This window comes from Phytophthora infestans, genomic scaffold (assembly GCF_000142945.1).
Source record: "Phytophthora infestans T30-4 supercont1.5 genomic scaffold, whole genome shotgun sequence".
NCBI lineage: Eukaryota > Oomycota > Peronosporomycetes > Peronosporales > Peronosporaceae > Phytophthora > Phytophthora infestans.
In genome coordinates this window covers 2,488,900-2,560,591 of record NW_003303754.1, presented here as the reverse complement: position 1 = coordinate 2,560,591, position 71,692 = coordinate 2,488,900, and the positions used below count along the sequence as shown (strand labels likewise).

Sequence of the window (71,692 nt, the reverse complement as noted above, 5' to 3'; positions counted from 1 at the left end):
CCAGAAATTGCGTGTCCCGTGCTATCGGTATCTTCGAACAAGCAGTCTATTTAAATTTGAGCAAGTTCACGAAAAAGATCATCAAAGGGATCGACGCCATGAATAAATGAGGATACGGCGGCAATTAAATTTGCTAGCTGGTAAATCAGGGTAGAACGTGTGAATTGCGGACGCAATACTACCGTTCTTGTCTAGATACTCTATACCCTCAGCTTGTGAGAAGCAGTGTACGCCGTAATGGTGTTCGTTGGTACTTGGCAGCCCTTGCCACCAGGTAGGCGAGGCCTCCCCTTTGGGCGTTTTCGTTGCGCTGGACTCATCTGCGGCTTTGAGAAGTGAGACCAGTACTAGATAATGTACGCAAATTACTGGTTGTCAAGCCGTGTAATTGATAACTAAGGATGCACGGGCGTTTGGCGGCTTCTGATTGGCCACATTGAAGTGTAATTGATAGCAAAGAGTAATTCATAACTAAGGTTACTCGGTATTGTGGATTTCATGTTTTTTGCTGCCCCTGTTAGCTACTTATTTGAAATAAGTTATTTCGGACGAGCCCATATGACTAATTTTGGATCTCATCTCAGGATAGGCTTCCTCATTTTGGACCTTACACCCCGTTTTAGTCTCACCATTAACTATAACACCGCAAAACTGGAGCCAGTGAGAGAACCCCAGAGAGGCGAGGGGGCTAAGTGGCGTTGCCGGCAGCGTGAGGCGAACCCAGTATCGGTACGAAAGTGGACATATCTTGCTGCATGCAGATAGGTGCAATGCCATAGTAGTGACTGACCACGCTGTGATGTGCATTCCTGCAGCAAGGTGCTCGTAGCAAACAAGAATGGAGGAAGAAACTGCTTATAAGAAGACCACTCATGCCGATAGAGTGATGAAGAGGGTGCAGATGAAAGAACGTCACGTGTAGCGCGGGCAAATAGACGTGCGAGCTCTCATAAAATTGGTGATCGAGAACATCAGGTGGGTAACCGGCTGATAGAGTACTATACTTATGGCGTGCATGTATACGGTCGTGTATGCAGGCGGAAACTTAGCTAGATTTTGCAGCTGAGGTGTACACAGTTGCTGGGAGAGTCCACACAAACACATGCGAATGGTACGGAAGAGATGCGTGTGATAATGATAATTTGGCAGTTGTATAGTCTCTCCCGTTTACATTTGTGTATAGGTCCCATTATCTGATCTGCGTCGGCGAGCACCAACTATCATCACTCGAATTTCATTGTTGTTTGGTGATGCAAACTGAACCGTCAAGTCAAGTCGCGTCAGATCTGTCGGTCCAAGGCGGCTCAGGGGCGAGCACGATACAGCCTTGGCCTGTGGAGGCTATACGTTTAGCGGTAGATGGTTCACGTCTACTACCACATCGTGCGGAGGCAGTGCTTGTAGTTCGTGTCGGTGAACCTCACGGGCGAGCTCGAGGCGGATGGCGCAAGGACATTCATTTCGACATTCAGGAGGGTTATGCAGTCTTTAAGGAGAAATGTTTATCGAAGTTCAACGAGGTTTTAAGTACCCCAGAAGCTGTTAAGCGGCCGATTCAGCTTCCAGAAAACGTGGGGATTTATTTGAAACGAGCTCGCAATGACTCACAAGAAAAATATGTCTTGCTCACCCCTGATAATTTTACGGCAACATTACACCATCGATGGAAACTGCTGACACCTGGGGACTTGGCACGCATTGGTGACTTTCGGTTTGAGGCATTTCTATACGTGCACCACCCGAGCAGTTCCACCGCGCAACTGCACAGAGAATACAAAATGCAAGGGTCCAAAGAATGGCATACGAAGCTACCAACTCTATTGCGTTTGATGCAATCCCAGCTCATCATCTTGACGTTATACATGCTCGCCGGCCTGATGGCACAGCATTTGAAGTTCCTTCGGATAATACGACATCTCAAGCCATTGCATTAGACCAGACGCGTGAAGCAATGCGCCGTGAAGACGATGCCGCTGAATCCACAAGGCAAACTGGTGTCGTGACACTGAAATTCAATGGACTGTGGATGCCTGTGGAGGTGGAAGTCATTTCATTAAGACGTGCAATTGGGCTACCAGATCATGACATATTCACACAGGGTATATTTCACCAGTTTAACCCAACACCTGCAACCAACCCAACCATGGAAGATGTCGACCATTTAGAAGATGAAGAAATGCAAGAGACATAGGCGCAATTTGGTTAAAAGACATTAAATCCCAGAATAATTTCGTACTCAACACACTTCGGCATTCTCACTTGTCTGCATCAGATCATGAAATACTTGTTCCCTGAGCCCATTGCAAAGATATCCACAGTGCTGAAAGGCTCCAAAGCAGCCACTCTCACTACGTCGAGTACATGCACGCATAGCTACATCTAAAACCTGCTCTGGATACAGTGGAAACACCAAATTGGCGTACTTTTGTAGCCAACGCTTTAGCTGGCCAAAGCATTGCTCAATGGGGTTCAATTGTGGACAATACGGAGGTAAGAATAATAATCGTGCTCCACATTGATGATTCGCCGCTTGTAACTCCGGGTAGCAATGAATTTTTGCGTTATCCATTATTACGATAGAACGAGGAAGTGGCCATGGGTTAAGCTTCGGTACCACTCGACGGAGAAAAGCTTCGTGAAACTTTTCGCGGGTGAATGTGCCTTCGGTCCATTCCCACCCAAAAAACCCGTGAACATCGAGAGCGGCTAGCACGGATGAACGCTTGCCACGTCGAAACGGCAGTTTGACTACGGCCTTCGTATTTCGTTTTGACCATCCATATCGACGATAAGCATGACGGCCGTCTTTCGCCGTTTCATCGAGAAAAACCAACTGCTCAGCGAAAGAGTAAAGTGACAGCAATTTATGACGGTATACACTGATTTCAGCAGGAACAGCTTCGCGTGCCGCCTTTTCTAGCACTTTACGACTCAAATTCAGATCGAAATTTAGTGCACGACACAACGTTGACGGCGATACGTTGGTAAGTGTAGGAAAATGCTTGATAATATTTTCGCGCAGCTCCTCGATGTAGAACGTTGGGTGAATTCGAACATATTTTTCCACTGCCTGTAGAACTTCTGATGGCCAGCGCGTATGTTGTTGCCGTTCACAGTGCTCGTTGACAGCTCTACCTTTTAAAAACAGCGCATACCATCGGCGGATCGTTCTCTCCTTTGGTCTCAGAAGCTCAGCAACGTGTTCAATTGGAACACCGTAGACGTGAATCAGCACCACACTTCTCCAACGAAAGTCATCGGAGTAGGCCATGGCCGTTTAGGCTGTATTTGACAAGTAATGCTGTCAGTCCGTTGATTTTGGCTACTGAACGACGTCCATGGAAAGCCCGCTCACCACTCATATAAGCCGCTGAATGTCGGCATAACGGATTGAGCTCTCCTAAACAGCACCAGTTTACATTAACCCTAACTGCATTTCAGGTCAGATATCTACCAATTTCTGACCCCGTGCTGAAATCGGACCCTCGATTTACTACCTCTGAGAGTCTGTTTTGCCAAAAATCATGAAAGGCACAATAATAAAGCCTCTACAGTAAACGATTCATGTACCGTATTCCTTATGTGATTGGCGACGCTCGGTCATTAGCGACAAATCCAGCAGCCAATCAAATTGATTTAAATTTCGTGTCGTCGCGCTTTATGTGCTTGGCGACCAATATAATTTTAGCATGTTATATAGTTTTTTTATGCAGGTATCTTTTATGCTGGCAGAAAGGCTGGACCACCTCAAGAATTTGACTGTCGCCATCCCATAAGGAATACGGTAATTTTGAACAAGTTCCCAGCACTACTGTTACAGTGTCTCGGTTCTTATAGTCGAATCGGTTGTCGAGAAACACCACGCATCTGAAAAATGCTCTGAAAGTTCTGCGGTGCAGTACGGTAACGAGTAAGAATAATGCTCCGTATTGGAGCCCCTGGCAATATCGAAAATATCGCGGTTCCAATCATAAAACTGCCATTGGCGTTTTCCCTCTACAATGGCATTTTGAAAGATTGTACTCCAACAAGTATTACAAGATTGCAATAAGCCGCGCGCGGGCTTCGTCGGCGGCAGGATCGTACCAATATCACGTCCTTCACCCTCCTGAGTGTCTATAATCCTTCTTAATAATGAGCACATGCAACAATTTATCTGCTGGAAGCCATGTCGCAAGCGGCGTGTGCTAGACTGTAACGGGGTACGTAGCCCTAAGTGTACCCTGGTTACATGAAGTGTACTTCAGGTGTATGACACGTCATACTCCGGGATATTTGGTACAAGGTACCAAGGTCGTTCACAGCCAACCATTGGTCAAACGACATTGCATTTCTAAAGGTAACTTATAGTTTGTATTAAACCCAAACTTTATCTACCTATAAATATACTCAGTTTAAAATCTACCTTATTTAGGTCACTTCGCTCTCTTTTAGATAAAGAGGGGGCCTGTGAACTGCCGTTCACTGAGAGTTTGTATAATCTCGGAAGATAACTTCCTCTAGCACAAGGTGCTGTGTGATCCCGTCACACTTGGTAGCACTAGTAGTCAATCCACGCCACCGCGGGTAGACTACCTGAACCTCTCCGAAGTTCGTTGCCATGGACAGGAGCGACTTCTCCCATATGAACGACTCTCAGTTCGAGTCGGTTCGGAAGATGGCAGGCATCTTCGGGATAGAGGCCCTGCAGAGCCTGGTGGTGTCAACACCGGCTGAGCAGCTCGAGCGCGTCAATACGCTCGACTCGTACGAGCAGGGCCTCATCGCGCATGTGCGGGAGAACCTGCAGGCTCCGGTGGCGGAAGCAAATCCGCCTCACCCGAAGCCAATACGGCTGAAGGCTTAGCCGTATGAAGGGAAGGAAGGCGAGAACCTTCACTTCTGGGTCCGAGAAGTAGGGCTCGCGATGGACGCGGCTCTGATCTCGACCGAGCAACTTCGTGTTCCTTTGCACTCTCCAACCTTAGCGGCCGTGCTAAGAGTTGGGTGTACCACGGGAAGCAACGTCCCCTGGATGTTTCACAGCCTGGGCTCAGCTGTGTGAGCAGCTCCGAGCCGCGTTCCTCCCGGCGAGCTACGAGTACCGCCAGCGTTCGCGCTTCCTCTCGTGTAAACAAGGGAGGCGCGAACTGCACGAGTATGTGCAAGAGATACGGGAGCTCACGGTGTCCCTAGTGAGAAACCCACTCAACGAACACATCAAGATGACTGTGTTCATGGACGGGCCCCGCACGCACTCAGCTGTTCCGGGTGCAGTCAAGCACCCTTGAAGAGGCGATTCAAGTGGCTCTTCAAGAAGAGTACAGCCATCGCCAGGCGCGTACGCCGGCCTCAGCATGGCCTGGGAGTTCCTTGTCGGCTCCCGGTCGAACAAGCCCCAACGGACCACTTCCAATGGAGCTCGGGTCCAAATGATATGATCCTGGGCATGCCCTGGCTTGAGAAGCACGTGTCCTGAATCGACTGGCCAGGCAAGGCAATCGGTGCCAGCCGCCCTGCACAGTCCGACAGAGCACTGGTGAGTCATGTTCCCACCTCTGTCAGGACCCGGGGCGCCCGCAAGGGCTGCCAGGGTACCAAAGCATCCGGCAGTGCTTGAAAGTCGTCGACATATATGACGACTCCGAGGATGCTTTGATGGTGGCAGCGCCCAGAAGAGACGCTGGCCAAGTGGGTAACTTAGGTCCACAGGCGGGTAACTTAGTTCCGCAGACAGCTGCAGCTGTCACGAACACTGAGAACAGCGTGTTCAGCGTGGGTAACAGAGTTCCACTCACGGTCGCCCAGACCTTAACTGAAGAGGAAGGCGTCGAACACGCTTCCTGTGTGAGTACCACGGTGCCACACGAGGCCACGAGTGCCTCGGATGTCGTAGCGCCGGCATCCCTAGACATGGGCAGCAAAGCTCGACGTCACGGTCGCCGTCGTCAACGACGCCGCCGCCGCCTCAAGTCGGATCCGAACTTCGTTCCGATCGACGTCGCTTCAAGCGACTTGGAGTCCAGGGCCCGGGCTCCTCCGACAAGGCCGGTGGAAGAGTATTATCACATCTTCGATGGCGAGACCGGTTTACCCGTCAAGGCATCTGGTGTCCACTTGGAACCGTTGCCCGAGGTTGCAGAGATACTGAACCTCGAGGAAATGACGGCTGAGTCTTTCCTGACCAATATCAAGGCTGGAGAGATTGCTGAGATGGTACTCATGAGACCTGAGACCACTCGGGAGGAGCTGAGCACCTCCTCTGTCTTGGACGAGAACGTCCTGGAAGACCTAAACAGGCAGCGTCAGACGCGCTTGGGTTCTGAGATCCTTAAGAACCCACGGATCCGGTGTATCCTTTGGTGACGGATTATGCGGACGTGGTGAGCAAACACCCACCGACCCAACTCCCACCAGATCGAGGTGTACGGCATGAGATTGATCTCGTTCCTGGCACAAAGTTCTGTGTCACGAGGCAATGGCCTCTCCCGCGCGAACAGTGCGAGGTCATTGATGCCTTCTTCGCCGCGAAAGCGAAGGCAGGCATGGTGCGGGAGTCGAAATCCCCGCACTCGACGTCAACTTTCTGCGTTCGAAAGCCGAACGGAAAGTGGCATCTGGTTCACGCTTATAACAAGCTGAACAACGCAACGGTGCCGGCCTAAACACCAATCCCACGAAAGGATGTGTTGTTAAACTGTAGTGGACCACGCCATTACATAAGTAGGTGGATTTATATTACAAAAGTAGGTGCAGCAGCACACGGCTGGCGTGTGCTGAACTGCCGTCATCCTATTGGTTGATATATGGGGAGCCAGACCCATTATCAGCCAATAAGGGTTTGACGCGTATTTGAGTGGTCAGGGCAAGCTGCCCTGGACCTAAATAAAAACAGAGTTGATTTTCCTTCAGACTAAGCACTTGGTTTCACTATCGCGGAACTTGCACGCTTCCTCATTATTACGTGTAAGCTAGTAACGGACACTCTAGGCCCGTTACACCTGGTAGCACTTTGTAGTCCTTCCCATGACCAAGTTCACAATGAGGCAAGGCCAGGCGTCTGAAGCTTCAGGGCCAACCCTGGAGCATGCTGCTTTCCCTCATCTCACTCGTGTCGAGTGGGAAGCCTTTCACCACCTTGCGGCGGTGTCCGGTGAGGCTGTTGTCGCGTCGCTGCTGAGCTCAGCGACTCCCGATCAACAACGTCAAGCAGCTCAAGAGTTCATGGAACGCGAGCTCGCCGACGCGAATCGGCGAGCGACAACTCCCTCGCGTTCCTCGAGGAATGACATCGTCAAGTTGGAAACGTCAACCTACTCCGGTGAAGGAGCGAATCGCCTTCCGTTGAATCGCTGGTTTCGCGAAGTCGACATCGCTATCGCCTCGAGGATGATCGAGGCGCAAGGAGCGAAAGTTAACTTCTTATTTTCCCGACTGGCCGGGAAAGCCAAGGGGTGGGCACTCGGCAAACTGGTCGTAAACAACGATGCGTTCTCCACACTGGAGGCCCTCCAGAGTGATCTTCGTCTCGCCTTCGAGCCTCCACAAGACGAGTCCCGAGTGCGCGCAGAGTTCTTCGCTCTGCGACAAGGCAAGATGACCATGCGCGACTACGTCCAGAAGACACGCCACCTCGCGTCCTGCATCGTCACCAATCCGATTGACATGGCATCTCAAGTCCACGTCTTCGTGTTCGGCATGCGTGACGGCATGACGCGATACTGTCTGACTCGAGCGGAACCCTCCTCACTCGAGGAGGCATTTGCTCTCGCACTTCGTGAAGACTACGTAGTGGCGGCGTCGTACGCGCGGGCAATGTCCGCGGAAGCTCAACAGTCAGCTCCGGAGCCGATGGAGATCGACGCGATTGACGCGTCGAACAACCGCCGTCGTGCAGTCCCTCGCGCGAATGGTGGTCGTACCAGTCGATCCCTCACTTGCTTCCGCTGTCGGAAGGTTGGACATCGCGCGGCTGAGTGCCGCGCGCCCGCGCCAGTGCTCACGCATACTGTCGATGCCTCTCCTACCGATCAGCCAAAAAATGGTCAGGGCCAGTAGGTGCGGGGCGCCCTACTGGCTGGAATGGAGGTCCGGGTCCCCCGGTGGCAGCCCAACCTTCTAGCCCTCGCGTGCTACACGCACACTTCAATGCCACCACAGCGTCGGGCGACTCAAGACTGATCATCATCAGCCTCCATGTCGCCGGCGCCCGACGTCCACTACGCGCGCTTGTGGACTCAGGAGCGACAAACAACTTCTTCCGTGAGTCGTGTTTGTTGACGCTACCCAGCGAAATCGCTGTCCGCAACGGTCGCGGACAGGTTGTAGTCAAGCTTGCTGACGGAAAGCCGCGCCACGTCGCGCGGCGCGAGATTACGTTGCCGTACACTTTCGACGGCTTTCGCAGCAATGACGACTTCCTCGTGATTGAGATGAACTACGCATTCGATTGCATCCTAGGCATCCCGTGGTTGTCACGGTATCAACCAGAGATTGACTGGTTGGCCCGCTCGGTTAAACACCGCAGCGGTTTCGACGTGAGCGAGGTGTTCACCCACCTCCTGGTTGCCCAGAAGGACTGGCCCCACGTCACCGTCGTGGACCGGTCGTCCACGACGCAGGCTGGACACAGAGTGAGCGATGGCCCTCTCTGCACGGCTTGCGCAGTGCTGTTGCACGGCTTGCGCAGTGCTGTTGCACGAAGGCTCCTCGCCGCGAGGCGAGGGCAAGAACACGATGGCGGTCGAGCAGGGGCTCCCGCAATACGAGCAAGCGGTCGAGCATGGGTTCCCGCAGCGCACAACTGCGGTCGAGCATGGGTTCCCGCGGCGCACCACAGCGGTCGAGCATGAGTTCCCGCAGCACAATATGGCGGTCGAGCATGGATTCCCGCAATGCAACACGGCGGTCGAGCAGTCGAGGCTCCCGTCACCCGAGCCGGTGGTCGAGCAGTTGGAGCTCCCGCCGAACGACCACGCGGTCAAGCAGTGGCCCCCGCGTGTGACCGGCACAGTCGAGAGTGAGCTTCAGTGCCTAGAGCGGGGTGATACATCGTCCAGCGAGAGCGATTCTTCCTCCTCGAGTACACACTCGAGGCGACGGGCAAAGAAGTCAAAGCGCCGTCATTTGAAGCCACGACGTGAAACTGCACCGAACGGCATCTCACAGACGGAGTCGGTCTGTGTCATTGAGCACGTGGACGACGGCATGGGCCGTCAGCGCACCGTCGATCTTGTGTGTTCACCTCGCGACGCTCAATCGATCACCCGGCTTCCAGGTCTCTCCTGGAAGAACTTCCTTCGTGGTCTCAAGGTTGGTGAGGTTGAGCAGGTCTGCCTGATCACAGACACTTCGTCTACGCCACTCGAAGGGAACACCGTCAGTGATGACGACGGATCCACCCGTCCCAAGAGCGCCGAACCAAAGTCCGCTCGCGAGGAGCGATTCGCAGCGCAGTCCTGGGAGTCCTTGCGCGAGTCTGGTAATCCAGTGTACGAGACCGTCCGCGAATACGCGGACGTCTTTCCCGATAAGATTCCAGCCGAACTGCCTGCCGATCGAGGCGTCCGCCACGAGATCGATCTCGCGCCCGGTTCGAAGTACTGTGTGACGCGGCAGTGGCCGCTGCCGCGAGACCAAGTCAAGGCCATCGACGACTTCTTCGAGAATCGCCGTAAAGCGGGTCACGTGCGTGAGAGTGTCTCTCCACATTCGAGCCCAACGTTCTGTGTGAAGAAGGCCACAGGCGGATGGCGCATCGTTCATGCCTTTAACAAGTTGAATGATGCGACCATCCCCGCGAAAACCCCAATTCCCCGGAAGGACATGGTGCTCGACACCATGGCGGGCAGTGTCGTCTTCAGCGCCATCGACTTGACCGATGGATTCTATCAGATCTTGATGAGACCGAGCGACATCCCCCTGACAGCGGTCAGCACCCCCAGCGGTATGCTCTGGGAGTGGCTTGTGATGCCACAAGGCTTGAAGAATGCTCCCGCCACGTTCAATCGCATGGTCTCCCATGTGCTGCGTCCGCTTCGAGACTTCGCACCGAGCTACTTCGACGACATCTTCGTGCACAGCCGCGCTGAGGATGGTCTCAGCGCGATAGAAGTCCACTTGAGGCACTTAAAACAGGTCTTCCAAGTGATGCGCGAGAACAAGTTGTACGCGAACCTGAAGAAGTGTATCTTCTGCGCGCCGGAGATTCCGGTGCTGGGCTGCTTCGTGGGCAAGGACGGCGTTCGCGCCGACCCGGAGAAGGTGTCCTCTATCTGCGCATGGCCGACACCAAAGAACCCCACTGAGTTGCGTCAGTGGTTGGGGCTAGCAAATTATCTCCACAAGTACACGAAGAATTACGCCGGATTGATCCAGCCCCTCTCATCACTCCTGAAGAAAGATGCCACATGGGTCTGGTCACCCGCGCACCAAGTCGCCTTCGACTCCGTGAAGAAGAGCCTTGCTGAGGCGCCGATCCTAGCTCTTCCCGACGACTCGAAACCATATCACGTCGTTTGCGACGCGAGCGACTTTGCCATCGGCTGTGCGCTGATGCAGTTTGACGACGAAGGACGTGAACGGGTCGTCAGCTATCAGTCTCGACAGATGAAGCCAGCGGAGCGCAACTATCCTGTCCACGACAAGGAGCTTCTCGCGATGCGCTACGCTCTGATTAAATTCAGAGTGTACTTACTCGGCGAGCAAACCTTCGCAGTGTATACCGATCACGCATCGCTAAGGACAGCGATGAAGAGCCCTCATCTTTCCCAGCGAATGGCTCGCTGGTTGTCGTTCTTCTCCGAGTATAATTTCGTGGTTCACTACAAACCCGGCAAGAACAACATCCTTGTAGATGCTCTGTCTCGTCGTCCAGATTACGACCCACGCGATTCGCTGGGTCGACAACCGCTGCATGATGAAGACGACGAAGACAGCTGTGCTATGTGCTTGGCGTCGGGATTGAACCTGACGAGCGTGTCTTCAGAAACCCCACTCCGCGACGAAATCCGGACTGCGTATGAATTCGATCCGGTCTATTTGAGTATTCTGGAACATCTCCGCTCGCCCAGTGAAAAGACACTGAGTGCTTTGTCCCGCTCCACACGCCATCAGATCGATAGGTATCGGATTGAAGACGGGCTGTTAACGTACAGCATCGATCGCTTCGATGCTTCGCGTGTAGTGGTTCCCAACGATCCTGACTTGCGCTCGCGGATCATCCACGAGTTCCACGATATCCCCCTTGGCGCTCACTTGGGCCGTGAGAAGACATTCGCCGCAGTGTCGCGCGACTTTTACTGGCCCCACATGTATAAGTGGGTGCGCAAGTGGGTGAGGACCTGCGAGATCTGCCAACGCGTGAAACCGTCCGCGTCATCGCAGGCTCCCCTGCGTCCCTTACCAGTGGCCACCGAGGCATGGCGCTCGGTGTCGATGGACTTCGTCTTTGGCCTCCCACCCGACTCCGCCGGGCGCTCCGGTGTCCTGGTATTCGTCGACAGGTTCAGCAAGATGGTTCACCTCATCCCGGTCCCGGATACGATCACCGCGGCCGATACCGCGGTGCACTTCGTGGATGCAGTCTTCCGTCATCATGGCATGCCCGAGTCCATTGTTTCGGACCGCGATCTGCGGTTCACGTCTGCTTTCTGGACGAAGCTCTTCGAGCTATCAGGGACAAAGCTGCTGATGTCGACGGCCGCTCATCCGGAGACGGATGGCCAAACCGAGCGAGTTAATCGCGTCCTTGAGGACGTACTTCGCAGCTATGCGACGTCGTTTACGAGCTGGAGCTCGTTCCTTCCGCTTGCTGAGTTCGCGCTGAACAACGCGGTTCACGCGTCGACTGGCTTGACTCCTTTCTTCGTCAACAACGCTCGGCACCCTTGCGTTCCAGCTCTCCTCGCCGTGGGCCGTCCCACGGCGCCGTGTGGCTCCACTCTGGGTGGGGGTGAAAGAGGCGACAACCACTTTGTGACAACTCCGGTTTTGAACCCACAACCGGTTACCATACCGGTTGCCGACAAGCCTTCTACGCCAACACCGGTAATGGACCCTCAACCGGTTTCCATACCGGGTGCCGACTTCTCCTCGAGTGCAGCCTCATCTTCAGCGACTGTTAACACAGTGACACACGCCCAGGCCAGGAAGGCCCTGACGACTCCCCGCGACGCAGTGTCCCCTCTCGCCTCGTGGACGAATCGTGCCCTGATCAGTCCTGGCACCGCTAACGCGGTGTCTCCATCAGCGAACTACGCGCCAAAGCAACCGGCACATCCGGCTGATAACACCGCTGTCTCAGACTTCCTCCTCCAGCGCCAAGCAGTCACCCGATACGTCCGCGACGCGCTGCAGACGGCGGTCGACAAGCAGAAGGAAAACGCGGACAAGCGCGGCCGCAAAACACACAGTAAAGTTCGCGACAGGAGATCGAGTGCTCCTGTCGACTTCAGGAATCAGAGACTCTGCCGTCACCAACCTCGGCGCGAGTAAACTCGCACCGCGCTTTATTGGGCCCATTTACGGTGACTAAGGTTATTGGCGAGGCTTACACACTGGATATCCCCACGTCGCTGCGACTACATCCGACGTTTTACGTCGGACGACTCAAGCAATACCTGCCCGCTACGATTCCTTCTTCGACTCAGTCTCCTGAGCCGCCGGCGCATATAGCGGCCGCCCCGCCCGACGCGCGCGCCGAGCCATCGCGCCATTCACACCAGGCGCCTGCTCCACCGTTCCGCTCTGCAGACTACCATGTACCGCGCGCTCAAGAAGCCTCACGCGCGCCAAGAGTTCCCGATTCGACTGACGAGTCTCAGTCGCAGTCCTCACGGCCTTTGCAGCCGCGTCCTGGGCCTCCTCCGCCTCCTGATACGCCGTCCAGAAGCTCCCCGCGAGATCTTCTTTGCGGCTCCCAACCAGAACGTCGGTCGTATCAGCGGGACGGTCCCCCGCCGATTGTCGACTCAGCTGGCGAGATCCGCTGGATAGTCGAGAAGATTGTCGATCACAAAGACCCGCCCCGTCGGTCGGGGCAGCGCCATGTGTCCACCAGTCGCACGGCTCCCGCCGCGCGCCGCTATAGGGTACGATGGCTTGGCTTTCCGGCGGACCATAGATACGTGGGAGCCCCGCGCGAATCTCCTTCGCGATGTCCCGGATGTGATCCAAGAGTACGACTCCAGTCTTCCTGCGCCGAAGAGCGTCGCGAATAATCACGCGGCGGCCGAGAACGAGATCTCCAGTGTGCACGACCTCGCGAACGTGATCGAGAACGACGCTGCTGGCGATCGCGCGAGCGCGACCGAGAACGACGACCCGAGTTCTCGTAATCCCAACGGAGCGGCGGAGATGCGCTTCGTCGAGATGAGTGTCGGCGCGAGCCGGCGCGACTAGCGGCGCTGGCCTTTTCGGACAGCGAGCGACGGTAACGCTGGATCCAGGCGCTCTCGCGATCACTGAGCGGATGCTCGGCGACATGGGCTCTCCACTCGTCCGTAGTCGGGCGAGACGACACACACCTCCTGCAGCCTTCAGCAGCTCGCACGTAGCAGATGCGGTCGTCGGCGTTCCAAGCGCTGTCGCAGATTCGTACGCGCAGCTCGCCCAAGGAATGGCCCCCGATGATTTCTTCCCGGTATGTGATCCAGTCGACGAGATTCTCTTCCTGCGCTTGCGTCCGGTTCCAGCGCCGGATGAAGGCGCACCACGACTCCTGCAGCGCACTGTGGTCGACGCCGTCCACCGGCTTCTGGCGCAGCGCACGAAAACGCCGGAAGAGGTCCTTCATCTCGTCCAGAGACTCCGGATCTTGCGCTCCGGAGATGTCATACAGGGGCCAGGGTCTCAGCGCCTCGTCCATCACGTGGGTGCCGCGTGCCGCGGTCGTCGCGCTCGTCAGCGACGTCGCCGTCGCTGGAATCTGCTGCTGTTGCTGTTCCATCGTCCGCTCCTGTTGTCTGCTGTGCAAGTCGTGTTGTACTTCTCCTTCGTGGCGCAGGATCTGTCTCGTCCCCGCCTCGTTCGTTCCTGTTGGCCACGATTTTCTTCTCGTTTCCCTTTTGATTGATTTGTTCCCCGCCCGTCGCTTATGTTGCGTAAGTGCAACTTTAAGAGGGGGGGGGGTGATGTAGTGGGCCACGCCATTACATAAGTAGGTAGATTTATATTACAGAAGTAGGTGCAGCAGCACACGGCTAGCGTGTGCTGAACTGCCGTCATCCTATTGGTTGATATATGGGGAGCTAGACCCATTATCAGCCAATAAGGGTTTGACGTGTATTTGAGTGGTCAGGGCAAGCTGCCCTGGACCTAAATAAAAACAGAGTTGATTTTCCTTCAGACTAAGCACTTGGTTTCACTATCGCGGAACTTGCACGCTTCCTCATTATTACGTGTAAGCTAGTAACGGACACTCTAGGCCCGTTACATAAATAACATGGCCGGTAGCGTACTGTACAGTGCGCTGGATTTGGTTGACGGATACTACCAGATCCTGATGCGAAAGAGTGACATCCCACTCACCGCGGTGAGAACTCCAAGCGGCATGCTTTGGGAGCGGCTCGTCATGCCGCAGGGCTTGTCTAACGCCCCGGCGACCTTCAATCGCCTGGTGACGCTATTGTTCCGCCCTTTGCGTACCTTCGTACAGACGTACTTCGACGACATCTTCGTCCATAGCCGTGCCAAGGGAGGCAAGACGACCATGGAGGTGCATCTAGGACATCTCCGTCGAGTGTTGGACGTACTGCGAGCAAACAAGCTCTACGCCAACGTCAACAAGTGCGTTTTCGCGTCACCAGAGATTAAAGTTCTCGGTTGCTTCGTAAGCAACGTAGGTGCTCGGGCTGACCCAGACAAGGTCAAGGCCTTAGCAGCATGGCCAACGCCCCGATCCCAGAAGGATCTTCGAAAGTAGTTGGGTTTGGCCAACTACCTTCCCAAGTACAGTGCAGGGTACGCGGGCTTTGCTAAGCCCTTGTCGGGCCTCCTTCAAAAGGACGTCGACTGGCACTGGGAGCAAGAGCACCAGGATGCCTTTGACAGCATCAAGGCCAGTTTTCAAGAGGCCCCTGGCCTGGCCCTGCCGGACGAGACGAAGCAGTTTAGCGTCGTCTGCGATGCCTCCGACTACGACATCGGGTGTGCATTGCTGCATGCCGAGACGGCCGGACGCGAACGAGTCATCTCGTTCCAGTCCAGGCAGCTCAAAGCAGCCGAGCTGAACTACCCTGTCCACGACAAGGAGCTCCTGGCAATGAAATATGCCCTTGTGAAGTTTCGTGTTCACCTTCTGGGCTCGAGGCCCTTCGTGATCTACACAGACCACGCTTCCTTGATGACGGCGACTAACTCGCCTCACCTCTCCCAAAGGATGGCGAGGTGGCTGTCCTACTTCGCGGAATACAACTTCCGCGTCGAATACAAGCCGGGCAAGTTCAACGTGCTTGCGGACGCCCTCTCTCGGCGTCCTGACTATAGGTTGGCCCACATCACGCGGGTAACAGCGGATCTATACGATCGGATACGCATGGCGTATCGGGACGATGAGGCTGTCGCGCCTATCGTCAAGTTCCTTATGGCAGGAACTAGCGCGAAGTCCAACTGGCTCTCGTCGCGACAGCGCTCACGGCTCCACCGATATGAGTTGAAGAAGGGCCTCCTCTATTACCGGGTGGAGCCCACGGATCCTTCACGGGTGGTCGTACCCAGCGACGAGGATCTGGTCAAGAACCTCTTGGCTTTCAGCCGAGTGTCTTGCGAGACACTGTATCCTCTTCGAGGAGTGATGGTGCTGCTGCACCCGGTGGTGGTGACGGAGATGTCGCCACACCGCCCTCATCCGGCCGGGCTCGGTCGCGGAGGGAGAGGAGAAGAAGACGCAGGGCGTCTGTGACGTCTTCGACGTCGGACGATGTGTCCAACGTGACGAGCGGTGATGCTCCACGTGATTGCTGTGAACAGCTGTATACACTCGTGAACGGAGTGACGGGGGAGGTAGAAGGCGATATCAGCCTTGATACTCTGCCCGCTGCAGATGCTCTGCTAGAGCTGGACGAGATGTCCATTGCCGAGTTTGGCGAAGCCTTAAAGGCAGGCGAGCTAGCCGAGGTGGTCTTGCTGCGACATGAGGAGGAGTTGAACTCCTCATCCGTCGTGGACGCGATCCTAGAGGACACCAAGAAGGCGCTGAGCGCAAGAAGTGGATCGGCGATCCTCAAAGATCCTTCGGATCCCTTCTACCCGGTGGTGAAGGAGTATGGAGACGTTGTCTCGAAAGACCCACCGACGGGCCTGCCTCCGGATCGAGGCGTGTGTCATGAGATTGACCTGGTTCCTGGAACCAAATACTGCGTAACAAGGCAATGGCCTTTGCCGAGAGAGCAGTGTGACGTCATTGACGCATTCTTTCGTGCGAAGCACGAGGCAGGGATGGTGCGTGAGAGTAAGTCTCCGCACTCGACACCCACGTTCTGTGTCAGAAAGCCGAACGGCAAGTGGCGCATTGTTCATGCTTTTAACAAGCTGAATGCGGCCACTATCCCGGCGCAAACGCCGATTCCTCGCAAGGATGTTCTGCAGAACAACATGGTAGGCTGTACGTTGTACAGCGCACTTGACTTGGTCGATGGCTACTACCAATTGCTCATGAGAGCGAGCGACATTCCGCTGACAGCGGTGAGTACTCCGAGCGGTATGCTCTGGGAGTGGCTGGTGATGCCCCAGGGGCTGTCGAACGCACCAGCAACGTTCAATTGTCTTGTGACGCAGTTGTTTAGGCCCCACCGGGCGTACGCTCAAACGTACTTTGACGATATATTCGTCCATAGTCGTGCTTAGCACGGAAAGTCAGACGTGATAAACCACATTGACCACTTGCGAGTGGTGCTCGAGTGCATAAGTTGTATGCCAACTTGGACAAGTGCGTCTTTGGCGCGAAGGAAATACCTTTCCTCGGGTGCTTCATTGAGAAGCGAGGCTTAAGGGCAGATCCTGCCAAAGCCAAGGCCATCGTGGACTGGCCGGTTCCCAAGAACCAAAAGGACTTCCGCAAGTGGCTAGGCTTAGCCAATTACTTGCACAAGTACAGCGCAAACTACGCGGAGATGGCTCGGCCATTATCAGATCTTCTTAAGAAGGACGCATCATGGTGCTGGAACGTCGAGCACGACGGAGCCTTTGAGGCTGTGAAGGAGAGCCTTCTCCAGGCTCCGATCCTTGCGCTACCGGACCCGGATAGTCCGCTTAGCGTCGTCTTTGACGCCTCCGATTTTGCAATCGGTTGTGCTTTACTACAAGCAGACGCCGAAGGGCGTGAACGCGTGATCGCGTTTGAGTCTCGCCAGCTCAAAGCTGCAGAGAAGAACTATCCAGTTCATGACAAAGAGCTACTTGCAATGAAGTATGCTCTAGTCAAATTCAGGGTACACCTGCTAGGCTCTAAGCCTTTTGTGATCTTTACTGATCATGCGTCGTTACGCACTGCGACACAGTCGCCTCATCTCTCTCAGAGAATGGCAAGATGGCTTTCCTTCTTTGCCGAGTATAACTTCGAGGTGAAGTACAAGCCGGGGCGGCTTAATGTAGTGGCCGATGCGCTCTCGCGCAGGCCGGACTACGAGTTAGCTCATGTCGCGACAGTGACGTCGTCAGTGCCTGACTTGATACGCGGAGCGTATGCACACGACGACATGTGCGTAGCGCTGCTACGGGCTCTTGGGAGCGAAGAGTTAATGACTCTGACAAAGATTTGTCTGGGCCGCTACGCGCAAGCTGCATCGATACTCCCTCCAATGAAGGCCTGCTGTACTACGCGTGACTCTGAGGATAACCCTTCGTGTAGTCGTTCCTCATGATGAGATCTAAGTATCGAATCCTCTATGAGGTTCATGATACGCCCGTGGGTGGGCACTTAGGTCGGGAGAAGACCTATGGCTCGGTGGGCTCGATGTACTGGTGGCCCAAGATGTATAAGTGGGTTGGCACCTATGTACGCACGTGTGAGACGTGTCAACGGACGAAAGTCCGCGCCGAGCACGGCAGCGCCATTGGCGAGTTTGCCTGTCCCCAAGGGATGTTAACAGTCCATGAGTATGGACTTTGTGTTTGGCTTTCCCAAGGACAAGGCAGGAAACACGGGTATTGTGGTCTTTGTAGACCGATTGAGCAAGATGGCTCACCTAGCGGCGGTGCCGGACACCATAGATGGTGAAGGTACAGCTTTGCTGATTTTTGAGAGAGTCTTTCGCCAACATGGCTTGCCTGAGGCAATTGTCTCAGATCGAGACCCGCGCTTCACCGCGAAGTTCTGGACGTCCCTCTTCAGAGTGCTTGGCACTCGTTTGGACATGTCCACAGCGGACCATCCGCAGACCGATGGTCAAACCGAACGCGTGAATCGCGTTGTGGAGGATATCCTCCGAAGCGTATGCGCTGAGGCGCCAAAACGCTGGAGCCAGATGCTCCCACTCGTTGAGTTTTCATTAAATAATGCAGTGCACGCCTCGACAGGCTACACTCCGTTCTATGTGAACGGCTTGGTTAACCCTCGCGTCCCACTGACGCCGCCACGCAGTGGCTCAGGGCTTGATGGGGGAGGGATAGCCGAGCGGCTAGCTGATGTCAGCCCTGTTGCGGTTCGCAAGCAAGTCAATGACTTTGTCTCTTTGAGACTAAGCGTAATGCGTCAAGTACGCGACGCTATGGCTGAAAGCCAAGACATGCAAAAAGAACATGCAGATGCCAAATGCAGACGCAATGAAGAAAGGTTTGAGGTCAGAGACCAAGTTTTATTAAATGCAAAAAACCTACCTACGCATGCAGTGTCTGCAGTCTTTAAGACAAAATTGAGACCACGGTTCCTAGGACCGTTCAAGGTCGTGGCCAAGAAGGGGCTAGCGTATACGCTTAACCTTCCGAAGAAGATGCGCACGCATCCAGTCTTCTACGTTGGCTTACTCAAGCCGTATCAGGACCCTGCTCAGGTGAGCGCGGAGGCGTTGGCGCCAACGGTGGCTGGGCCACGACAGGCTGCGCAACAGCGGAAGGACGAACCACGGCAGGCTGAGCGACAGCAGGTGGCGGGGCCACGAGACGCAACAGCAAGTCGATCTGACCTTGCAGCTGAGCGACTTGACCGTCAAGGTCCGCGACTCGGTTCTGAACCGACTGTGGTTGTTCAAACCAGTCCACGCGGTGGTTCGTCTCATCGAGACCATCTGCAAGGCGACTCAGAGAGTCAGTCGTATCATGGAGATACTGGTTCAGAGAACCCACACGTTGCTCCAGCGCGAACACGTCGCTGCGACTCGCGACGCGAGAGTCCAGCTCAGGCTCGGCCTCCTTCTGCTCTGCTCGACGAGCACGGCGAGCTCCACTTCCATGTGGAACGCCTGGTGGCGAGGCGCAGGCGCCAGGGTCGTACTCAGTACCTTGTGAAATGGAGGGGTTATCCTCACTCACAAAACTCTTGGGAGTTTGAGGCTGTCCTCCGGCAGGACTGCCCTGACGTCGTCGACGCTTTTGATCGGGCACACTCACTGCCCCGCCGCTACGGCGTACGACCGCGTCGTCAGGCGCCGAGCGCTTCCCGCCGCTAGAACGCGGGGATGACAGGTCGGTGGCTGAGCTCAAGCTCCGACCAGTGGCTGGAGCAGCCGGCTCATAGGAATGAGCGGCTCTCGCAGCATGAGCGAGAGGTGGTGACGCCTCATGGTGATGGAGACGGGGTCCCAGTGTTCGTCGACGTGCTTTCGATTTAGCGAAGTCTAAGCGCAATCGTCTCTCAAGACGAATATCAGTTTCAGAGAAACTTGCTCGAAGAGCATTGTAGGAGGGGAGCCGTCGAGCTCCCTCCACCCAGCTTCGGAATTGTGCTTCATAAGCACGCTGGGATTCCCCAGGGTTGAGAACAACCAGAATGGTTCGCATAGAGGGAACCGGTTGGCGGTTGAGCTGCATCTGCAGGCGCGCCTGATACTCCTGAGGAGCTGTGACTTGTGGAGTAAGATATCGCTCTCGGAGCCGGTGCCGCTGCACTTGCTCATCAGCAGTCGAGGCCCCAGGCCCACACGTGTACGTGTTCAGCGGCTGCTGCGCCGCGAGGCGGGCCGCTTCGGCAGGGTTCCGCGGCTGGAAGCCGTAGTCACGGCGTGACGTTAGAACAAGTGGTCGGACCACAGGTCGGAACGACTGCGAGCGCTGCTCATTGGACAATTGACGGCCTTAGGCCTCGTCCAGGTCATTCGTTATGACGTTGTGATCGTATCGAACTTCCTCGTCATACCGCGACGATAGCGGTGGCGCATCGCGCAGCGAGCGAATCGGATTCGAACGTTCCGAGAACGGATGCGGTGTCCGCAGGTCTCTTCTTGTTTGAGATCGCGCCGTTGAGCGGCTAGACCTCACAGAGGAAGCTGGGGAAGATGCGGCACCAGTGTGCGACCTCGGAGAGGCTGGGTTGGAGTGATCCTCACTACCCATGGGCTCGTCGTAATCGACTTCGCCCTCTTCGAGTTCCGAGAACAGAACATCGTTCCCTCTGGGCGGCGCCCGCGGCTCTGACGAGCTTTGAGCTTTGCTCTCTTCTTGTTGACGGCTCATGGAGCGTTGACCGTGTCGACGGCGATACTCTTGGTGGTACTCTGCCACCGAAAGAGACGAAGATGCTCTTGGAGCAGTTGCGGAGCGCAGTCGGGTGTCTGGGACCGACGAGGCAGGGGCGGCGCGACGCGCTGGAGACGTTGGGCCGTGGGCCGGAGTGGAAGTGCCAGGCATCAAGGATGCGAACGCGTTTGTGAGCTCGTGGAGCTGCAGAACGCAGAGGTGAGGTCTAGTGACCTCCGTCGTCTTGACAAGACGTGACCTCGCTGAGGAAAGTTCGAGAACGGAATGTTCTCATCTTAGTGAGGGAGAGTGTAACGGGGTTACATGGTGTGGAACACACAGGGGTACGAAGTACCCGGAGAATTAACAAGCTCTCAGTATATAAGTTGGAGAGTTAACAAGGTCTCTCAGTACGTTGGCTGAAAGCCACACGTTATGCATTTGATGAGGTTTAACTATGCTAGATAGTTAAAGAGATACATTTACCCCTAGGCGGCTTGGCCGCAATACTAGTAAATAAAACACTTCTGGTTTTGAAGCATAACGTTAAGGTATGAACTTTGAGCCCTGGTCTTGGGCTGTAAGTGTCCTTTGGATAAGGAACTTAATATTAGTGACTTTTTGAGTCGAACGTCTTCCTCTGACGCTAAAGCTACGGCAGCCCCGCTGCAACTACCACGTGGAGCGGATTCTCCAGGAGCAACGGCGTCGTGGTAATCAACAGCTCCTCTGTGAAGTGGAGGAGTTATACCCACCCCGAGAACTCGTGGGAAGCATTTGAACTGCTCCTGATTGACTGTCCGAACGCTGTCGCAATCTGGGAACAGAAGCGGCGGCAGCTTCATAAGTAGTCCGGGGATTCTTGTCTGAATGGGGTACGGACGTTGACGACACTCCGTACCCGCGCTCATCGCGAGCGCTAGAAGCCGCGCGCTTCAGAATGTCCCTTGGCAGCATGCGCTTACTGACTAAGTGGGCGAACCGGACATGAAGATCACGCTGGTCCAGGATGCGGGACAGTAGCTGATCTTCATGGAGTTCCCGTAACCCGGTGGTGAGTACTTGAGAGACTCCACCCAAGCTCATATCATGTCCTCACATAAGTCCCAGCTGGGAAAATTCTCGGGGAGAGCCCAGCGACAGCCCCAGAGAGGGTAGATACCACCCCGGCTCTCAGGCTTCTTACGACAAGTCGTGAAGTCCTTTAGAGGGATTCGGTGCGGCGCGAGAAGCATGCACCGGGATGCTTCCAAGCTGTCGACAAACAGCCGCACCTTCTGGACCAGGGTACGTTCGTAAACGCTCTTAAAAGTGCGGCCACCAACAAGGCCACGAGGAGCGACGAGAATCTCTAGGAAGAGGTCAGCCCCAAAGCTCTCCTCGGGAGGCTAATAGCTTCTTGAGTTGATGGCAGCTCCCCGGCTGACACCGGACCCTATGCGTACCTGGGCAGCTTGGAAGTCCTCCTGCTGCTGGTCGAGGTCGTTAAAGATCTCCCGGGGCCCATGAATAGCACTCCACCCCTCCTCCTCTTCCTCTTCATCCGAAAAACCGAGGAGGTTCCGATAGAATTACCAGTCTCCTCCTCCACGGGGAGTGGAGGCTTCGAAGCCGTGCGTTTTTCGAAGGATTGGTGTCTTAGGCTTTGGCGGCCTATCACGCGCAAAGCCCTCGGAGAGCGAGAGAGGTTTGAATGGGTTGTCGTCGCCAGCTTTGGGGGAGCCCTTAGCCCTGACGGCAGGACGCTCAGAGCGCACATACGTCCCGGGACTGTGATCACCGTGATCATTAGCGAGCGAGTACAAGCTGTCGTCATCGCGCTAGCTGGGCACTGGAGTGTGCCCTCCCACGGAGCCCACAGGAGCATCGCGAGTGCTCCCGGACTCGGCCTCGTCCTCACTACCCGAATTGAACTAACGTTCAGCGAACTGCGGGTTCGGACGGTTGTCTGGAGAGACCGAAAGTGACTGACTGTGGCGTTTGCTCGCACGCTTGATCACAGCCGCGTCACCAGTTGAGTCGATCGCCTCCGAGGTCACCTTAGTAGCCTTGTGGAGTGCAGAGCCTTTGCCGTGAGGCTTAGCGCTCTGGGCTTGCGCCTTTCTGGCGGCAGCCTCGGAGCGTGTTTTCGCACCGCTTTTCGTAGTGCCATGGGGCATGCTAAATGTCGATGTGCAGACCGAGACGATGTGCGCTCAACCGCGGCTCGAGACTCTAACTGTAAAGAGGACCCCGCGCGCTCGCGCAGGTATTTTGACTTTGAGAATGAGAGTTTGTGACGTACACTGCCTCATTCTGATTGATGGGTAAGCCGAACCTAAGTGGGGGAGATGTAACGGGGTACGTAGCCCAAATGTACCCCTAGTTACATGAAGTGTGGCACGTCACACTTTGGGATATCTAGGACATGGTACCAGGATTGTCCGAGGCCAACCATTGGCTGATGCCATTGCTTTTCTTTTGGTCATTTATAGTTTGTAAATTTCCTACCTTTAGATATATTCAACTTTCAACTTACCCTGAATTGGTCACGTTGCTTTTTTAGACAAAAGGAACCTGTGAACTGCCGTTCACTGAGATTTTGTAAACTTTCGTCGGAAGCCAAATTCCTCTAGCGCATGGTGCTGTGTGACCGCGTCACAGGTTTTAACGTACTTTGAAAATCTCTTATTGAAGACAAGTCTAATACTAGGATAATAGGATATTTTAGGTCTCTTTAAGGTTGAATTATTCGACACCACAGACAGCTCGGCAATGACGAAATATCTTACTAACCCGACATGATTCCGTATCATCGACCAAGAATAATGAGCTCTTTCACGATGGCGCGGTTTATCCCCGTAATCGTGGCCTGATCGCTGATGGCGGCGATTCATCCAGTAATCTATGCAGCAGTACATAAACAACTTGCACAAACACCAACCAATGGCTTGGCATTTCCAAACCAGCCACAAAAAACACACATCAGCTTAAACAATGACTCTGTGTCTATTGTTCTTCGGTGTCTTTCTTCTTATGGTGCCTGTCCATAGCAGCATCACAGTTATAAATCACGATCAAGTGCAGCCGTTTGAGCAGCCAGTGACTCGGATAAATCTGCTGTCAAGTTTAAACCACAATTTCACGTTTCTCGGGGATGTCACCCTTACCCTGCAGTTCAGGCTAACGGATCGATCAGTGGAGGTTTAAAGTGGTCTGGACGTCCCAACGGTGACTGCAAAAGTCCTGCTTTAGGGTCTCAAGTCTACTCGCGATCGGACTGGTTCAAGGGGAAATGGGCCATTATGTACGCTTGGTACCTCCCGAAAGGACCACAGTTTCAAACTAGATATGACACTGGTCACCGTCACTTCTGGCTTTCCGCAATCGTCTGGACAGGCTCTCCGAATCCTGAGTACTCAACCATTCTTGGTGTGTCTCTATCTGGCAGTGCTGGTTACATCAACGAGAACTCCCCAAGGCAAAATATATCGCTGATAAGACGACCATCAAGATCGATTCCGACGTGTCTTTCTGGGTTGGACAACAAGCACTGCGGCTTACGAAAAAGACTGGTGAAACGCAGGATCTCATCTCGTGGGAGCAGCTAACAGAGGAGGCTCGGGAGGCTCTAAACGTGTTCGACTTTGAATCTAAAGAGTCAGTGTCGAAAATTGTGATGCCCTTGACGGACGACGTCTTCGTGAGGATCCTCCAAGACTCCTACCCGTTTTAGTAGCCTAGTCGAACCCCAAAGACTGAATTTAACATGCAAGGTGTTTAAAAGGAATCTACTTAACCACGCCATGCCATGGCGTGTTAAGCATAGAATTTCCCTGCTATTGTGCCATCATGATACCTATTTCTTGAGCAAATAAAAAATTATGATTAAGTCACATGGCACCTGGAACTTGCAGATGTCATCCGTAGCACTTCCTGCCATCTTACTTTCTTTAAACTCTAGCCCTAGCATGTGTTTATTCAATCAGATCACAGCTTTCTGTGGGCATGGCGTGGTTAAGAACGACCCTAATGGGCAAGTCGACTAAGACCCAATTTCGAAACAGTATTGGTAACTTGGCTAGTTGCATTTGGGTTAAATAACGCCACACACGCCAATACGTATTGGAGGGCTCCAAATTATCTGCGTCTGCCATCTCATCACTTCTTAAAGTCCTTTTGATATTTGTCTGTGCTTAAACCGAATTATCTGGATTTAACTTGGTCACACCAATAAATTGTTTCAGAAAATTTACTTTAAAAAATACTGCTTTTGAGCTCTGTGCGGAATCCTCTAGCTGTTTCATATTGAATACTCTACATATCTTTGTCGTAGGAACTCGGTAATGTCATCGAGACACTGTCCATCGATGGGGCTGCTACCGCGGAACTGTGTCATTGCGACGCGCTGTCCGTGCAGCATTGAGTGTAGTTAGCCGACTAAACCGCAACAAATCACATCAAATACTGAAACCTTGTGACGCTAATGTTTGCTTCACAGGAGTACTCATCTCGATTGGTTTTCAAAAGGGGGAACATGTTGTACTAAGCGCAGGTTATCGCTTCCCAAGACAAACATCCTTCGACTCGAGGCCACGCTTCTTGTTGCTCTTGAAGTCAGCGCGAGTTTTTACTGATGAATCACATAAGAAGTAAGGGTTTTTCTTTAGGTCGAGTGCGAAACTCTGAATTTATGATAACTCGTTGAAGTGTTTACTGCAATAAGTTATCACTTTGGTTTTAGACGTTTGGGGCGTCCGAAAGCAGTCTGAAGCGCTTTTTCCAGTGGACAATGAAATCCCCACTTAAAACACGTGTCATTCAGCAGCTTTACCGGAGTAACTGTGCTAAGGCGCTGGCACCTTGGCACCTGAGCTGAACTCTCTACAGCATGGACTCGAGATGACGCGACCTTTGCAGCAACACACGAAGCTGGTCGTGACTGGAAACTTCACTAACAATGCCGAGCATCTTCACCGATAACACCTACTACTTCGAAGTACGTAGTATTTATATATACATATATATATATATTTTTTTTTTTAAGAAATAGCGCCTTCTATGAGCTGACCTACCGGCTGCAATTTGCAGGTGTAAGCTCGCTACCGGTGGCAGTCGAAAGGGGTCAAGTTGTGGCGACACCTGCATAAGAAGATCTTTCCGTCATCTAATTCACACCCGGTGTGGGTAAGTGCATTAGTACCAGGGGTGGGAAAAAATAATATCAATCCCGTAATTACTGTATTATCCGGCTACAATTATTATTATTGGATCTGTCCAAAGTCAATATAATATGATATTGATCCAATAATATCAGTACAATACCGGTTTATACCAATATGTTAGAGGCAACTAGCTCTTCGCGCCAATCGTTCAAGTGGTTGGCTGGCAGGCACAGACACGAGCACGAGCCGAAGCCTCAAAGCACTCCCTCACTTTTCATTTGACCACGATGGCTCCGAACCGTGATATGTTACGTGCGTGTTTTGTTTGACCAGGTTGTTGACGACTACCCAGTTATGGCGAGCCATCTGCGTCCAGCGGCGAAGATCGTCCATGCGCCGGCCTTTGAGGCAGCTTTGGTCAAGATTTGCAACAATGCGAAGCTCACTGCGTCTGAGTCGCGCGCAGTCCAGCGATTGGTGGTGGAGCCAGATGCTGCAACTGGTAAGAGGAAGGAGCGCTCGACGAGCGATTACGCCAGCGCAATTCTACGAGGGGGGAAGCAGATGCGAGCGGCTGGTGCTGCGGGTGTGAGCTTTCATGAGCTGGCAAAGGTGGTGCTGCCCACCTCGAACACAGTTGAAAGACTGTTTTCGCAGTGCAAGCTCATTCTGACGCCTCAGCGGTCATGCATGCTTTCTGCAAACTTTGAGATGTTAGCATTTCTTCGCGTGAACCGCGACATGTGGAACGCGACTTCGCTCGTCGCCAATGAGTAGGAAGACTTGGCAGTTAGAGGCCACAATATACTTATATTGGCCCCGTTATTATTATTGTACTTCATCATATTCCCGTTATTATTATGGGACTCGATGTCTTGCAGTACAATTTCGTATTGTATTGTCCGAGGCCTGATTAGTACTGTCGTGATTTTAGTCTACGTTTAGACAAGTAGTAGAACATCATTTTTGCGCATGCGATTGTAGAACTACCAAAACTTCGCGCGCTAAGAAGACTAAAGCTCCTACACAAATCGAATGCTTGTTACTAGCTGTGTACAGGGTTGTAAAGGCACAAGGGCCCTGAAGCTGGAGCACCAGCCATGAAGACTGGGTATAAAGATTACTGAAAAAGAGTAATTCATTACCCAGTTATTTACTGGCCAGTCTCCCTCCCGCCAATAAAATAATTTATTAACTTTTCCGAACTCTGATTCCGCAATGGTTAGTCACGGCCCGCCAAGAAAAAGAAAAACTCTGTGGACGTGCGAGAATCCGGTGGCTACTGGCATCTCTACTGCATGTAAAAACCCAGTACTCGTGAAGTTGATCGATCCCACGTGCTTCAAAACACTGAGCCGTGTTGCACTTTAGCCCGCCCTAGTGTGTACGATACTGCCTCCGCCCGTGCGATATAACCACGTGTCATAGTTGGGTATTTTCTCTAGCCTTTGGGTGCCAGGAATATACATGGCGATCTAAATGATGACAAACACGTGACCACCAGAATGGAAGTCGCGCATTTGTGTTATCAGCGTTCGTCTTCTACCAATTTGATGTTTTAGTTGGAGAAAGTGTCGTACAACGTATTAATACTATTTTGTGCAGACAGTCTCCTGAGTGGCCACCGCCTTGTAACGAATTTGATCAGTTGATCACATATCACGCAGAAATAGGCGGCAGACTTATGCTGGTGGATGTCCTGACCAGTGATTCCAATATCCTTTATAATAACATGCCTATCAACATCACATGCCCCCTCCGCATATTTAATAGAATAATTAGCGGAAGAGGTTTCAGTTTTTTTGGTATGCCCCTTCTTTACCATGAAAAGATTTTGAAGCTGAAAAGGTGACTACTACAGTAGTGACTACTAGTCACCTTTTCAGCTTCAAAATGGCAAATCGCTGAGTACGGGTAATCGACCAGGATCGGTTGGTTATGGTTGGCCGAGCTCACCAGAGAATGGATATTCGGAGCTTTTTTGCATGTTTTTCTTTATTAACCCTTTTTAAAAAAATTGGCGACGGCTCGCGCCTTTAAGGTTGCACGTCAGCTTATTTAAAGCGAAAAAATTGAATAAGAAAATGGCATTTCACCTTTTTCATTCTTTACATAAATAACACGTAATTGTCGGCTACTCGTTTGCTAATTTCATGGTTGTCCGAGCGGTCCGTGCGGTTGGCCATGGTCATTCGGAACTCGATGACCAGGGCTTTTGGACGGGTACGGCTAGCCGAAAAATTACGTTTCCGACCTCTTGTGACTAGTGATACGTAGTACGTATACTAGTAGAGCTACTGTAGAACTACTGTAGAAATTTATTGTGAATTTCGCACAAACTTGATTATTCTGGCGGTAAAGCAAACCTGTCAGAGCCCCCGCTTACAAAAGTCACGTCACAAGTCAATCGGGCCTTAGAAAGCTTCCATCAATGCAATGAGGAGTATAACGCACAATCCAAAGATTACAAAGACGTACGTGCGTTTTTACTAGCAACGCCCTCCGACGTAACGTGGTATAACAGACTAAGTCTGCTAAATGGCTAGAATTTCTCGTCGTCTGACGCAATACAAACGATGATTAAAGGGGAACATGTTATTTCTTACGATATCGTGATGTGCCAGCGGATAGGAATCATTCAGTCTCTTTTAAAAAATACCGTCTCTTTAAGGGCATTTCTCTCGTCAGCGTCTTCAAAAGTACGGTGTTATATTCGACCTTGCTCAAGGCATCGCGTGCTTCATCAGTAAGCTGTTCCCAAGAAATGAGGTCATGGGTCTCGCCTTAAAGCTGCGTGTACCGCAGTCACGACCTCGGTCCTCCTAATCCCTGGTAAGATTCAGGCTTAACGTGTGAGCCATCAATGTACTTGGCTTCCAGAGGGAATCTGTACTCGAGGTGAAAGCCATAATTCAGTGACACACCGAGAAGCGTCGAATTGGCTGCAGGGCCATCGATCCAGAGGACCGCAGCTTCCCAGGAGTGACGATGCTGAAAGCCAACGGTTCGACCTTTCGGAAGGTACCAAGCATACATGATCGCCCAACTGTCCTTGTACCAGGTTGACTGAGAATACACCTGAGATCCCAGCGGCGATCCCTCGCACTCACCATTGATTGACCCACTCCCTCTAAGCCCAGCACTCACGGATCCGTCAGCCTTCACGGCGGGATACGGGCGGCAACCGTAAGATACGTAGACTTCTGGGTTGTATTTGACGGCGGCCTTTGCCGCGTCGGTCGTAGGTTTGGGCTGGGCGAACGGTTTGACTTCGTCGTGGCTGATGTAGGTGACTTCGGCATGCACGACGACAGGTGCAACGATCGTAGCAATGACGAAAGCCCGCATGGTGCTTAGAGAATGAGCCGGCGAAGACGTGCGTCCGAAGCGGGAACATGACGATTGAATTCACCAGAACGGGGCGTTCATCGCACAGCAATCCAGCCATTAATCCTTGAACCCTCGCGTGGACTCACAATTTTATTGCTTGACAGACGTGGTTATTATAGTTGGTGTGTTGGATAGCCTCATACTGCTCGTGCAGTGGGTGTCAAGGCAATCTCCAGATCGGCAGTGGTAGGGTTGTCACTGCCAACCTTCGAGTGAATGGCTGGTTGAGAGGCTTGCTGGTCCGAGCTGGCAGATAGCGTAGTAGAATAGAGAGAGTAATAGTTTGTGTTTTGGTTACATTGGACAAAGACGTAAAGGGAGTGCCAGCTCCCCCATTTTGGTGCTCATTTGCGAGACCCACTACAAAGTTAACTTTAGTAGCCGCTTAAGCATGGAAAGCGAAGCTAAAGGCAAAGCTGGATCGACAGCAGTGTCGTTTTTCGCTCCGCTCGTGACATCGATGATCAAGAGCACATCGCACGCAGCGCTAGTGGAATGCAAACGACGACGCAAGGAGTACGATCTGGAAGTGGTCATCCGTTGCTGCCACGACCCAGAACAAATCTCATCCATGACGACAGCCGTCTGCGGCTCGTTCGAGCCGAGCTTGCCCGAGGTCCTGTGCGACCCGGAGTAGGGAATTGACAAAGAAGACCTGACCAATGAGCTACTTCTGGGCAAGATCGACGCGTTCCTCGCTACAGTGAAGAACAACACAGTGCCCAACGTTGCGGCTGAGTTCAAGGCTACCGTACGGATGAGCTTGCAGGAGACAGCCGGACGAGAGCGAGTAGTGCAATACTTTCGATCTTGTCGCCAGGTGATTGAAGAACATGGCTGGTGCAAATTCGCTATTGATCAAGAAGGTATTAAGTTGCAGTGCGAATTGGTAGTTGCGTCTCTTGAGCCCCAGGCACTGCGGGAAGAGATAGAGTCCATTCTGGCATATTAGAATCGGGCTGCGCGTAGTGCCGAAAAGGTACTTCTCAAGATCATTTTGGAGAAAGCTCTTGAGCACGAAAGATACTTTCAGTGCCGTAAGCGGCAACGCAGCTCGACTCGAACCGGGGAAAAGCTGGACAACTCACGGGAACCGAGTCGCTCAAAGAATAAAAATAGGACAAAGGACAGTGAAGCAAAGACTGTTCGCCAACAACCACAGGATAATGTGAGTAGAAAGCAAGGTCGAAACGTCCAACAGAGAACTTCAAAGACAGGAGCTGCAAATCCGATCGGTGGCTGTCGCAAGGGTAAGGGGGCTATTGGTTAGTAAAGTGCCCAGTTGCGACTCACGACGAGAACTCCGATCTATTGCGGCAGCACCATAGGCGGCGCAACCGTGAGAAGGCTGACCGCAAGAAGGTCGCTCACGACTGAAATGTACAGCGCGTTAAAGAGTGATTGTTTGGGCGTGTAAAGCTAGTCGAGCTAAACAGAGTGCTCTCGATGCCCTTTTGCGCTGATTCAGGGGCAGATACAAGCGTCATCAGCAGAATAAAGCTCAGAGAGTTGATGACAAAGGATCCAGCGGTGAAGCTGGTCAAATTGAAGGAGACGGTTGTAGTGAGGACAGCTGGACGACACATTATCCGAGCCCATGATTGTGTGGATGTGAATTTGCGGATGCATGGCCGGTGTGCCTTACAAAACCAGCGTAATATTTGGTAATTGACGAAGATGAAGAGGAATTTATCCTTGGGAAGGAAATTTTGACTACGCTTCGAATTGACGTGGACCGTCAGCTTGAACGGCTCGTGGGAAGGGATTTCACTGGCGATGAAGAATCTGTAAATTACAACGACGACTTTGAGATCGGTGTGGAATGGGACAGTGAGGTGGGAGTTGCAGCTGATTAACTAGTGGATAAGGCGATTGATAACGGGTTCCCACGCGAGCGAAGAGATAATTTGAAGAAGATAACAGTGATGTTTGACATTTGATGACTGACACGCGGTGATGACCCTCCGGCAAAGATTTACCACTGTTAGTAAAGCTGATGGATGGTGCCAAGCCGCAGAGCGAGGCAGTATCCGCCGCACTTAAGAGAAGTTTTGAGAGACTTTAACACTGAACTGTAGCGTAGAGGGTGGGCTTATGAAAATCCACAGAGTTGATAGGCCAGCCCCGCACTGCCAGTGAGGAATCCCGGCTCTGACGAATAGCGACAGAGCTGTGACTACCGTGCGGTAAATGCTTAGCCTGAAGCTGCGGCAGGTGTGATGCCGATTCTTCGTGTCATTACGAAGCACGTACGTGGTATTGCTCATGTCGGCATGATTTACTTTCTAAAATGGTTTTGGCAGCTCCCTTTGGCAAAAGAGTGTCACGAATTTGCTTTCGTACATGACGGATAGTAATGTGTATACACCTATCCGAGTGCACAAGGATGTAGTGCTGCCATCCATTTTCAGCGAACGCTGAGTGAAATATTACCAGTTTTATCTCCAGAAGCAATCGTTCTCTACGAAAGAATGGCTGCGGAGGACATCTCAACTATACCAACTCAAACTTAGTTTACAGCATCAGCCTCACCCAGCACGTGAGCAAGGTAGATCTGTTGTGAAGCAAGGGGCTCTGTAGGCCACGATACATGATATCTATCGCTGTATAGTCAGCACCTTTTTTGTTTCAAATTGTTAGCAGCTAGAACGAGGGCCTTTCAATGTTAGATAGTGATGAAAGCTTTTACTACCCACCCGTCAGCCCGGGTCCGTATTTGTACGACTGTTTATTCCTCGATAACGGCTTCGTATCTACTGCCAACACCTGAAGACATCAAACAATTATGCGATTCAAACCGTATGTATTAGCGAAGCAATCAGCCCTGATGTCAACACAGGCAAGGCTGGACTGATTGAACCGTGTAAAGAGCCTGATTAAATTATGCATTTTTGGTATTTGAGGTTTCTGTAGCGTGCTGAACGTTTTGCATCATCTAGATCCGTGCAATCCGCTTTGATAAAGTATACTTCTAAGATGTATAATTCACTTTTTAAACCATTGATTGCCCCCATGCACCTCACAAATTTCTAACGAAGTGGATAAGCTCTTAGTCTAGTGCACCTACGAATATGCCCTGCAGAAACAGCATGTCATTTAGTCTGACGTCGCACGAAAGCTCCACAAGAATTGCATCAACAACTCAGCCAAGGATCTGAGCGTGCACAGACCTGTCGAAATTGCCTCCTTGTTTCTACGAAGAGTCAAAACACCGTGCTATCGGCGCAGCACCGATGCCACCAAGTACCCGCGCTCTTGATTTCCAGGCAGCGTCACGCCTCCTTTCATTCATCTTTGGATCGGTTACTAAAGCTGATGATCGACAGAAGGTCGGTGTAACACATGAAAACGCTGGTGAGGTTATTTTAAAGGCGGTGGCTACGATTTTGGAAACGATCGGTCCCGTCGTGGCTGAAGATATTTTGCTAGATGCTGGCATTGGAATTGGTAACATTGTTGCTCAAATCGCACTTCAGACGCCCGCTCAACTATCGATTGTGTGGAAATTCGTTCCGAGTCAGCGAGTCATGGCAGTCAATGGATCAAGAGATACTCAAATGTGGAGTCATTGCTCAAGAAAGTGTTGCTCAAGAGCGGCGACGCGAAAACCTGTGGTTTATCTACGCAGCCACCATTTTGCCATTTATCGATCATGTACTTGAACAGCTTTCTCTTCCTTGACGAAGTAAAGATGTTTGTGTTGAGCGAGCTGAGCTTTTTCCCTCGCTACCTGATTGTTATATCAACAGAAGCGTATTGCTCAAACATCGACCGTCTTGAAGAAGTAGCTTTTGCACCAAATGACAGATGTAACAAGTGATACGTGAGCCTGCAAGTTGGACGACGAAAACAATCAAAATATACCTATATAAACACAGCAATAAATAGAGAAGTACTTCGTTCTCCACGCTAACTAAAGGCACATCGTCTAATAGCTTGTTTCCCAGTAGCCACCTTCCAAACCAAAAGCAATTCGCCTCGGGAATGACTGCCACTGCTACGTGTAGCTCGATCGCGCCCAGCTCGCCAGCCTTTAAAACCCACACACACCACACACACCAGCCACAACACCCACAGCATACACTTAGCTACCTTCTCACTGTCCTGCACCCACACACATGGCTTATCCTCAGCGTTAAAAAAAATACTTGTAAAATATTTTAGCGAGCAATTTCTTTGGCTAAGCATTCTTATTGGCAGAAACCACGAAAAGGGTCTTTTTGCCTCTTTTTTATTAAATATTTTAAATTTATATTGTCGAAATGTTGTCAACAGGAGCATTTTTACCCTTTCCGCAAAAGGGTTTGCCCTTTAGCCCGACCCCAATGATTACATGTACCGATCAGAACTGGTTCCTGGTCCATTTCTCCGTACAGTAACTGGCTTACCGGAACAGTATTAAATGTATAATACAGCCCTTTTTTCAAATATTACAGACAACGACGGTGAAATCCGCCCGGCGTCTGAATACTATTCTTCATATATATAAAAGTATTACGCACGACTTGATATTTTGTTCTTGTCGGAGGGTATGCCATAACCAGTGATTATTACCGAAGGGTTCATCTGTACCATTATTTAGAGTTTGGCAGTCTGTACAGTTCTAGCTAAAGCGTCATCATGTAGGACTCGCAGATTACGTTTAACATGACCATCGAACGTCATCATTAAGGACTCGTAAATTACGTTTAAATTTGTCTTTTACTGCTAGCATTGTGCATCCACGTGAGGGTTCAAGGATTAATGACTGGCTTGCAGTGCGACGAATGCCTCGTTCTCGTTCTGGTGAATCCAATCGTCATTTTTCCGCTTCGGACGCACGTCTTCGCCGGCTCATTCTCTAAGCACCATGAACTTGCGTGCTTTCGTCATTGCTACGATCGCGGCGCTGGTCGTCGTGCATGCCGAAGGCATCTACATCAACCATGACGAAGTCAAACCGTTCGCCCAGCCCAAGCCTACGACCGACGCGGCAAAGGCCGCCGTCAAATACAAGCCAGACCTCTACGTCTCTTACGGTTGCCGCCCGTATCCCGCCGTGCAGGCTGACGGATCGGTGAGTACTGCGCTTAGAGGGAGTGGACCAATGGATGGCGAGTACGAGGGCTCGCCTCTGGGATCTCAGGTGTATTCTCGGCCAACCTGGTACAAGGACAGTTGGGCGATCATGTATGCTTGGTACCTTCCGAAAGGTCGAACCGTTGGCTTTCAGCATCGTCACTCCTGGGAAGCTGCGGTCGTCTGGATCGATGGCCCTGCAGCCAATTCGACGCTTCTCGGTGTGTCACTGAATTATGGCTTTCACCTCGAGTACAGATTCCCTCTGGAAGCCAAGTACATTGATGGCTCACACGTCAAGCTCGAGTCTTACAAGGGGTTTGGAGGACCGAGGCCGAGACTGCGGTACACGCAGCTTAAAGGCGAGACCCATGACCTCATTTCTTGGGAACAGCTCACTGATGAAGCACGTGATGCCTTGAGCGAGGCCGAATATAACACCGGACTTTTCAAGAGGCTGACGAGAGAGATGCCCTTAAAAGACGGTATTTTTGAGAAAAGACTGAATGCTTCTTATCCTTTTGAATAATTCCACAGTGCGATCTCGTAACAAACAACATGGTTTTCTTTCAATCATCGTTTGTATTGTGTCAGATGACAAGAAATTCTAGCGATTTTGCAGCTATAAGTTAGGGTGGGTTGGAAAAAAGTAACAAAAAGACACGTGTGAAGTCCTTGTAAGCTTACAGAATTACTGCTACGTAACATTACTGTAGTAGTAGTTTTTGTGTACACCTTTTCAGCCAAATTTCAAGATCATAGTGACAAAATGTGAGTTTAAAGTGTCGTCGAAAAAAAGCAAAAAGTTTTCCTGAAACCACTCCCGCTTATTAATAGTTTTGCGGAGGTAGTTCGCAGTGGTATGACCTATTTCTAGGCATGCTATTATAAAAAGGGCATTTGAATGAGTGGACAGGGTATGCATCATCATAAGTCTGCCACCAATTCCTAAGTAATATCTGATCAACCGATCGGCTTCGTTACGAGGTGGTGCTCCGTTTCTTCTCAGCCAGCTCTACGTTATTTCTTGTTCTGCTCAGACCACTCCAGTGGCGGTGCGTTGGATCTTGCTGCATCGTGCAAATGAACCGACAACAGCTCACTGGTAAAGGAAGATTCCTGAGCCATCACATTAACGCATTGATTTTCAAAAGTTGTTTTAGAGCGAAAATTCGGCCCGTCTGTATCTGGCTAAATCATTACGTTTTGCCCAGTGAGAGACGAGCTGCAGCTATCGCTGTGACCGTGAAAGTCATAATCGTCAGGACAGTCGCCATAATTTTTTTGAAGAACGATGCTTCCATGACAGGATAGGTGTAGCCATCTCCGATGTCCTACCTCAAACGTAGGTAGGGGGCGCGCGGAGTACAAGTACAATAAAGAATTTTCTTTCTATACTGGAGCCATCCCAGCGAAGCGGAGGTCGGCGACGGGGAGCAAGCGGAGCCCCGCCGCGATCGAGATAAGATGTTAGCTCTTGATTAGGTACTAATCGCACAGATCGTCAATCTTCACCAAAAGCGCATTTTTAATCTAATAGTATAAATAGATAAATAGAAAATGCAAATTTAAATTGAGTACGCTACTTAGTTGTATCAACCTAAAAAAATAAAATTATTATCTTTATTGATAAGCTAATACCTCTATACTTTGTAATCTGGTTGCCAAAGAATATAATATTTTAAGAGAAAAGATCAAACGAAGAATGAATTTTCGGGCTGCAAATTGTCGTAGATTCGTAGGCTGACTATCGGCACTGCCCGGATCCGGCCTAGTGTATACACGTCCACTCCTCGGGATGGAATCCCGGAGCTATTCCGGGTCATATTAACTTAAGCAAATGCGCCCCCAAAGTATACACTAGCAGGTTGTATATATTGCACATTTTCTGTTAATTTCCGGCATAGTGCGAGGTTAACGAGCTTAAGCTATGCCGGTGACGTGTAGTGTTACCCCCCCCCCCTATAAGACTTTGTTTGAAATCGTACGGTATTGGGCGGCATTTTATATTTTGACTACAATTACTGTGACCTCAAGTATCTTGGTTTATGTAAAACCATCATATTAGAATGCGTTAGCTATGATTGCGTGGGCCGGCTGTCTGACGCAAAGACCTCCCTGTTATTCGCCATAAACCGATCGACACAATCCAAAGCAGCACAATGAGAGACTGTCGCGCCTCACATCATTGTCAATGCACTCCAGCGGTAAGGCCATCTCGTTCAGAAGACGTTGATGCAGCTTCCTTAGGTGTCGTCGAAAGGCTACCTCTTTGGGGTGTCAAGAATCGAGTGCGAGCTGTTGGGTGGTACCAAACGCCAAGAATTCTCATCGTTCAGCTCTCTTAATCCTGCCGCTAGTACCAGCGGCCGTGGGGCTTGGTGCTGGTACGGCGGCAATGTCGGGGAAAGACACTTAGAGCAGTACAGGATCTAGTCATCTGCAGCACCTGCTTGCTCGAAGAGAGACGTGATGCATCCATTGCGCTGTACACGCATTAGTACACTAGGTTGTGATAGAGAGAGTCGCAAGGTGACAGCCAAGGATGTTCGAGACGCTTTTATTGCGCCAAAACCCCTGCAAGCATGTCGAGGCAGCCTCCGCGATACTTTAACGTGGATTGTAGAGACCAAAAAGCAAGGGTCGTCTGCTTTTTTTATTGCTACTGGAGCGATTCATTTTGAAGCGCTTCCCATTGACTTAGTGCGAGTCTTTTCTCTTGGAAAGGCGAAAAATCGTGGGCGTGAGTACTCGCAACGTCCACCGTAGTGCTCTGAGCGATTTATATCGTCGGCAGGAGATCCCACTTCCGGAAACATTTGACAAAACCAGGGGTACATTTGTTTTGGGAGAGTGGTTGGAGTGACCGTCTAGGGCTCGCTGCACAGACCTAACCCCTCCATGCTCACCTGATTTTGCGCACGTGCTCAGCCGTACGAGGTATAATGTATACAACGTATCGTACATACCACTCATTCCTCGATCTGGTACACGGTTAGCAGAGAAGTGGTTTCGCTCGGGGCGATCATGGAGCTTCGCGGCCGCGAAGCCCGAAAGCGGCGGCAGCCTGATGGAGCAAGTGAAGGTAGTGGGAGCGAGACCTGTAAAAACGGCAGCGAGAGCTGGTGCGTTGCCTCCCAGGCTTCGCGTGGAAGGAAAGTCAGTCATTTCTAGACCGCGGGATCACGTACAAGCTCGGAGGCTGCTGGCGCACAGTCGGACAGCCATACTCTGCCATCGGATAGTACAGTGGCATCTCCTCTCGAACAAACTCAGTTCGACTCGTGGAAGGCCTTCCATGACTATTTGGAGGAGTATTCGTCGCGCTCCTTCCAGGTACTGTCAATACAGCTCGAGATATGATCAGTGGTGAGTATACGCTGGGTGCTGTGCACCCCAGAACCTTTGCATCCGCACCGTCAACACAGTTGAGGGCCGCAACCGAAAGATCACGCAGACGAAATCGATCGCGGCGCTGATTACTGTAGAATGGAAGCAGTACAACAAGACGCTGATCTGCACGCATGCTGGAACATTTAAGTCACACAGCAAGGGAAAACGTCTTAGACAAGAGTCGCGCACGATGAAGTGTCGTGCACAGGTACGTCTCTCTTCGAACCACTGGAGATTGTGTGGAATTTAATGGTTCATCTCAGACCACCTGAGATGGTTCATGTGGTCACTAGACCATCGAGATGGTCACGTATGGGCTTCCGACTTACCTAGCATGTGTATATATTGGCCCATATAAATGCATGCGTTCGCGCCATTAACGCGAGTAACAACGATCCAAGATTCGCGATTCGTATCACAAGTGCTAAGCTGACGCACAACCACACTCTCGCTGAGGACAACTACCGTCAGTACGCCTCGGTTCGCACTGTTCAGCCTTCGAGTGTGGTCGCGACGATCAAGGAGCTCCATAAAGCGGGTGCCAAGAAGGAGAGCATCCTCGCATACATCCACGAGCATTCAGATCGCGAGACGACGATACGAGACGTACACAACATCGTATGTGGACTGAAAAAGGTGTCGAACGGCTTCTCTACCACCGCGCAGCGCTTGAAGAAGATCATGTTTGACTTTAGTGCCGATCTAGGTAACGTCGGCCGTGTGTTTGCGGAGAAGCAGGCGACAAGGTATGTTGACCAGATTGCCGCATATACAGTAAAGTAGGTTTGCGCACTCACGTTCTACCGATTGATGTTGTCGCATAAAATCGCAACATGTATCACGCTCCAGACATGTCCCATGCGCGCCATGTTCGAGCACTTCTCAGAAGTGATGCTCAATGACGCAACCCACGGGACCAACACGTCTCGCTATACAATCCTCTCGTTCATCGCTCACGACGCATATGGCAAAGGACAGTTCGTTCAACATGCCTTTCTACAGAACGAGCGCGCCGTGACGCTGATGACCGCGATCGAAGCGTTCAAGACTTACAATCCTGGTTGGCCCCAGAGTGCGTCATGATAGACAAGGACTTCACTGAGATGCCAGTGCTACAAGCGGCGTTGACTTCAGGTACGATCCTCCTCTGCCAATTTCACGTCATCAAGTACATCCGTGAGCAGATCTCCTCGCCCGACTACGTCTTTTCGTCCTGGCAAAAGAATCAGCTACGAGCTATCGCCCCCCTCTTGGTTTATGCAAAGACTGAGCGTGAGTACCAGGTTCACCGTGCGTTCCTGCGTCACGTCACCTCGATTGGATTAAGAACGGCACGATGATAAACCTTGCGACGGGAGAAGTGAGGTGCTATAACCCTATGCAGTCTACGTACAAGGTGGGAATACGAGCGAAAGCGAAACTGTTGAAAGCGCTCCTCCCAGACCGAGCCGAACGCTATCACGTTGGATTCTATGACGCGGACTTCGGCATCCAGACAGACAGCTACAACTGTGGCATTTACGTGCTTCTGGCCTCAGAGGTGTTTTCTGGCGCGACCTCACCAGGCGTTGTGGACAGCCAGAAGCTGCGGTGCCTTCGGTATAGGTACCTTAAGATGTGCATGTAATACATTCCATTCACGTGAACGGTTGTGCACTGACGAAGTTTCTTTCGATGGCGCTGAATGCGTGCTTGTCGTCTGAGTGTCAACATGAAAGATACAGCGCAACCAAAGTCACAAGCCTCAACTCGATTGAGTAGAAGCGGTAGCAGTGGCAGCAGCAACTTGAGAAATGAAGCGTAATTTTTCAGCGTACAGCACAGCTGAAGCCCTTGACACCTCAAGAACTCGCGTCCGTCAGCGCTCCACAGACTGGCGACAACACTGTATTGTGACGTCGAACTACTCGACCAATTCACTTTCCGGTTATACGTACACCCGTGGTCAATCATCACATGATTGCAAAAGCTGGCTCTCTATGAGATGGTCGCTGGTGGGCACTGGATGGGCTCAGATTGGCACCGATTGTCATCGGGTGGTTGCAGGTGGTCAAAACTGTCTAGCAGTACCTCTTCACGCTCGGCTTGTCTAGTACAATGGCCCCGTGACGGTTGCATCCACGTGCCACCCCTTGTACGCGTCGATCTTCTCAAGCAGGTGGGAGTCTACATCTCGCTGGGGGCCAGCGCGGTGGCGCTTGCGGAGGGTGTGGGCGTCGAGCACGCTGTCAAAATGCTGTTTACGCCTAAGTTTTATTGTGCAATAGATTTTTGCATTGGTTGAGCGGTTTTACAGCGAAGTGGTGCCCAATCTGCGAGCACCTGCTGCGTCCACGATGGCTCCGGCCTTGCGTTGTCGCAGAGAAGAAACTTTCCTTCCGTACCAATTCACGCATTATGGTGTCGCTGTCCTGGATCTCCTCACTCCCATCATCGAAGTTAATGTCAGACTCAACCTTGCTCTCACAGCCGCACCATCTTTTTCAGGCTCCAACTGATCCTCGTCGTCTTCGTGGCCACCTTCTAAGAAATCTTCCACTCGGCGTTGCTACCACGCTCACGTCGTCCGTTAGTACCTTACCAAACAGCGTTTTAACGCGCAGGGTGGCCACGAAGAAATCATTGTGAAACTCACCCACGCCGTTACCCACAGTGGTTTCAGTGCTCACACCGCTACTGTCCCAGCGATTCCAAATCCAGCTTCTCCGGGATGGGCTCCCTCGATAGTGGTGCTTCTTCTGTAGCATTTGGATTCGCTACAGCAGGCGCGACTGGGGGGGGGGTCACAGGCGCTGCAGATTTTTCAAAATCTCCCTCTAAATATGTGTGTTTCCGCTTAGATGCCTGCACGCCGGATGTATGCTGAACGACTTGCTGTAATCCCATGAGCACTGCCAAAATTGCATCAGCTAAAATACCTTCTCTTTGCAGCTTGTGCTTCTGGTGGTCATTTAGCTCAAGTCGATAAAGAACAAATTTCATATGCGGTAGCTGGTTTAGAACCGGTTCGCTACCCACATTCGTCCCAACATTGTGTCTTTCGAGAGAGGAAATATACCTGTGTTCTTGTACGCCTTGATAAAGTTCTTCTCGAAGACGGTCCCTTCCAACTTGACGTGCTCAGTGAGCTCTACACCTTGTCAACCTTCGCTCATCAATCCAGCAAGGTCAAACTTAGTGGCATGAGGACGTCCAAATCGTAGCGGAAAGTTAGACAACAGCTCTTCAAAGTTGTGTTTTAACGAAGAAAACACAGTGTCGTCAAGAGGATGCGTAAATTGACTTGTGTGTGAAATATATGGATCTTGCTTTGTACAGAGTACCGTAAAACAGGCTCTTTTACGTGCGAAAAATGACCATCCAATATTAGCAGAACCGGTCGAGTTACTCATTTCTTCTTCATCTGCTCATTGAAGAACTTTAACCGATGCAAGAACAAGAATCCGCGAATGTCTGAAGACTATGTCACAGTGCACGCAGAGTCTTGTAATCAGCCAACCATCCAGTCGGGTTGACGTTGCTTCCCTGGAAAGATGAAAATTGACGAAATATGATCACCCGATGCACTATCACCGACCATTACGGACATGTTGTCCCGATCGTTTGAGCGCGTAGTATTCGCTCGCATCCCCTTGGCACATATCACACGCGGTGATTTCCGTCCTTGAGGTCAGAATCCAGTTTCGTCGCAGTCACACACTTGAAATGGTCCGAAATGATTTTTATTACGCTATCTAATTCATTGTGAAAAGACCTAATACGCTTTTCTGTAGACATATTATAGCGCCTGATGTTTAGAAATTGGGCTTTCTTCCGACTCATCTGGTCACCATGACGACGAACAAGCTTTAAAGGCCATTTTGCCTTTGGAAATGTGTCGTTCACTGGCACACTGTCAGCATTCGGAACCTCACGAGCCAGTATACGAAGCTCGTAGTCGGTCATGCAAATGCCTCGGCAAGACCGACACAGAATAATCTCGACAGTTCCTTCTTCAGCTGCCTACGCCAGCGCAGTTTTACGCCCAGGTTTCGCGGCGACGGTGACCTTACCGGTAGCCCTGCGATAGAAACTACTTCTAGAAACTTTGAACGAAGCAGATGCGCGTGAAAACGAAGCCCTTTTATCGCCAATGAGCTGAATGGTAACATTGAAACGTGTCACAAGGTCTGCATGTGCTCTGGAAACTTGAAAAGGGTGATGGTGATTATGCTGTCCCGGGCAGACCTCGGACAATACAGTAGCATATTAAATTGGCGCTCCGGCGTTACCATAATAATCACGGCAATACACAAGAAAACACACAATAACTACGGCGCAATTATTGGCAATATCTTCATTACAGGCATTAATGAAAACACCATCTCAGCTTACCTAAAGAAGACTTGTCACACTCCACATGTCCTTGTTGGCACGTAGGAAGGCGAGCATTTCGAAGTGGACTGGAAGCGTGCTGCTACGCTGCGGCGTAAGGACGTACTTGGCCTCGGAAAACAAGCGCTCACACGCATTCGATGTCGGCGGTACCTGCGCAGCTAGAGCAGTGTACACAGCACCACCTGCGCGTCTCTTCGGGCCGTTTTGCTGTATGATCTGCGCAGCGTAGTTGTCCTCGCGCTGCTTGCGCTTGCGTCCAGTCTCCGATCGACGTTGTGTCGATTGCTGGTCCTCGAACCGCTTGAGCGCCGCGGTTTCGGCAGCCGACAGCTTCTACCCAGCGCCGACCTTCACCAGACCATTTTCAAAAATGGGCGAATGGACAATTCTGAGTTGGTTTTTAGGTATTCCCCCATAATAGGGTAGCCCAAAAGAATCGAGTCAAAAAGAATACGTACCTCGCCCATACTGGTCGTGTCGCTCTGCAGACGCTTGCACACACTGTCCAGCTTGGTCAAGTGCACCAACAAAGCGCACAATTTCTTGTGCTCGCTGGTAGACGGAAGGGAGTCTTCGACAGCTTCACTCTGGCGGACGTGCGCTCTGAGCTTGACGTAGCGCTTCAGCATCTCGTAGGTAGAAAACCAGCGCGTCACATTGCGCGTCTTGGCGAAAAGGGGGATGAGCTTGGAAAGTTGCGCGGCGTTATTTGGGTAACGTAACTGTTGCATGAGGTTGTTAACCTTTTGTAACAGTGATTCGTGCTCTGTTGAGAACTTTTTAACCGCCAGGTTAAATCGATGGGATGCACAGCCGACCAATGGGACGCCGAGTATGGTAGCGATACTGCGGTTGGTGTTGCAGTTATAAGCAACCATGAACACGATCATATCAACGGTTTTGTTATAAGCCGCCAGCACGTTCTGGTAAAGATCAATGTGAGCGTTTGCATCTTGACCCCCCCCCCCCCCGTCGAGGGGCGAAAGCGTCAGTAGCGTGCGTCGAAGCCGATCGCCGACGACATAGGGCCCGTAAACCGCAACGTAGTGCAATGTGCCATGCGTCCAGCCGTCGTACATTATATCGATCTCGTTTTCCATCTCTTCCTCGATTACAGAGCCCAGTTTTGACGCCACCGTAATAATGCCGGCCTTGACCGCCTTGGAATTGGTTGCACTCCACTTGGCCATGGCCCTGGTTCGCTCGTCGCCCACCTCGCTCAGCGGCATGCTCCTCTCGACAACCCACCGCAACCAGTGGTAGCGGTGGGATGTTTCCTCGGACACGAAGCCGAAAGCTTCAAGCGGGCGCTCAAAATTGTGATGGTGGGTGTCGTACTGAGCACGAAAGTCCTCGTGGCGGCTCCCAGGTGTGAGAGAAGGTTAGAGTACCCTGTGCCGGAAAGTTGCTTTCAATCCGTGCCGCAAAGCTTGCACCGATGAAGCCCTTCGCTTTAAGGCTCGAAGAAGAAGGCGCTGAGGTCACGGCTCGCCACCATGGTTCAAGTTTTAAAGTGAGTAGTAAGTGTCTGCTGCGGCTAAGGTTAAACGAAGCTTGCAGAGCCACTCAGCATTCTTATGCATATACAAACCGTCTTCGAACCGTCGTGCGGCTCCGGGTTTGCTTGAACCGCTGAACCGAGAGTTGGTTGGGGTGACTTTTTCTTCTGACCCATTATTGTATTGCAATAATTTCTGGAATATATTACTGTACTGGATTCTGTTGATGGCAATAATACCTATTATTATAAACAAAACACAATAATTGCAGCTCCGCAATTATTTTTTTTCCGAGGTCTGGTCCCGGGTGGGACGCCGTCGCCGCAGTCTTTATCATCGCAGCGAAAGTACGAATACGCTAAGTTCATTGGAAGGATCAAAACCTATTTTTACATTTGTGTTTTAATAAAGTCTCGATTGAGGGCCATTTCAAATTGAGTCTGCGAGGAGTTTACGAACACTTCATTTGGAAAACGAAGTGTTGAAATTGAGAAAAATGGAAAATATACGAACACTTCATTTGAAATTAGTACCCTGTTTACTGTTAGCCACGAAAATAGTGTTCTATTGCAAGAAAATTGTTCGTCAGCAGAAGCAACAACAAGTTTCTACGCGTTTAATACATGTTTATGTAGTGCAAGTGAAGCTGAGATCCCCGAGCCATCGCTTGCAAAATGGAGAAGCTCACGTATGCTGTTCTCCAAGCCAGTTTCATACTTTACTGTCGAATTCGGTGTCAAACCTGGTGATTTTGTGATCATGTTTCTTATTTTGCTTGCACAAGTTCTATTTTCTGTAGTCATCCAACAAGGACAGTAGAATTTGGGCTGAAGATAACTCTTATACGGACGTGAACGCGTGGAATATGCCCGCCTGTGTTGCTAGCATACCATCCCAAGAACAGAGTCCGACAATACGCTGTCTTTGAGAATTAAAACCCACTGGTCGATAGACGTACTTCTCTTGCTCTTCTCTTCGCTGGCGAACTGGACGAGAAGGGACTGTCCTACAACGTCTTCCAGTCCAGCGCTGACAGGCGCTCTATTGCGCACACTCAGATATAGATACGTGTTTAGATGATAAGATCTTCTCTTCGATCGCATTATTTACGGCAACAACAAAAAAAAACTAGAGCTCGAATACTTCTCGATGTACATCGAAGTGGACTTTCAGTTCTCTGGCAAGTCTGGTACTGGCGTAATGCACATCGTCGATAAGAGCGGACGGCCCACACACCAAGACCGCGACTCGATCTTTGCCACTGTTCTTGGCTTCTTCTCCCATTTCTCGTAGAATTGCGATGGCATCAGGTCGAGCTCCAATGTGCAGGCAGTTGCTCAGTTCTGGGAGATCTTGAGCTTCGTCGTCCAAGATATCTCGCGTTAAATAGACCTCACTTACGAAGGCATCAGTGGGTTGATTCGTGTTCCTCGGGTGGGATAAAATATGAGGAAAGTAGGACGCCACCTCATCCACTTCAAGACAGCTATCCCGTCTCCGTTCGTCTCTTGCAAGTAAACTTGAGATCGTCTCCTTCTCTTTAACTGACCAGATAAATCGCACGTGAGGGATGACCCCACGACTTCGATAATAGCACTCGTGATGTAGCCAATTTACTATTGATCGCATGGGAGTCATACCGATCCCTCCGGCGAGTAAAACCACGTGAGAATACACCGTGGGAGTCGACAAATCGAGCGCGAGTTTTCCGTATGGACCGTCCACCAGCAGATCGAACGTCGAAGGGCCGTCGAGTCTCATGGCGCTCGCTTCGCGCTTAAGAGCAACAGTCAAAAGCTTGGTCGTCCAGTCTCCTACTGCCTTGATATAGAACGTCACCATGGCTTCGTGTGGTGACGACGCTATTGTAAAGGGATGCCATTGAAAGTACGAGATAGAAGGGATACAAAGGAACGCGTATTGACCAGGTTCATAGGCGAATGTCTCGCCTGTGTCTTGACGTACTCGAGGGAACTGAACTCTTGTGATATTCCCAGGAAGAGCACAAATGGAGAGCTGGTTACGTGCAATAACACCTTTGTTCGCACTCCTAACGGAGCCGTGAGCATAGATACGAGAACGATACGCTAGACGATACACCATGTCGATGGCCCAGGGGGCTACTCCAACCATGACATACACTGCACCATGGATAATCGCACACGTTATCACTGCGATAAAGAGTACCCAATGGACTCGAAGAAAGAACTCGAAGAATCTTCGTCGAATGCAGCTTAAAGACAGTAGAGACATCGATACCAACGCGATAAAAGCGCCACTCCCACTGATTACCTGGACATTGCTAAATCTCTGTTCGTCTCTTGATAGATGAGTAAATCCGTGAAGACTTGCGATTATAATTGTAGCAAAAGCTGCCAATTTGTGATAGAAGAGAGCGCGTTCGAAGGGAATACCCGTGACTATCAGTAGTATGGAGTTATTTCGAACAGCGAAGCCAAAGACTACTGCCAACGCAATAGAAGACGGCGTCCCAGTACCTGGAACATCGTTTGTCTTTGCTTGTAATACAGTGTACGCGATAGCTCCAGCAACGATAGGAAACGTTATTAACACGTCGCCAAGCTTCAAATTAGCTACTGAGGTTAGAACTGGCACTGTAGTGGAGAAGATTTTCCGCGAGAGTTTCCATCGTAACACCATCCATGACCGTAAAAGCCGCTGTAGAGGACCTGGAGGAAGCGGTCGATGTGGCGGCGGCTCAAATTCTTCAGTAGCTGCGACGGTATGCACGCTACCGTCCAAGTTGTACGTGGCAGATCCTCCGTCCTCGACGTCTAAGATCGGAACTTGCGACGTATGCGCGTGAGACGACCAGGAGAGCGCACTTGCGTCGATCCCGTCGAGGACGGGGACATAGTTGATGCTACTTTTAGGGGAAACGGGGGCGTCTACAACTGCGCGCGATTTCCGCTTGGAATTGTTCCGCATCCTGGCGACTTCGAGGCTTCGGTTGGAGACTGGGAATGCTCTCCATGCACCGTGCTATTAATACTATGTAGTATGAAGGACACGCACCATTTAAAGGGCTAGTAACGAAGGAAAGCGCAAGTGTGGTCAGAATAGCAACGGCCTCTTCGAAACGCTCTTGAACTTTCTTCCTTGAGATTTCGGTGGCACCGACCATTAACTGGATTTCTAATGCATGCCAGTTTCCTCTCACTGCATTGTATTAATAGCTGCATAGTCGAGAGTCTTGGATCAGAATATTAGCAGATATTTTCAGATATTTGAGATGAGCAGCACTTGATTTTATTAGGCTATTTTCCCTGCCAACTGCGTTAACCCCCTCATGTTACTGATAGTGCATCGCTCTCTAGAGTTATCGCTTTCCACAGGTGTACCACGTTTAAGGTACAGTGTACCTGAAGAGCAGGAGCAGCATACAGTGTACAGTTCGTAATCGCGGTTCCGGATATTCACACCGAGGCTCAGTCAATACGAGCTCATTTTCCAAGTCACCCGTGACGCACAAAGGAACGAGGACGGACGCGCGATGGACGGTGAAGCGACCCCCGGCTGAACTCAACGTTGGCAAAAGTGAATGACAAAGCTATTTATCCACGCGGGTGCGATGGAAATTCCGTCAAGTGCCGTGCGTGGGCTTCAAGCGATATGCTTTTAAGGACGAACATGGTAAGAAGCGAGGACGCAAACAGCAAATGTCATTGCTGGCGCACTTCGATAGACCAGAACGAAATAGCTCACAAACTCTAAAGAACGATATTTATGGATTCCGTAAACTATTGGGTACGTAGAGAATTATGGAAAGTTTGACTTGATTTGTAAGCCAATTTCAGAGGGTATCACTAAATGGGATGAGCTGTATCTTTTTTTAAATTGGGCGTTTGGGTCTGGAACAATGCTCATGTGTAGACAATCAAATACTGTACAAGCCCAAGTTTGTGCCGCCCCCCTTAAGTTTTGGCCTACATGTATTAAGATCCCCGTATTGGTGCACTTCGAAGTATTTTTTGAAATATGTACTGTAGCCATGGAGATAAGGGCACATTAAACACTTGCACAGCCACAAATAGCATCCGGACAGTTATTTTAGCTCCCTAAACGATTTGGTAAATCTGGATAGTAAAAAATCCAGTTTGTGATCATTTGATCGCTCCTGAACAGCATTAAATATCACAGACGAGAGGATTATCTAGAAATTCGGGTTTTCGATACCACGTCAGACAATCCTCTCGACCGTGATACCCCAAATAGTGATGCTAATAAACTCATAGAATTGGTTTCCCATTCTCTCGTGTACTAGATCATCCAAAATAGAGGTCGTTAACTAGAGTCATAAATCATTCACTGTGTAACCTTGATTGGTTTATCAATGATTTCCAGCCGTTGGACAGGCAATTCCGAGGGGCTTGGGAAAGATTGGTCGACAGTATTGTTGCATGGTGTGAAGTGGTACAGAAGCCCCCGTGAATAAGGGCCCTTAATATTGGATCATATACGTTTGACAAATCACAAGATCGCTGTGATTTTCCGATGAAAATTTATCAGACGGCCCCCTACACTTATCAAGGGGGGCTTCTGTAGATTCTCCGCCCACTGACAAGTCGGATACGTTTTTGTGACTACACTCTCCACTGGAGGATCTGCAGGCTGGAGAGTGAACTTCACGTGCTCTGTGACGTTCAAAGACACTTTGAAAATACCCTTTTTTGAAAGAGCCTTCTTTGGATCAGTAATCAGTTCTGATCTTGGAAAACATGAATTCGCGATCAGATTTCCGGCTTCTTTTTAGCAGCTCGCTCTTTAAGGGTCAGCTACAATTTTACCAGTTATGTCTTGTAGAAGGCAACAAATGTTTCAGTTTCTCTTTATTTCTTAAACAGCACATGTATTTTTAAAAATATTTGTATTTTCATAGACTACATGTATGAAATAAAAGAAAGGGCCTGGGGTTGGTTACCTGGTTGCTTTAATCAGAGACCTATAGAATCAAGCCAACCATAACGAAGCAAATATAGACAGGTACCGAAAAAAAGGAACACAATAGAATGCTGCAGCAAGACGTTGGCAGCAAGATACAGTAACACGATGTGATTATGTACTGTGTGTATTGAAAGAAACGAACAGGCCATGATCCTTTTAAAGCGTCATCAATAATGATCCCCAGCATTACCGGTACGGTACTGTACCGTAATTTAATACAGAATTCTCTTTGGAGTGGTATTTAATACATGTATCCCAAAACATTAGCCATACCAAAACGATGGAGGTATCCTTGAAATGGTACAGCTCTGGATCTGTACAATGAGGATTATTCATGTCAAAAAATACGGTAACGGTTCAAGTTTTATTGTACTCCTTGGACCTAAATGTAGCCATCTGTTATGAAGATTCAGCAACCCAAATCCTATAGCACCAGTTAGATATAAGGGGTAAAATCGGGCGTAGATTTAAAAAATGTGGTATGAATTAGCTGATTCGCAGTCGTTTTTGCGCTACAAGACTATTTTTAAACTTTTTCCAGATGCCCCAGATTTACGGGAAACGGGTTGCCTTTGAGGCGGTCATTTGATTGGGCAACTCCCAAAACCACATGGATTTGCGCAAGAAAGTACAAGAAAGTACGCAACTGAGCAGCAGTAAATCCGATTACGATTGTAACGATTTGAGTGCAAGGAAAAAACAAATATTTATTTAAACAGGCACCTTATCCTTCGCTCTGCTGGGTCGTAATCACGCTTCCTTCCGCGTTGATTTCACATATACAATAATAGAGGTTAACGTTAAATAGCTGATAAGGAACATACACCGCTAAATGGCTGATGTGCACCTCAAACTTGGTCTCATTGTCGGCTCTGTAGGTGCTCGTCACAGTCGTAACAGTGCCGTGTGCTATCTGTAGACACTCAGCAACCAGGTCCCGGGTTCGCTGCCCTCTGAAGAGGCCATCTTCCTTAGCTTTGAACATGAAGTCTAAGCACCGTACTACGTAATCCTTCTGGCCTGGTGCCAGCTCTTGCTGCGAGGTGCTTGGCTCAGACATGTTAGTAAGGACGCAAATAGCTCACTAGATGCACGAGATGCTAATGAACATTTACGTAGGCTCCTTGTTCTATTTTGGTGCCAGCTCGAGAAGTTTTGCCTTTTCAAATGGCATGTTAAAATAATCTGGTCCAACGTTCATTGACGAGTACAATAGTAAAAATACGTGACGCTAAGCAAATCCTCCATCCTAGCATCGTGCATTCAATGAATTGCAGGGCGTCATGTCTTGTTCTGGTAGGTTCATTCATCAGTTTTCCGCTTCGGACGCACGTCTTCGCTGGCTCAATTTCTAAGCAGTATGAACCTGCGGGCTTTCGTCATCGCTACGATCGCGACGCTGGTCGTCGTGCATGCCGAAGTCACGTACATCAACCACGACGAAGTCAAACCGTTTGCGCAGCCCAAACCAACGACCGACTCGGAGGTGGCCGCCGTCAAATACAAGCCTCAGCTCTACGTCTCGTACGGCTGTCGCCCGTATCCGGCCGTGCAGGCTGACGGGTCCGTAAGTGCTGGTCTCAAAGGAAGTGGACCAATGGATGGCGAGTGCGAGGGCTCGCCGTTGGGCTCTCAGGTGTATTCTCGTTCGACCTGGTATGAGGACAAGTGGGCCATCATGTATGCGTGGTACCTTCCCAAAGGTCGAAACACCAAATATCAGCGTCGTCACTTCTGGGAAGCTGCCGTTGTCTGGATCGATGACCCTGCACTCGCCAATTCGACAATTCTCGGTGTGTCATTGAATTATGGCCGTCGCCACAAATCCAAAGCCCCTCTGGAGCGCCGGTATCTTGAGGGCTCAAACGTGAAGCTTGAATCATACAAGGGGTACGGAAAACCGAGACCGAGGCTGCGTTTCACGCAGCTCAAAGGCGAAACCCAGCACCTCATCACGTGGGAACAGCTCACTAAAGAAGCCCGCGATGCCTTGAGCAATGCCAAATTTAACACCGGACTGTTCAAGAGGACGAAGAGAGAGATGCCCTTAAAAGACGGCGTTTTCGAGAAGAGACTGAAAGATGCTTATCCGTTTTGAATAATCCCACAACACAATAGCATCAACAAAATTTCATCAAATTTCATTTGATGGTTAATTCACCTGTATCAGAAACCCTGAGAAAACCACTCTGTTCTCCTTGAACTGAATACTACTACATGTACACGTAGTGTGTACTACTTAAGTAGTACAAGTAATTACCGGTGGTCTCTTGTGTGACCCATCGCAACATAATCTTCTGTAGATTTTCATTTGACTCCTTCTTTAACGCAAGTAGCCAATGGCACGGAAGTGCTTTTTTGGCCTGAACTTAAACGTGTCAGCTATCTTCCATGTCCAATGTAATAAAATGTATAACGTTTTCGCATAGCCACATTACCCCTGCGCTAGGCGCTCAGCTTTGTTGTAAGTGGTGTCCGCATACGTCGCGTCTCTCTTTGCCGGAAGTGAGGCGACAATCCATGTCCAATAATGTTGGGAAAATCAGCCCGTCGTATTGGATGAAACTACCCAGACAATCTCCCATGTAGTGATACCACCACCTTTTAGCACCATCCAGAGGAATATCAATCCAGAGGTGTGAGTATAATTTTTTGGCCTTCAATGGATTATTTGACGGCTGCTATGTTGTACAGCGTGAGCGTGCGCCAAGCCCTTATACATGTATCCGGGTTGGACACTAGACAATATTCTGGTCAAATACGAAGTTTACATCAAATCCCATTTCGGGTGCTCCACATTATTGACCAGTCGGTCCACTCTAAGCTAAATGCTGCGGCATGGACGCAAAGAGGAAACCCTCCCGCATCTCATATTTTAACGTTCCTCGACCAGCAAACGCCCCGCCAACCTTGTGATGCCGTCCATCAAAACAGCTGTTCCTGCCAATTTCAAGGCAGATTTATACTTGTCTGCAGTATGCGCTGTCCTGGGTGTGATGGCAGCCAAGAAGTTTAACGTAACTAGGGAGTCTCTCCGTCTCAGAGTGCGTGGATGTGTGTACCAGTCGACGATCAACGGGGTCCCCATATCGTGCACATCGACTAAGGAGCTGATGCAGGGCTTCTTGAAGCGATAATTACCGTTGTGCTCGTGGAGTGTCAGTGGAACCTCCATGTTTCACGGTTTTGTCCACCAAGCCGCTCTTGCTACAAGCATCAAGGCGGTTCCCAAGGATTTTACGAATATGAAATGAGTTAAGCGGTGGATGAAGAAGCATTTAGATGTACTATCGAATAGAAAGGGGCAAATGGACGTGAAACGCGCGGAGTGTTCGACCGAAGAGAATTTGAGCTACCATTTTCAGAACTTGTCGGATGCAATCGTGAAGCGCCATCTCGAGGACGAGCCAGCGTAGCTATGGCACAGGTTGGAACTGTGCTGAAACGGGTGTCACTGCTCAGGGCAACTGCAACGAGCGTGTGATATGCCCGAAATGCATATCGGCGAGCATTCAACGCTGTTGCTATCATCATGGATGTATTAGCGCGGTAGGTATCCCCTGTTGTACATGTTTGGCGATGCTCGTCGAAAGATCAATTGTTTGATGAAGCCCCCCCCCCCAACGCGAAGTGTCAAGTATCGGAGTCGTTAAACAGTAACCGAAACATTTTCAATAATGATTCAGATGGTTTATTAAGCATGTTCCATCTTTTAGGCCACAACTTTTGATTCTCGACGGCCATTTGCACATATCTCACTGAAAGCGGTCAAGTACGGGGAGGAGAACAATGTGTACGTCTTCGATCTCCCCGCACACACCTCGCACTTCTTGCAGCCTCTCGACGTCGGTGTATATCAATCGCTCAAGTCATTGTAAATCAACGGCTACCCCCTCATTCACAACGGTTCTCTGCTATTTAGTCAGTGGGAGGTCAGCCAGATTTCATTTGGGAGGGTTTTTATAAAGAATATCGTTCGCGACTTTTGTGACACAGGAATCGTCCCACCTCGCTCGAAGAGATGTTGACCAAGATGGTCGGATACAAACCCGCTCCGAACGCTATCACTATGAGCTACCATTCCATGATGACTCATTACTTTAGTGGCGAACCAGTAGATGCACATATTCAAGCAGTGTGGAAGCGTCGCAAGTTAGATCTGATCACGCTAAACGTCGTGAATTTTTCTCAGAAGTCACTAGCCTACAACAACAAAAGCAACCAAAAGATAATTTCGTAGAAATCCGGATCTAAACTTTTAAATGATAGAAAACAGAAGAATCGCGTGCGAAAGAGGAGGCCAAACACACTGAAACGTGTCTTTGCTCTCCTGCACGCCGGGGTTGGTCGCCCAGTGCTGATGGCGCCCAAGATCTGGATGGCCGACGATGAACAACTCTCTTCACCGCGCCGCCGTGTGATCCACTGATCGCACACTTACTTTATTACTGTCCGTTTACAACCCATATACAGATAACGTCCTCTATGAAATGTACTCGAACCCGCCGCAGCTCAGTAAGTTTCCAGCGTCGCCCACTTAGTCATTTGGGCTCGGCACGCACTCAGACGCCGCCTTACTACGCAGCCTTCAGCAGACTGCGTTCCCCCCTGTCTGTACTTCTCGCCGACTGTCCTTGGTCCTCGTCCACCGAGGCGTTACCCGTCCGTCCGTCTGTTTGTGCACTACCACTCGCTCCACTGAGCTCGAGCAGCACATCGTCCAATCTCAAAGATGCCGACACCACTAATCTCCGAGTGATGCCTACACCGCTAATCTTAAAGTTGAGACCGACACCGCTAATCTCAAAGATGCCGACACCACTAATATCCGAGTGATGCCTGCACTGCTAATCTTAAAAAATTGCCGTCTCTGGTCTTCTCGCGTCCGGGTGCTCGCCGTATCCTTCGAATTCGGATACGGGAGGCACGTACCTACCGTCCTTCAATACCGTCAGCAGCCAGATGCCACACTTCGTCAGTACCGTCCGTTCCTGGCAACTTCTGCGCTCTGCCCAGCCACCGTTTCGCCCTCCGCCCATCCTATCGTACTCGTCAAACGAGTCACCGTACTCGTCACGTCCGCTCCATTGTACACGTGCGCATCATCGTTCGCCGTGAATGAGCGGTCGTACTCGGTCGCGTCACTGAACTCGCCCGTATCATAATACGTAGCCGCCTTACCGAACTCGTCCGTATCATACTTGCTACACGACTTCCCCAACTGTAGGGTTTTCGACGATCCTACCTTCTTGATGGAGACGTTCGTACTCGCATACAGAGACCCACTTTCGCTCGTGTTCGTGTCGTCCACCAGCAATTCCCCGGAGCTCGTACTTAATGACGTGCCCTGCCAGGTTTCTCCGTCGTCTCCGTCGTGTCTCCACCAGTCCGTCACTCGCGTGGAGCGTCCCTCTCGGATTTTTCACTGCTCCTCGGCTCCGTTTTGCACTTCGCGGAACTGCCGTCGCACCACTAACTCCCGTTGTTGCGCGTAAAGGCGCTCCTGTCTTCGCGCCATGCTCGCCTGCACTTTCATCTTGATCTTCATATTGCAGTTGTGCGTTTAAGTCCTTGGCCAATTGCTCCCGTAGTGAGGCGGGATATGAATAGCTAGCCAGAAATGACACATGGGTAATCAACGTCTCTGGCGTACCATTCTTATCCTCTCTTTGCAGTACAAAGTTCTCAAAATCCGTGTCCTTCTCGATCTTCATGGGGCCCATCGACGGGTGTACAAATTTAGTGGCTTAGGGACCTCGTGGCGGGCTGTATACCCACACTCAGTCACCAACGCCGAAAACTCGCTTCTGCCGAACATTTAGGTCGTAATAGCGCGCCTGTCGCGCCTGCTCCTTCCGCCGAGCGTTCTGAGCACACCCGTGACTCCGTTCCATCGCCTGTATCAACTATTTGTGATAAGGTAGCAATGCTCCTGCTTCCGTTGCTGCTGTCCGTCTAAGTAGCTCATTAGGTGGCCGCAGCCGCCTCCCCATCATTAACTCGTTCAGCGTCAGTGCTACAATCGAATGACGCGCTGAATTGAACGCGTACCCGGCGAGCTTAACTCATAAATTCCAGTCGTTCTGCTTGTCATTCGCCATAAGTGTAGCAACACAGTCTTTCCACGAACGGTGGAAGCGTTCAACCAGGCCAATTAGTTGCGGACGATAGGGCACCGGATTGACCTGTCGTGCTTGCAACATCATCACCAACTGCTCGATGACTTTGCCAGTCATCTCCGGGGCACCGTCGGTCAGCAATTCGCGGAACGCTCCAAACTTGAGTACGATCTCCTCTATCAGAAAAAACGCCACATTTTCGACCGTGTGCTGCTTTGCGCACTTCGCTACCGCATATCTCGTTACGTAGTCGAGTGCCGCCACACAAAAGGCTACTCTCCGTCGGCAACTGGAAACGGCCACGCCACGTCCAATGCCCAGCGATCCCCGACATCTCCACCACGAATGCTTCTGAGCGGCGAAATCACCTCCCGAGGCCGCGCTTCCCGGCTCCCACATTCTTGACACCCATTTGTTCACTCCTCGAAGTAGCTGTGGCCACCAGTACAGTTGCGACACACGTCCGTATGTGTGCGGTCCTCTCAAATGTCCTGCCCAGACAGACCCGTGCATCTCCTTAAAGACTACAGCCCACAGCAACGGTGGCAGTATCACGCGCCTCCCATAAATGGTATCGATTGTCACCAGTCCGTGCATATGTTTCACCTTCATACCGTGATACTCACCGTCCTGTAGAAGCTTCGGTACCAACTTGCTGTACTGCTGAACCGTCATTATCTCGTCGTCAGTTTCTTGCAGTGTGGGCTCCATCGGTTCTGTCTCTTCGCCCTCGTTCAGTCTACTTGCCACCACTGTCGGTTCCGTACCGTTCGTCTGTCGTTCCGCGATTTTTCGACTCTCGCCGGCGTCTATTCGCCCTCTCCGTAGTGCCGTACATTTCACACTTGTCGTAGGTACCGCACTTGTCATACTCGTTGCGTTAGTTTCCGACGTCGTGACTTCTGCTACCACCGTACTACCGTTTTCTGCCGCCATACTGTCGTTCGTCGTCGCCGTATCGCCGCTCACCACCAACACAACTGGTTCTGCGGTCCCAGCCTCGACGCTGTCGTCCCGTGCCGGCTTCCGTGCTGCCGCCGCTGCGCCTCGACCCGTCGCCTAGCTGCTCTCGTCAACGGTCGGTCTGTCGGCCAATTTACACGTTCGCTCTCAGTGGTGGCCTGGTATGCCGTGGCTGGGTTAACCCGCGCGTTAAACGTAGCTGCCGCCTTCGACTTGCTCGTCCTGTTCTCCGTGCTGTCTTGGCCACTGCCGCACAACTCGTGCGAAGCGTGTATTGCCATTTCGTCACTCTCTATCTTCGCTTCTTCTTCTGTCGCGTTCGTCCCACGTATCAGTCGTCTCGCTGGTCGTCGCCCTGTTACCACCAGTACTGCTGCTGGCGCGCTTGACAGAGCGTCGGCCACTACTTTTGTCGTGCCTGGCGTGTCTACAATATCAAACTCGTACCCCTGCAACACCTGTGCCGTTTCCCAGCGAGATTCGCCGTCGTCATCAGCCATTTTCACGCCGAGTGATCCGTAACAATAGTAAACGTTCTGCCGTACAGCTACGGCCTGAACAGCTTCACCGACCACACCACTGCGAAGCATTCCAGTTCCGTGATCGAGTAGTTCGACTCAGTATCACTATTCACATTACTGGCGTACGCTATGGGCTACCAGCCACGCCCAAGGTCCTGCATCAGGCAGGTGCCAAGCCCACCTTGCTAGCGTCCGTAACCAATCGAAAGGGAAGCGCAATTTTCAGGTAGATGAGTAACGGCTTCGCTGTTAACGCCGCATTGATCCTTTTGAATGCGACCTGTTGCTCCTCCGTCCATTCCCAGTCACGATCTTCTTCAGCAGGCGTGTCATCGGGGCCGCAATTGAACCAAATGCCTAGATGAACTTCCGACAGTAGCCTGCAAGATGCACAAACCGTTTGACCCCAATAGCGTCAGTTGGTTGCGGGAACTCCGTCACTGCCGTTATCAGTCGTTGCACAGGCCGCACGCCTTTGCTGCTCAGTTCATGTCCGCAGTATTCGATGGATTCAGTGGCGAACATGCATTTCTTTAGCCTCAGTGTGAGTCCCGCGGCCGAGAGTCGATCCAACACCACGGCTAGCTCAACCACATGCTGCTCCACGTTACCGCGCGTGAACACTACAATGTCGTCCAAGTACACCAAGCACGAGAGCCAGGTTAATCCGCGAAGCACGCCGTTCATCATGCGTTGGAATGTAGACGGGGCGTTTATCAGGCCAAAGGGCATTCCAGTAAACCGATATAGCCCTCGTTTGGTGGTGAACGCCGTTTGTCCTTGTCCTCCGGAGCCATGCCGATCTGCCAGCTATGCGACCTCAGGTCCAGCGTCGTAAACAGGCTTGCGCCGCCCAGCGTCTTCAGATTTTCGTCAATGCGTGGCAGCGGGTAGACATTTCTCTTAGTTACCTTGTTTGGTGCGCGATAGTCGATACAAAGCGCACTTCACCGTCCTTCTTCTTGATCTTGACTAACACAACCGGGAATCCCCACGCGCCGTTGCCTTCTTCGGTTACACCAGCTCCGAGCATCTTGTCCACGTTGTTGTCGACAATAGCGTCCTCTGATTAAGCCTGCCGACGTCTCTTTAGCATGCTCGGGGCTGCCTGACCCGTATCTATGTGATGCTGGACGTCCAGTGCGGTCACTGGCGGGCGGTCGCGGAGATCCACTGATACTTTACGATAGGCCCGTAGCAGCCGGATAATCAGACTGCGTGCGCCAGTCTCCTTACTGGTGATGCGTACCTCATCCTCGTTGTCTAGCGGCGTCTCATCATCGCCCAACTATTTTAACCATGCACCCAACTTCTTGTTGCCCAGTTCGCCACTCATCGTAAGTACTTGCATGTTCTCCTCCAATGGGATCCACGTACCGAGTTCGGCTTTGCTCGGCAGCTTCACTTTACCACCGTGCACTTTGATCGCGGGAATTGTCGCTTTCCCGTTTCTACTGCGGGCCACTGTCGTTGCCAGCATCACGGTACCGTAGCTCGTCGTCGGAACAAAGATGCCTTCTCCATTGTCGGGTGCCGTCACCGACCCTTCAATGGGCGTCAATGTCTACCGCGTCAGTGGCGTACGCCGTACCAGTCGTACAGCAGCGACCTTGGCGCCCCCGTCGCCTTCGTCTGTCCTGAACGGTATGACTACTCGTTCCTTCTTGTCTTCGTAACGCATCTCATTGCGCTCAAAGTCCATGACGGCCTTGTACTGCTGCATGAAGTCAACGCCGACTAGAAACTCGTCCTTGCATCCGACGATAATACACGCGAACGCTGTCACATTTTGTCCGAACGTATTTCTCATGTTGAAGGTCCATACGCCAAGGACGCCCAGCAAAAATCCGCCGATACCTTCCACGACATCTATTGATGACGCTTGTTTCGACTGTTCTCCTCGTAATATCCAGTCTGTTCCGGCCACCGAATAACGAGCGCCCGAGGCCAACTTGACGGGTAGCCGTTCACCTTCCACGTCCATGGTCGCCGCTGGCAGACCGTCTTCTGCCGATACACCCAGATCGTCACTAGCTCCCGTCGCATCCGTATCAGTTACACTACGTTGGGGCTGCACTAGCCGTAGCTTGGAACGTTCACCTGGTCGTCTTGGCGTTTGCGTAGTCGCTATCGTCGTGTCAATTCAGTGCGGGCTTCGCGGCATGTTGCCTTCGTCGCGACCGTCTTTTTGCATCTAATGAGGCCAATGCCTCGTCGATCTTATCACTCGTCGCTGCCGCCGCAATCGCTCGTCGCTTTACTGCCTGGATCCGCACCTGCTTCGTCCGCCGCCGCCTTGCCTTCGCCACGTTTCGCACTTTGGCGCCATCAGCTGCTGTCGGACTGGTCCCGCCGAATTCCTTGTCATCTAAATCGCACTCATGCACCCTCACCGCCGCACTGCACACCGTCGCCGTCTTGCACAGTTCAGTCGTCACCGCCAGCGACTTATCCGCCTGATTTCCGCCATTACCAGTTTCCACGTCGGACATTCTCGTCGCCCGTGTGTCGCCTTTCCAAGTTATTCGTACTCCGCCGAGAACTTTGAGGCTTCCGCCTTCCCCAGTCGACTACCTTTCTTGCAATCTGCTCGTACGTAGCGCAGTGCGGCTGGTCGTACCGTCATCACGTAGCGACGTGCACGTTCCCCGTCTCGCCCCGCCAATTCTCCATCCAGAAAGGCATCTGCTGCTGCTCCTTCTCCACTTGTGGTGGGGGATCGTTCACTACCCACAGACGTTGGCCAGCTGCATCTCGTCGTTACCGTCTCTACACCGGTTGGCGCCACGTTCTGATGAATAGGCTCATCTTCCGGACGCAGTGACCCCCTCACTACGCCCGTTCGTCGTTTCCCGTAGCCGAAGTTGATTGCACCGAGCGGGTAGCCAGGGACGCGTCGCTTCGTGCCTTGGCCTTAGGGTCTGGGCACTTCTTCGCAAAATGACCAGACTTGCCAGATGCATAGCACCTGTTGTCTGTTATCGGCCACCGGCTCGACCGTGCTTCTATTGTACGCATCTGGGGCTCGTCCTTTGCTGAATGAGTCGGTGCCTTAGTTTTTCAGATCGCCGCCCTCCGTTTCTTCGTCTTCGGCTGGGGTAGTTCTTCGTCCGCGTCCGAATCTTCGCTTGGATCAGCCATCGACTGCGCTATCCGCACATTTCCTCGCTTTTCGCTGCTTCTGCGCTTGCCGCCATGGTACGAGCCGCTTTGTCTCGCCTTCTGGTCCTTCTTAGTAGATTTCCAGAATCGTCCGTTCCGGGAACGACCGTCTGGGACGTCCCATAACCCCGTAAAATTGTTATAAACGCCTCGCGGGTTTGTGAAGTACGCCACTTCGTTGTTTGCCGCTCCTGTCTGCGTCGCCATCGCATCAACAGCCGATCCTACACCCGGAATGGCCACTACCCTTCCCGTCGTGCCGTCCATGGGTACGGTGTACGCGTTTGGTGCAGTCGCCCACGACTGACCGAAATTCACCATACCGCGGGCTACGTTGTCGATCGGGTCGTCTATTGCCGTGGCCTTGTCCACCGCCTGTTCCAGATCGATTCTTGTTTAACTAACATCCGGGTCGTCTTATCCAAATTTCTGTAGAACTGGCCGAGCAGCGTCTGTTCGCTGACGTGGTTCGGGCCCGTGACGTCTCGCAACCCAGCCGCAAAGTCGGCAAATGTCTCGCCTGTATACATCATCCTTTGATACACTCTCCATTCGACCATCACTGGGTCCGGTCGCTCAACGTATCTCTGCATCAGTGCTTCCTTCAGGCGTGTCCACATCTTCTCGCTCTCTGGTAGTTCTTGATCCATCTGGACCCACCAACTCGCCGCATTATCCTGCAACTTGTTGCCTACAATAAAGTACAGCTCTTCGTCCGTCCAATTCCCTCGTCCGGCGATACGAGCGCCTTGCACAGCTAGGTCGACTTTGGCGATCCACGTGGAGACCGCCACCGTGGGCGAGGGCTTGTACACCGCAAAGTCCAAGTTCTTTGCGTTGCCTGTGTCGTACTCTTCGTGGCAGGTTAACTGTGCTTGCCCGTCAGCCTTGTCTTCTCCTGCGTCGCCGTCCGCCGCCACCACCCCGAGAACTGTCGCTACTGCTGTCGTCGCCGTTGCTGTCACTATAACTGTTGTCGCTGCTACCATCGCCACTACTGTCTGGTGAAGGTGGTCGTCGCACTGCTCCTGATCCTGATCCTCGTCCGTCGTTGACTGCGACTCGAGCTCCAAGCGTTGCCATTGGTACTGCTGCCGGTGCTGGTTGCGCTTGTGGCTGCACTACAGGCGCTGGGGCTACTCGTTGGTCCTCCAGGCCCACCGCTTCTGGTTGTTGTGGTCTCGGTGCCACAGCAACTTGTGAGGCTGCCACCGGTGCGGTCCTCGTGGTCTCCATCGTTCCCACACGCGCTTCCAGTCTCGTCATTGTAGTCATCATGTGGTGGATGGCTGTTAGCAATGTCGATGCGTTCGCTGTCGCTCCATCTTTCTCGGTGCTCATCGTGTTTGCCGCGAGTCCTCCACTCGTTGCAGCTGTCAAGTTTACCTCGTCAAACCTTCCAGCTGCCTCTGACGTCGAGGCTGCAGATCTCGTCGGTACTGCCGTTCCTCTTCCGCTGCCCGTGGATACGTCTGTCGCTGGGTCCGAAGCAGGTTGTCGATCTGGTGCCACTGGCTGCTGTGCAGCCGTCGCCGTTGGTTGCTGTGCTGGTTGTCGTGCTGACGTCTCCTCGTTTACTACAGGATCCTGTGAGATCGTCGTTCCCATCGTCGTCGTGGCCTCCTGTGCCTGTCCCGATGGCTGCATCGAGTGAGTCATCACTCCCGTAGTTGCTGTCGGTACCATGATCGTTTCGTCCTTGCCATACGTTGGGTCGTAACCATACTCCCAATATAACCCGTACTTGTGTAACTTAATAGCCGATCTTCGCTCAATACAACGCCCCTGTACGACCCCCTTGTAACGTGTCTTTGCTCCCCTGCACGCCGGGGTTGGTCGCCCAGTGCTGATGGCGCCCAAGATCCGGATGGCCGACGATGAACAACTCTGCTCTCCGCGCCGGCGTGTGGTCCACTGATCACACACTTACTTTATTACTGTCCGTTTACAACCCAAATACAGATAACGTCCTCTATGAAATGTACTCGAACCCGCCGCAGTTCAGTAAGTATCCAGTGTCGCCCACTTAGTCATTTGGGCTCGGCACGCACTCAGACGCCGCCTTACTATGCAGTCGTCAGCAGACTGCGTTCCCCCTGTCTGTACTCCTCGCCGACTGTCCTTGGTCCTCGTCCACCGAGGCGTTACCCGTCCGTCCGTCTGTTTGTGCACTACCACTCGCTCCACTGAGCTCGAGCAGCACATCGTCCAATCTCAAAGATGCCGACACCACTAATCTCCGAGTGATGCCTACACCGCTAATCTTAAAGTTGAGACCGACACCGCTAATCTCAAAGATGCCGACACCACTAATATCCGAGTGATGCCTGCACTGCTAATCTTAAAGAATTGCCGTCTCTGGCCTTCTCACGACCGGGTGCTCGCCGTATCCTTCGAATTCGGATACGGGAGGCACGTACCTATCGTCCTTCAATACCGTCAGCAGCCAGATGCCACACTTCGTCAGTACCGTCCCGTTCCTGGCAGTTTCTGCGCTCTGCCTAGCCACCGTTTCGCCCTCCGCCCATCCTATCGTACTCGTCAAACGAGTCACCGTACTTGTCACGTCCGCTCCATCGTACACGTCCGCATCATCGTTCGCCGTGAACGAGCGGTCGTACTCGGTCGCGTCACTGAACTCGCCCAAATCACAATACGTAACCACCTTACCGTACTCGTCCGTATCATACTTGTTACAACACCGTAAAGTTGGCTCAACGCGAAAAAGCTTAACCGAAGGATGCCGTCAAACAAGCGATTAAGCTGGCGCGCCAATCTCGAAGCCGAAAGAAGCAGAAGTAAGGGCAGAGATAGCTCTTCACGACAAGCCCAAAGCAAGGACCCGGAAGCGCTCACAGCAGCCTAGTGAGCTTATTGTTTTTTATCTGCTTCTGGTAACGTCCGTGTTACTGAATGCGAACATGGATCAGCTATAACATTGGTGTTCTAACCATACAGACTCCTTATTGCTTTAGAGTGACCGACATTTTTTGTATGCGATGTGTGCAGACTTAATATCTGTACTGTTGTTTTAGCTGACCACATATTATTATCATACCTTTTCACCCACGTCATCAGCGAATATACGTCATCCGGTCCTAGCTTCATCACCAAACTCTGACACCACTTCTTCAAGTACTTTCCACTTAAGCTCGGCCAACTACCACTCTCACAATTATTTTACTTTTCATCGCGAGTATTCACTTGGCGGAAAAAGTTATGGATATCATGTGGCGTCGGGCTGCTTTCCAAAATTGTATTTGGTACACTTCTATAATTTTGTTTCCCCCCCCCCCGCCTTCCGTAGCCCATTTACCGCCTTCAACACCCTCATCGATGAAGATGCGCTTAGAGGCCGATCCCTTGACCGAAATAGCTTAATTTGGGATTTTGATGACGCCTAGCTGTCTTGTGCTGTTGCAAACATTTATCGGAATGTGCTACCTACGTGTATTTAATCCAACAAGCTACAACACTTCTTACCTCTTACGAGACTAAAATATGTATGTATGTGTTGTCAAAGCACTTTCGAAACCCCAATGAATGCGTTTACGAAATTAAAAGAAAGTGTGAGTCCGGAGCTCACCAAGGACTACTAATTACACGAATACGGCAAAGGTCAAATCAGGTGATGATTAATTCGGCTCGTGGGATATCAGGCATCCCAGTCGGTGCCGATTGGGTATAAACGCACCGTCTCGTTATCCCAATCGGTAAAAAAGAGTACCTATTTTTATTGTGCTGCATAACATAATTCACTGTTCGCACCAAGCCTGCAGCGATTCTGTTTGGTTGTATCTGTTTGAAAAAGTACAATTATATTTAACTGCCATATGGGAGAGTGCGGGCTCATGGAAAATAAATGATCTTTGCTATAGCCATATACGACGGCTCCTCCTCCAGTTCAGTGTTGAATTGCAAATTAAGGAAGAACCCATGTTTGTAGCATTTTTTTAATTGGTTGTTGCCGGTGACTGGAAGCAATCTCCATAATATTGCGGCTTGCTGCTGTTGGCATCCACCGTGCTGAAACAAGGACTGGTGTGCACGTTTGAATTGAAAACCGTTATGGTCCTCAACAAAGTTTATTTTTCTTGCTCCTGATCATTTTGAGATGACTATAGAGTGATGTGCATCACCTCCTTAAACCCCATCATAAGCGATGATGCACATCACCCAATTGACAAGTGACCAGGCCGTCAATACACCGTCACGTATCCTCAGGACCGATGTGGAAAATTTGACAGCACCTCCCTAAAACGACAATTTAACTTTGATATGTAAGTACATGCCGTGAATTCAAATAAGCACATAAGCCCATAAAACATTTCGAAACGTGGCATGGCTGTCGCGGATGGTTCCGAATTACGGAACTAACAAGCTCGATATGATATTATGCAGTACGAGAGCCACCTGAGCTTTCTGACGACCACAGGTCTCGGAGAATACGATATTCGATCACTCTACATCGGAGCCGGCGGGGCTATTGCTAACCTCGATTTACTTCGCGTAAAGCAACGTTATCTTCTATTTTCTCGACGGTGATTACGGTCGCACATCACTTACCTTCTGCGGTACTTGAATCATGCACGTATGTATCGTTTCGCTTACAATAGAACGTTTTAAGAGGTTTACCAATGAAAGCAGATCTCGCCCATTTCCAGTCAGACATGATCCGGATGGCAGCAGAGAGGTTCTTATCTCACGTTTAAGAAAAATATATCTCTAGCCGCGCCAAACTATTACAATTGCTAAGGCCTGTCAGCGCACTTGAAGCCTCATCAAGCGCATCGCTAAATTTATTCCCTGGAGAACAAACTACCTAGAACAAACTACCTCAAGACTCTGACGGTAACGAAGGACAGACGATTGCGATGCGGTGCAACGTTAATCTGGCCATGATTGAGTGTGATGTATCCTCTTCCAAGAATACACGAGCCACTACGGCGCTATGGCTACTACGGGACTCAGGCAAAGGAATTTGTTTAAGCGTCTCGAAGCACGCGCAGCTCCTGCGCGTTGGGTGGATTAGAGGTGGCAAAGCAGCTCAATATGGTCGTCACATTATTTCTATGTGGCTACAAGAAATACAATTCGCTTGACACGGTAACTGTTGCCCTTGTATGTTGCGCGCAATGGAAAGGGTGCAGAATATGGATGCTTGACGCAAGGAATCCACCGAAACGGACTTTGCAACTGTGTGTGAGCTTGATCATTCATGATTATTGCAATTACTAAACGAGGGGAGAAACTAAGGAGCGCCCAAGTAGGAAGCAGCCAAGTATAAATAGGACAAACACATCTGCAGACGTCACACAAGTTACCAATCATCGTCTGAGTCAATAAATACCATTCGCCATCAACTAGTAGTCGTGAACATCGATTGATGGAGAAGATCGTTTTTCGAGAAAGTTATTTAAGGAAAGTACTGGGGAATTCTCGATCGATCCGCTTTAGCGCATAGTCTGATTGACTGCTGAAGGGCAAATTGAGCGGGGACTTTTGTCCTAAGAGGGTTGGCGCGGCATGCCGTTCATTCCCCGTCCGACAATTTAAGATAAAGGACGCTACATTAAACCAATGGATATGAAGACTTGCTTACTAACCGGGAACTGCTATGTATATGCATTTACCGCACCACCGTAGCTTAATGGAAAAGCGTCAAAAGAGAGAAGGGGGTCCGAATCCTCCCTGTGTTTTTTTTAATATTTTTTAATTTGTTCTCTAGGTCTGCTACACCACTGAAGCCTCATGGCACTTAGACACCAACGCTTCCCGGCTTGGACGTCACCGTACAGAACACACTGGAGGCGATCCACAGTACGGCGACTGCCGGACTGTCAACCACAGTCGGAGACGCCACCAATTCCTCTAGTCGAACGTGTCACATCTGCTCTCCAATGTTCCCTAAACCCCCTGCGCCTTGTTTCCGACCCGCGCCAGCGATAGCCGCAACGAGACGCATGACGGTAGCCGCGTTGGCTAGGCTCGAACTGTGGGAGTCAATTCGTATCCGTCGGATCAAACGCGCGTTGCGTGCTGTCGGACTTACCCTCCCAGCATGCGACTCCGGCGAGGACCGGTCCTCCAGCGAAGGATTAAACAAAGCGTTACAGGCAACGCTGTCGGAGGTCGTACGACGCACGCGTATGCCTCTTCCCCAGTTCGCCGAGCTCCTTCGCGGCCAGACCAAAGATGACTACCGACCGAACAAAGGCACGATACCGGCCGTACTATCGGCAACCTGTGCCGGATATGAACACCTCCCACAGCTTCTTGCCATCGCAGAGGCAGGAGCGCAAGTACCGCTATTACAGCCACTACCCCCTCAGCAGTGTCGGCCTCGCAACCATGGTTCAGCGGATGAGCGCTACGCTGTGCTCGTGCGCAACATCCGGAAAGAGCAGGATGCCTGACGTTGTATTGTGGCCGACATCGACCTTCTTTCAATTTGGACCGAAGTTCATATTAGCTCATTCGGAGTAGTGGACAAAGGAGACGGCGACAGAGCAACCACCAGTCGCGTCATCTATGATTTATCACACCCTGTTGAGCACTCGATCAACGACTTCACGGACCAGGCGGCGGTGTACCAACCGGATTTCGTTCACTGCGATGCGATTGCCATGGCGATTACACGGCAAGAAGTACAGTTCCCGGGCGCTGATATCGCTGTTCAAGCTGGCGACGTTGCGTCGGCTTTCAAACACGTTTGCATCCACAGCAACTCAGTCCACCTTTTTGGCGGGTGCCTTGACCGCGACACCGCGCTCGTAATCGACATGTCGGCAGCTTTCGGCTGGTCAGGATGCCACGGTAACTACGGTGGGGTCGGTGGGGCTATCGCACACGGCCACGGATATTCTACCAACACACACAGCCCAACGGGTCTCTTCAACTACTGCTGGGTGGACAACCATATTAATGTCGCCGCCGACGTGGGCTCGAACTGCCAGGACGCTGAGCAGTCCCTTCGCTACGCTATGCTGACCGTTTCGGGGCCTCGTGCCATCAATGAAGACAAGTTCACCCGCTGGAGCACACGGCAAAAGGCGCTGGGCCTTATTTTTGACACCTCGCAGGGTCTGATTTCAATGCCAGCAACCAAGATCGCGAAAGCCCAACGTATCGTGACTACGGCACTCCAGGTATCCACGCTAGGTCGCTCGGAGTACCGTTCACTCCTTGGGTGCCTTCGTTATGTGGCTACGTGTGTTCGTCCGGCTCGTTCCTTCCTTCAGCGCCTCCGCCACCTCCATCGGTGGCAAACTGTACCTGTCACGGATTCAATGCGGCAGGATCTGCTGAGGTGGTTACATATTCTGGGCCGCCCTGTATTGAATGGTGTTTCACTGGCTTATTTTGGACGCCATCCCCAACCCGACGTCGTGGTTGAGATGGACGCCTCCGACACTGGGTTGTGTGCTCTCGTTCGCGCGGACAGGACCGTTCTCGTCTACCGGTTTTCAAATGAGAGAGCGGGCGTTGATCTCGAGAACCAAAGACCAATCATCTGTGGGCTTCGACATCAATTATCGGGAATTGTTGTCGGCAACTATGGCAGCGCACATGTGGGGGGCCGCCCGGTCGAGCCGCTACGGCACGCGGGCAGCATCCCGACCAGTACATGGGCACTTCCGCATCGACAAGATGTCGGCAGTGGGTTGGCAGTCCAAAATGGTAGCCACAAACTCACGCGCACAGACCCTTATCCGTCTTCTCGGTATTTGGGAGGTGAAGTGGAATCTTCGTTTCTCGTCGTCTCACATCCCGGGGTCAGACAACACGACTGCGGACGCCGGCTCGCGACGTACTGACGACGTCTCAGCTGCTAACTTATTTTCCAGCCTCACGCGTGACTGGTGTCAGGTTTCTCCCAACGTGACGTCGGCCAATCTCGAGCGGATATGGCTTTCCATCTCCGGGCGCACTCCGTTGCAGAGTCCACCTTCGGCCAGTATGCCAGGGCCCTGAGAAAGTGACTGGTCTGGTGCTCCCGTCGGGGGGGGGGTTCATCCGACACTCGAGCCCATGTCCTTATGCGCATCCATTCAGCATATTACCGATTTCGCACTGCTGGGATTCCGCGAAGGCTATGGATCCGGCCTACCAGTGCGCAGTACAACAATTACGGCCACGCTTACGGGTATTCGACATTTCTTCGCTGCCGTGGGCCTACACTTCCCGTCTGACCATCCACAGGTTCGCATGCTTATCAAGGGCATTAGTCGCCTCGACACGCCGGTGAGGCACAAGGCTCCGGTCTCCTTCCAGTTGCTGGAGACGTGCTTTTACTCCTTTCACATGGAGAAGCCCTTTCGCCAAGCCCTTTGGGGGGTACTGTGTCTGGCTTTCTTTTTCCTTCTGAGACGCTCCGAGATCGCAGCGGTGAGCTCCAACAGGTTTGCATGGCTTGCTCTGAAGGCTAACGACATTACCGTTCTTGGCTCGAGCGATCAACCAACTCTTGAGGCGAAGGATGCGTCGGCAGTGCACATTCGGCTTACCGGATCAAAGACGAACCAACAAGGAGACCCTACAAGACGGTTTCTGCGGCGCTCGGGACACCCGTTCGTGTGCCCAGTGCTGGGTGCTCTGTGCCTGCTTAAGGCAAGGCGTTCAATTCCTGCCGATGTTCCCGCGGCAGTGTACACAAATGAAGATGGCGTTCCTGAGTGCGTCTCGGGTCACCAAGTATCTGAAGCAATCCGACAAGCGGCGGCAAGTACAGGAAAGGTCCCTAGGGTGTACAGCGCGCATTCACTCAGGGCAAGAGGGGCAACGCACATGTATCGCGCAGGCATTGACACTTTGACAATTCAGTTTCACGGTCGCTGGGCATCGGATACTTTCAAGCAGTACACAAGATTGTGCCAGGAATCAGTGGCCACTCTGTCGGCTAGAATCATCAGCGGATCCAAGCAACTACACAACCTCCAGTGAAGTCAGAGGTGTAGCCCCTACCTTTCGGTGGGGAATCAGCCCGTTGTCTCTACAAGACCGTGCTGAGGTCCAACACCAAACCATAATCGACTGCTATTTTCCCCAACGATCGTGTAGCTGTGGAAATTGACATTCGTGGTAACAGGAATAGAGGTTTCGGAGGCAGAGGGAGTTAACAAGTCAGCGCAGCTCAAGCCAAGGTTTTGGGTATGAAGGTAGTGCGGACTCCAGCACCACTCAGTTTCGGTTTCTCTGCTCAAGACCAAAGCTCCCACCACACCACTCCCTAGATTTAGTTATATTTATACTACTTATTTAGTATTTTAGGGAATCAGCCCGTTGTCTCTACAAGACCGTGCTGAGGGCCAACACCAAACCATAATCGACTGCCATTTTCCCCAACGACCGTGTAGCTGTGGAAAGGTGATGTTACGTCTGTCAATCCGCATTATCCCTTTCCGTTTGCTAAGAAACGATCAAAACCGTATAAGAAAACCCTACTGAACGGTGGGTACACATCCATTTCATCGTGCCTAGTCCCATCTTGCCGCAAATCGATCCATAGAACGTGCTGTACATTCTCCGTCCCGATAAAATGCAGCCATTTTAGAAAATAGCTGAGGCGGCATTATCTGTGAGAGGTGCAGTAAAAATAAACACTGCGCCAGCTTTAAAGTCTCTTGCCGTGAAGCTATGCCAATTAGAATTCTAGTCCGCGTGCAGGAATATTTGTGATACACTCACTGAGTGGCGATTTAATTTCCCTTAGTACAGCGTAGGTTATAAGTACTGCTCAACACGTCTCTTCCAGCACAGTCAGCGCATTATATACGAGTTTCCCCAGCGCGCTGTCGAATGCATTACTGTGTGGGTACAACGTTTCGCAAGGTTTTGGTGACACCACTTCACAATAGAGATACGTCCATTTCCGCGGCCGTGTCTTGTTACACGAATCAACTTAAATCTGACAATACCGAAAACCACTCGTTTAGGGGAGAAACCAAGGAGCGCCGAAGCTGGGAGCAACCAAGTACAAATAGGACAAACACATGGACAGATGACAAAATCATCTTGTCAAGATGTATGAGAAGATTTTCGCTATCTTAGTAACAAAATATATTCCTAGACGCATTTCCTCAGCTAGCACTGCCATCGTTACAATCAAGACAGCCTACAAACACTAGCCACTCTTACACCATCGACGCATACCAACATGCAGATTGCAGACACAGCTCTCATCGTTCAAGACGTTATTAGTAGCTCTACTCAGCCTCAGCCTATTCAAGCATATACGATTGACCCCCCCCTGAAGGTGTATACCCTTATGAAGGTGCAGATGAGGACGTGATTCACAAGTGGACTTTATCAAGGCACTTCGATGTGTCTAGATAGAAGGTGGAGAGAAACGAGAATGGTGCTATCCTAACCAGGCTATACGCTTGTGATAAAAGTGGAAACACAAAGAAAACTCGTCATTGTCGAGAAGAGGATCGTGTTAGAACGATGCGCGGATCAAAACGCATGGGATGCCCAATGCGTATCAAGATTGTAGCAGTCGACGAGAACAATAATGAAGGTCCATGGAAAGTTGTACACACTCGTGATGGAAGCGGAAAACATAATCATCCACCTTCTTTAGACGTTCGAGTACAAGTCGACCACAGACGACGCAGCTCACAGCAGAACATAGCACCGGAAGTGTCGACAGTGAGCGATTAAACATTTTCCAAACGGCGGCAGGGGTTCCCGTCTCGAAAGTGTACGTCTCTCGCTTACTGGCAAACACTAGATCGCTTTTCATTTCCAAGGACATTGTAATGAAAAGAATGCTAGTCGAAGAGAGTTGCTGGTAGCTGACACAGCAATAGAAGCTCTTTTTCGCAAGTTGACTGAGCATGGCTTCCACTTCAAGTACGAAGCTGACCAAGATTCACGACGTCTTAAGTACCTGCTGTGGGCCCACCCAGACACCATAAGACTTGCACAACACTACATGAGTGCAGCTGTTGTTGACCGTACGTACAAAACGAATAAGCATAACTGGTCGTTGAGCAACATCATTGTCCTCACCGGGCTTAACAAGGTACTCCCTCTCGCTCAGTGTTGGTTAGCAAAGGAAGCCGAGACCAATTACACGTGGGCAGTTACTAAGATAAAGTCTTTGCTTGTAGAAATTTCTGTCCCGTTCCTTCACCTTCTTGCAAAGGATCGAGATCTTGCGGGCATGAATGCAAGTAATGCTGTATATCCTGGTATACGGAAGATTTTGTGCCGCTGGCATGCCAGCCGCAATGTTCTCGCACGTGTCCAAGACGATTTAGGATCTGTACGACTCACTCAACCAGAACCAAATGGATAGATGAAACAGGATTCAGTAGAGACCGATGTCTTTATGGCAAAGTATTATGAGGCTGTTGGTTCGGAAACTGAAACTGAATTTGATGAGCATCGTGCTGCACTTCGTGCGCTTAATAGCGTTACGGCAAACTATCTGGAGCGAACGTGGTGGAAGTACCAAACACGGATTGCCAATTGCTGAACGGACCGGTACACGCACGTTGGATGCCACGACACGTCGACGGTAGAAGAAACACATGCCAAGATAAAACAATGGCTCGAAACGTCAAAAGAGGATCTTCTCACCGTGTTTGTAAAACTCCAATCATGGTGGAGCGCAGCTGGCAAAGACGATTAGCTACCAATCTGCACAAGATGCAACAATGCCACCGCACATATTGCGTTATGATCAGTATTCAGCAGTAGTTCCCTTAATCTCGACGTATGCTCTCACAGAGACGGACAAACTGTGGGAAGAAGCTCGCAAGCTGCTTGTCACTACTGGAGGCGAACGAGCCCGATACTCAGGCGTATTTCGGCGCACACATTGCAGACCATGCATTCATGAATAAGTGGACATTCACAAGTCAAATGGCCAGCTGAAGATCTTATCTGAGCACTTCGATAGACATCGGTTGATTCTTTCAAATGACACACGCTTACAACGTCGGATTCTCGAGCCAGCAAACTTGAGCCCCAGGCGCAAATCATCCAATCAGCAAAGACCACATACTACTGGAAACGGTTCAAGCAGCACTCGTTGAGAGCCGTCGTGGTTCGAGAGAAACGACCGAGCCAACTATGTAGATCCACCTGGTTTTTCTTTTCAAGCGCTTTTGAAGGAATATAATGCCAGTACTATAGCATATTTACCGCCACGGGCATGGGGTTACGCAGGATTCAATTCATTTCCGTGTGAACCCGAATTGCCGTGGTGCGAATTCGGTTGAAATTGTGAGGTACTGATATTGGTATCATGCTGGTAACTGCGCCCATGTTCGACGGGTTTCAGTGACTGCGCTCCACATCCCGCCGGCGGCTGTATGGACGCTGGCGCAAAATATGAAACCACACTGCTGCCGGCCGACTGGGACTCGACGGGGAACTAAACTCTGTAGCAGAAAGATGCGTGTATTGGTGCAAACGGCTTGTTGACCGAAGTGGAGCAGAGCTCACTGCACCTCAGCCTCCTCACTGACGTCCACGGCGACCGTCGTGCCGGCGGTCAGCGC

General features: G+C 51.2%; 4 protein-coding genes and 3 pseudogenes across 4 annotated transcripts; 3 read left to right on the top strand and 4 right to left on the bottom strand.

The window, feature by feature from the left end:
• Positions 1-23,565: 23,565 nt before the first annotated feature.
• Positions 23,566-24,301, top strand: PITG_04253 (annotated as a pseudogene; the record flags this gene model as incomplete).
• Positions 24,302-28,382: 4,081 nt separating this feature from the next.
• On the bottom strand, positions 28,383-29,072 carry PITG_22733 (annotated as a pseudogene; the record flags this gene model as incomplete).
• A 4,900-nt stretch (positions 29,073-33,972) lies between these two features.
• Positions 33,973-34,704, top strand: PITG_04251 (annotated as a pseudogene; the record flags this gene model as incomplete).
• Positions 34,705-44,578: 9,874 nt separating this feature from the next.
• Positions 44,579-46,399, bottom strand: PITG_04250 (ferric reductase, putative; the record flags this gene model as incomplete). The annotated part of the gene is made up of 1 exon (XM_002905865.1): positions 44,579-46,399. One exon carries the CDS (start codon positions 46,397-46,399, stop codon positions 44,579-44,581), a length of 1,821 nt encoding a protein of 606 aa, XP_002905911.1.
• Positions 46,400-48,772: 2,373 nt separating this feature from the next.
• Positions 48,773-49,475, bottom strand: PITG_04249 (uncharacterized protein; the record flags this gene model as incomplete). The annotated part of the gene is made up of 2 exons (XM_002905864.1): positions 48,773-48,797; positions 49,240-49,475. The coding sequence occupies 2 exons, from the start codon at positions 49,473-49,475 to the stop codon at positions 48,773-48,775; spliced, it is 261 nt and encodes an 86-aa protein (XP_002905910.1).
• A 278-nt stretch (positions 49,476-49,753) lies between these two features.
• Positions 49,754-50,513, top strand: PITG_04248 (NPP1-like protein; the record flags this gene model as incomplete). Its single annotated transcript, XM_002905863.1, has 1 exon — positions 49,754-50,513. One exon carries the CDS (start codon positions 49,776-49,778, stop codon positions 50,511-50,513), a length of 738 nt encoding a protein of 245 aa, XP_002905909.1.
• Positions 50,514-61,114: 10,601 nt separating this feature from the next.
• PITG_04246 (uncharacterized protein) lies at positions 61,115-62,288 on the bottom strand (the record flags this gene model as incomplete). Its single annotated transcript, XM_002905862.1, has 4 exons — positions 61,115-61,152; positions 61,287-61,489; positions 61,601-61,813; positions 62,239-62,288. The coding sequence occupies 4 exons, from the start codon at positions 62,286-62,288 to the stop codon at positions 61,115-61,117; spliced, it is 504 nt and encodes a 167-aa protein (XP_002905908.1).
• Between the last annotated feature and the right edge of the window lie 9,404 nt (positions 62,289-71,692).